The sequence below is a fragment of the Microcaecilia unicolor genome, unplaced genomic scaffold, assembly GCF_901765095.1.
Source record: "Microcaecilia unicolor unplaced genomic scaffold, aMicUni1.1, whole genome shotgun sequence".
Taxonomy (NCBI): Eukaryota; Metazoa; Chordata; class Amphibia; order Gymnophiona; family Siphonopidae; genus Microcaecilia; species Microcaecilia unicolor.
In genome coordinates this window covers 13,830-85,918 of record NW_021963493.1, presented here as the reverse complement: position 1 = coordinate 85,918, position 72,089 = coordinate 13,830, and the positions used below count along the sequence as shown (strand labels likewise).

Sequence of the window (72,089 nt, the reverse complement as noted above, 5' to 3'; positions counted from 1 at the left end):
TTAGTCTTTCTTCATAGGGAAGTTGTCCCATCCCCGCTATCATTTTAGTCGCCCTTTGCTGCACCTTTTCCAATTCTACTATATCTTTCTTGAGATGCAGCGACCAGAATTGAACACAATACTCAAGGTGCGGTCGCACCATGGAGTGATACAATGGCATTATAACATCCTCACACCTGTTTTCCATACCTTTCCTGATATTCTATTCGTTTCTTAGCCACAGCAGCACACTGAGCAGAAGGTTTCAGTGTATTATCGACGACGACACCTCTATGTGACCTTAACTAAGCAATATATACTAGACAGTAGTAGGATCCAGATCTTGAGTCACTCCACTTAGTTACAAGCTATCTGGATTTGACTAAACAGTATACAAAACCATCTAAATTTGATTAATCAATATACAAATCTAGTCAATAGAAAATGCAGATCTTGAGTCTCTTCACAGCAGTTACAAGCCACCTAACACCATCTATACTTGGCCTTTGTTACAAAAAACAGCTGTTCATAATTTGTTAGGATTGTTGCAATGGTCAAGAGTGATGATCATCAAAGTACTAGTAGTGGTCTTACTGGTGGTGAAAGCAATGCTCGTTATGAGACCCTGATTTGATTTTTTTTAATTCGCACGCTGTTTCAATCTCACCGTTAAGGCAGCAGCACGCTCAAGTGGACACTAACATGTGGTCCTGATGCTTAGGGTGTCCATCGTTGCCATTCGAATCAAAGAAGCGGTGGTGGATCGTGATCACTTCAATGATGGACAGTAGCTCTAGCGACTTATCAGATGAAAGTGGCGGTTGAAGAATATCGGGCAGACGCGCCAATCCTCAGCGAATGCACTGCCTCCAACCCGGTGCACACTTCTAGGCCAGGCCTGACCTCGTGGCGTGGGGCAGAGGATCGATGAACGTGGAACCGCATGAGAATATCCACCTGGCAGGAACATGGAGTGAGGGAACCCCAGCCGTGATTCCTCTGACTGAGGACTAGAAACAGCGCTTCCTCAGCCGTAGATGACACCTAGCATCAGGTAACTATGATCTGGATTGTTCTTCCCAATGTGCATCACTTTGCATTTGTCCACATTTACCCCCCTGTTTTGAAAGATGCACAGCTTTAGCATCTCCTCACAGGGAAGTCATCCCATCCCCTTTATCATTTTCATCGCCTTCCTCTGTACCCTTAACGTTTAGCTAGATCTTTTTTGATATCTAGTGACCAGAATTGCACAGCTCGCAGGTAGAGTTAACAGCAGGTGGAGAGAGTGCTAGGCCCATTGCATGGGACAAATGTTTGCTGTATATATGTGTGATGAATTTCAAGTCTGTATATATTTTTTTTAACTATTTATTAATACACTTTGAATTATATAAGAAATCACATCATTTATTTATTTGTTACATTTGTATCCCACATTTTCCCACATTTGTAGGCTCAATGTGGCTTACATAGTACTGGAGAGGCCTTTGCAGGCTCCGGTGTGAACAAATACAGGGTGATGTTGTGGTAAGATCAAGTTCATGTGGCACAGCCACATTAGGGAATCAGAGAACGGAAGAGTTGTGTTACATCCATTACGTGCTTTAGTTTGGTTGTGTTGCAGAGATTAGGCATTTCAGTTGGATCGGTAGGGTATGCCTTTTTAAACAGGTTGGCTTTTAGTGATTTTCGGAAGTTTAAGTGGTCGTACGTCGTTTTCAAGGCTTTTGGTAATGGGTTCCACACTTGTGTGCTTATGTAGGAAAAACTAGATGCGTAAGTTGTTTTATATTGAAGTCCTTTGCAGCTTGGGTAGTGCAGATTTAGATAATATTGTGTTGATTCGGATGTATTTCTAATTGGTAAGTCGATCAAGTCTGTCATGTAACTCGGGGCTTCTCCGTAGATGATTTAAAAAAAGAGACAGAAAAGTTAATTGTGATCCAGAAATAAAAAAACAAAGAATACAATGTTTTTAGTCCACATTTATGGAGAAGAGATTAAGGACAAATTAGAACAAATCAAAAAGGGAACTTTTGCAATTAAACTAAAGATATGGATGAGGCTGGGCCTGGGATAAAGGCAGTCAGGGAGTATTCATGTTCAGTCACTGAGGAGCCCTAGGGTTTGTTTGCGGATTAATACCTTTCAAATATTTGAACGTCTGTATCATATCACCCCTGTTTCTCCTTTCCTCCAGGGTATACATGTTCAGGTCAGCAAGTCTCTCCTCATACGTCTTGTAACGCAAATCCCATACCATTCTCGTAGCTTTTCTTTGCACCGCTTCAATCTTTTTACATCCTTAGCAAGATACGGCCTCCAAAACTGAACACAATACTCCAGGTGGGGCCTCACCGACTTATACAGGGGCATTAAAACCTCTTTTCTTCTGCTGGTTACACCTCTCTATACAGCCTAGCAACCTTCTAGCTACGGCCACCGCCTTGTTACACTGTTTCGTCGCCTTCAGATCCTCAGATACTATCACCCCAAGATCTCTCTCTCCATCTGTACATATCAGACTCTCACCGCCTAACACATGCGTCTCCTGTGGATTTCTACTCCCTAAGTGCATCACTTTGCATTTCTTCGCATTGAATTTTAATTGCCACACCTTAGACCATTCTTCTAGCTTCCGCAGATGTACAGTTCAGGCAGGTGGAAAGAGGTGTCCTAACTGCCGGCTGTAAGGATCGTCTAAAACAACATACAAACCTGACATCCAAAATGAGAGAGAATGCTTGTCTAGAATATTTTGCAATAATTGCGACTCTTACATAGAAAAAAAGCAAAAATGCAAAGTCATAAAATGTTTGCAGTGTGGTGATCCTGTACTGAAAGGCGAATAACATTTATGCTATATGACAAGGCTGGCTAGACGTAAAACATATGAAAGGTGTATCATTTAAGACTGTGAATATATGCAGGAGACAGGGTTGCACATCCCCAACTACATCTTTGCAACGGATCTTTACCGTGAGCATGACAGGGAACTCAAGGGGGTAAACTGTCTGAGTTCGGAAGTTGTTTCATTGACAAGTGGTTCAAGAACTACACTTTCGGAGCTCAGAATTCAAAAGGCTACGATGGTTATTTCATAATCAGTCAGCTGTTGCAGGAAACGATGGATATGAGTTTGTTAGCGCAATGTGGTAAGCTTTCACAAACCAGAGTTGATGTGCTGGTCATTTATTTCATAGATTCTCTAAAATTTCTGCCCATGAAGCTTACCAAGCTCCTGCAAGCCATGGGCTTTGAAGGTAGCAAAGGGTATAGTCCTCTTTTTTAACACCATGGAAAATCAAAACTATGGGGGAAATGCCTGAGGAAAAGTAGGACGGTGTTGAGAGCATGATGCGCGATGAAAGAGAACCTTTCACATGACAGTACAGCTAGAACATGATTATGACTTCTAGCCTTCTAATGTAAGCAAGATGTCTATATTTTATAAAAGCCTGTGTCCTGTATAGAGAGGAAATTATGGAAATGACTGACAAAACTGAGGAGATAGAAGTAGAAGAAATACCGTGGGGTGGGGCAACGACCCTAAGGAATTGTATAGACCCGTTCCAAATCATCACATTCAGTTCCGTGTGTATGACCATGTTCAGGTTGGTGTGCTTACAACTGAGAATCATAGCTCTGCCGTTGACCAACGATTATCATCAGCAGAACAAAAGATATTCAACTGCCACTATCCGCTGCCTAATATACCGAGGACAAAAACACAGAAAGATCAGGCACTATCTAAATGGTGGTGAAATGCAGATGGGCGTACTTTCTTGACGGTTATGCCGTCATTAAACTGCCTTTACTCTTTTGTCAATAAAACTAAAGAATATCCTATTGGTCACCCCTAAATCATCTATGAAAATTTTGGACCCTTCGATTATTTCGGGCTTGTATAAGCCAAGTTGTTCCCTCCTGTTAGGCTGCATGGTAAACTCATGTTTCTGTTGTGTTGCATGTGTCTACACACCTCTTTGAGAATACATAAGCATGCATCTGCGTCAAAAGCAGGAAGCATCGGGGTTTCCTCAGTGGTGTACTGATGCTGAACAAAAAGAAAGTGTGCTTTTACGTGCTGACCAGATAACCGTGAACAAAACTGTTCTTAAACTCTTTGTGGGGGAAGTTTGGCCAAAGAAGAAATCTACCTGCCACAAGCATCACAAGAGACCCCAATGAGCTCTATATGCACCTGTTTCTCCATGAATACACAGTGTCGTCTTGCGATCTTATAGACGATGATGCGGCATGCGGTAATACTAACATCTTCATAGCCTCTTTTACAACTGCACATGTAGGTTAGAACTGTACAGGGCTCTTCACGCTTTACAAGAGCGCTGTCTTTATCACGACACAGACTCTGAATTTTGTGAGCAAGGAGGGTATGTGGAATCCTCCTTTGGGTGATTATTTAAGTGAATTAAAGAGTGAGATCTCTAGGGGCAGTGGCGTACCTAGGGTAGTTGACACCCGGGGCCGGTCATTTTTTAACACCTCCCCCCCAAATCCAGTACTAGGCATACCGAGAATACAAAACACTCAGGACCTATAGCGCAATTCTACCATACCATAAGCAGTCATTTCTACAAGTCACACAAGCATCTTAAACGCTACAGTGAGCACTAGAACATCAATTCACCTATTGTAAAATGAAAACAGACAGATTAGTACAGATCGTCGATCCTGCACAGTCAATGCCAACCGGAAGCCATGTCTTTTTCACAAACACAGATACCCTAATCCACTATAGAATAAGTAATCATAAACTTTCTATTTAGACAAAAATTAAACTGAACCCAAGATGCCAGACTCTGCATACAATGCAACACCACAGAAACAGAAAATGACCCTAGTACTGTGCAAAATATAAAGACAGTGGATGTAAATTTGAAAAAACTAACAAATCCGATCACCACTTTACAAATTAACAAATAGAAATAAAACAAATATAGAAAATAAAATACCATTTTACTGGACTAATACATTTAGCTATCAAAGGCCAAAACCTCCTTCCTCAGGTCAATACAGTATAGTACTGTTATAGTATCTTATCCTGAGGAAGGGGGTTTTGTTCTCTGAAAGTTAAGTCAAAATGTATTAAAAATTAGTCCAATAAAATGATTACCTTATTTATATGTTCTATTTATAAACATTTATTAACACATAAACACAGATACAATACTATACCCTGGTTTCTGCATTCCTCATCTTCTTTTCACTGTCTTCCTTCCATCCAGCATCTGTCTTCGCTCTTTCTCTGAAATCTGGTGTCTGCCCTCTCTCTCTCTGCCCTTCCATCCACCATCTGCCCTCTTTCTCTCTCCCCCTTCCACCCACCATCTGCCCTTTCTCTCTGCCCCTTCGATCCGTCTGCCCTCCCTCTCCCATCCATCCAGGGTCTGCCCTCCCTCTCCCATCCATCCAGGGTCTGTCCTCCTTCAGGCTCCCCCTTCCATCCAGGGTCTGTCCCCTCTCTCTGCCCCCTCTTTCCACCTGCACCTAGTTCCAGTTCCAGCCCACATCTCCCACCTGCCACCCTTTTCAGCCCCACTATCCCACCAGTCCCCAGCCCTTTTCTCCCATCAGTCCTGGGCTTCAGCCCCAGCCACTTCTCCCTGTCCCCTTTTCAGCCCCTAGTTTCAACCCCAGCCCTTTTCTCTCACCAGTCCCAAGCTTCAGCCCCAGCCAGTTCTCCCTGTCCCCTTTAAAGCCCCCAGTCCCCACAGTTTCAGCCCCCGCCCCCTTTCCGCCCCCAGTTCCAGACCCCTTCTCCCATGAGCACTTCCCTCCCCAGTCCCCTTATCCCCTCTGAGCACCCCCACCCCTCCCCAATCCCCATTCTCCCCTCTGAGCACCCCCACCCTCCCCAATCCCCTTCTCACCTCTGAGCATCCCTCCTCTGAACTCCCCCACCCTGCCCAATCCCCTTCTCACCTCTGAGTACCCTTCTGAGCTCCCCCACCCTTCCCAATCCCCTCTGAGCACCCCCACCCCTCCCCAATCCCCATTCTCCCCTCTGAGCACCCCCACCCTCTCCAATCCCCTTCTCCTCTCTGAGCACCCCTCCTCTGAACTCCCCCACCCCTCTCCAATCCCCATTCTCCCCTCTGAGCATCCCCACCCTCTCCAATCCCCTTCTCCCCTCTGAGCACCCCTCCTCTGAACTCCCCCATCCCCTCTCCAATCCCCTTCTCCCCTCTGAGCTCCCCCCTGTCCTAGTCCTGCCCCCCCTCCATTGAGAGCCACAGAGCCCTCTTCTCCTGCCACCACCTGCCTTTTTCTTTCTTTTTTTTTTTTAAATCCGTGCAGCCACGCAGGCAGCGCTTTGCGTCTGCCCTGTCTGTGCTGTGAAAGAAGTAAATCGCCAGCGCTGGCTTCGGGGCTTCCCTCGATGTCCCGCCCTCTTATGAGGTGGTGGCAGGAGAGAGACGCGACGGAGCACCCCCCACACGCGGACACCGGGGGCGGACCGCCCCACCACCCCGCCCTTGCTACGCCACTGTCTAGGGGTGAGCATATCACAGAGTTTGTCTCAACCGATCACGGGTACAGGTTATCCAGAAGGGAGACCCACCTGAAGGTAAAAGGAATCACACTCATTTTTGTAGTCCAAAGAGCTAATTATGGATTTATTTATTTATGACATTTATATCCCACATTATCCCAAACAAGTTTGAGTTTGATGTGGCTTACAATAAACTGTATAAGATACATAACAAAGAATAAGCATAAATTCAATTTTACAATACAATATCATAAACAAACTGGGATAGCGATGGATGTTTAACATTTAGAAAATCTTTATGAATGAGAAATTGTACATGAAGCAAAGAGAAAGTTAATGGTAAATAGAGTAATAACCAATTCAGGTAATAATTAGTTGTTTGAGATATGGTCGTTCTTTGTGAAGGTTTGTTTGAATAGGAATGATTTGAGGATTTTGCGGAATCTAGTATATTCCTGTATATTTCTTATTTTGGGTGCTAAAGAGTTCCACCATTTGGTTCTTAGGTAAGTGAAGTCTGCAGAGTGGACAGTTTTGTAGATCAAATATCAAATCTGATCACATATAAATCTGAGTATACTATGAGCGTACTGTCAACATCCTCATCTAGGGAAAACTTGTACAAAATAATGTGCTTTCAGTAGTTTTCTGGAAGCCAAATATGATGATGTATTGCAAACTGAATCCGGTAGAGCATTCCATAGAGTTGGTCCAGCAATTCTAAAGAGAGACTCTCGATAGATGGTAAGCTTAATAAACCTGAATGAGGGTACTTCCAGCAATCCTTTAGTAGCAGATTGTAATGGGATCAATGGGTTGTAATTTTGGATTACGATCCAAGGGTGCCAGTGGGTGAACAAACCAAAATATCCATTCAGCAAAAAGGGATAGTCAGAAACAAGGCCCGGTGGTTTGACCCAGGAGAATCCACCACAGCGGCTGCTGAAGACGTCACATCTTTCTTCGGAGTCTTCACAGCCTCCTCTATAGTCTGCTCTTGTCGAAGTGGTGGAGCAACCTGGTCTGAGGGGAACAAAAATGTCTCTCCCGAAAGCTGGGACTCTCCCTGCGTCCAGTGCTGAGCTGGGATCTCACCCTCATTTCCTGCCCGCTGCGGGAGCACAAATGAATCCAACTTCAGTTGACCAAGAGGGGTAGAGGTGGCTTCAGGGGAATAAAACCTCACCTTACCCTTATGCTTAGAAGGCACGATAGAGCAGATTCTCCTGTGTCCTCTCAGCCATATTGCTCTGTCCCCCGCCATCGTAATTTTTTGACCTTTGCAGCTGCTCATCTAAGTTTTTTTTTCACCCTTCTCATTCTATCATAGTCTCCTTTTTGAAAGTTAAATGCTAATATATTGGATTTCCTGCGTGTACTTACTATAGAGCTAATATCAAATCTGATCGTGTTATGAACACTGTTATCCAGCGCCACCCATTGACTTAGTGGTAGGGTCTCAAGTATTAACCGTGTGGTAATGGTCTACGTGCGTAGAATGACGATTACTGCCTGGTTTCCGCCATGCACCAAAAATAGAAATAATTTTCTGATGCTCGTAGTGGACACACGTAAAAATCGAAATTATTGCCTAGGCAACGCGGTAGCCGGGTGATGACTCCAAATTGACACACATTGGGTTCTTGTAGGCGTCTAGGCCCCCTAGTTTTAGCAGGTGTTTAAGAGGCCAGTCTGAAATACCAAAACAATATGAGAGTGCAGGAAGTCTCCTAGAATAGTCATTACTGAATTTTTCTCTCGGCCATTTCAGCTTTCTAGTTGTTTTCCTCCACTCCTAGATATTTATATGAACCTTCCTGTGTGGATCATTCGGTGGTTTCTACTACTACTACTTATCATTTCTATAGGTTCTTGATGTTTACCTTCTAACAGAAGCTTTTATTACACTCAGTGCATGTAAATGGCTTCACTCCTGTGTGAACTCTGTGGTGCCTTGACAGATGTCCCTTCTCAGTGAAGGTTTTACCACACTCAGAACATCTAAATGGTTTCACTCCTGCATGGATTCTCTACTGTATTGTGAGCTTTCCCTTCTGCTTGAAGCTTTTATTACACTCAGTGCAGATGAATGGTTTCATACCTGTGTGGATTCTCTGATGTTTTGTGAGGTTTCCCTTCTGCCTGAAGCTTTTATTACACTCCGTGCAGATGAATGGTTTCATACCTGTGTGGATTCTCTGATGTTTTGTGAGGTTTCCCTTCTGCCTGAAGCTTTTATTACACTCCGTGCAGATGAATGGTTTCATACCTGTGTGGATTCTCTGATGTTTTGTGAGGTTTCCCTTCTGCCTGAAGCTTTTATTACACTCAGTGCAGATAAACAGTTTCACTCCTGAGTGGATTCTCTGGTGTTTTGTGAGCTTTCCCTTCTGCTTGAAGCTCTTATTACACTCAGTGCAGATAAACGGTTTCACTCCTGTGTGGATTCTCTGATGTTCTCTGAGGGTTGTTTTATGACTGAAGCTTTTATTACACTCACTGCAGATGAATGGTTTCATTCCTGTGTGGATTCTCTGGTGTTTTGTGAGCTTTCCCTTCTGCTTGAAGCTTTTATTACACTCAGTGCAGATAAACGGTTTCACTCCTGTGTGAATTCTCTGGTGTTTTGTGAGGTATTGCTTCCGACTGAAGCCTTTATTACACTCAGTGCAAATGAATGATTTCATTCCTGTGTGGATTCTCTGGTGTATTGTGAGGTATTGCTTCCGACTGAAGCCTTTATTACACTCAGTGCAAATGAATGATTTCATTCCTGTGTGGATTCTCTGGTGTATTGTGAGGCTTGTTTTATGAGTGAAGCTTTTATTACACTAAGTGCAGATGAATGGTTTCATTCCTGTGTGGATTCTCTGGTGTTTTGTGAGGTATTGCTTCCGACTGAAGCCTTTATTACATTCACTGCAAATGAATGATTTCATTCCTGTGTGAATTCTCTGGTGTTTTGTGAGGTATTGCTTCCGACTGAAGCCTTTATTACACTCAGTGCAAATGAATGATTTCATTCCTGTATGGATTCTCTGGTGTATTGTGAGGCTTGTTTTATGAGTGAAGCTTTTATTACACTAAGTGCAAATGAATGATTTCATTCCTGTGTGAATTCTCTGGTGTTTTGTGAGGTATTGCTTCCGACTGAAGCCTTTATTACACTCAGTGCAAATGAATGATTTCATTCCTGTGTGGATTCTCTGGTGTATTGTGAGGCTTGTTTTATGAGTGAAGCTTTTATTACACTAAGTGCAGATGAATGGTTTCATTCCTGTGTGGATTCTCTGGTGTTGTGTGAGTATTGCTTCCGACTGAAGCTTTTATTACATTCACTGCAAATGAATGATTTCATTCCTGTGTGAATTCTCTGGTGTTTTGTGAGGTATTGCTTCCGACTGAAGCCTTTATTACACTCAGTGCAATGAATGATTTCATTCCTGTGTGGATTCTCTGGTGTATTGTGAGGCTTGTTTTATGAGTGAAGCTTTTATTACACTAAGTGCAAATGAATGATTTCATTCCTGTGTGAATTCTCTGGTGTTTTGTGAGGTATTGCTTCCGACTGAAGCCTTTATTACACTCAGTGCAGACAAACGGTTTCACTCCTGTGTGGATTCTCTGGTGTTGTGTGAGGTGTCCCTTCCGACTGAAGCCTTTATTACACTCAGTGCAAATGAATGATTTCATTCCTGTATGGATTCTCTGGTGTATTGTGAGGCTTGTTTTATGAGTGAAGCTTTTATTACACTAAGTGCAAATGAATGTTTCATTCCTGTGTGAATTCTCTGGTGTTTTGTGAGGTATTGCTTCCGACTGAAGCCTTTATTACACTCAGTGCAGACAACGGTTTCACTCCTGTGTGGATTCTCTGGTGTATTCTGAGGCATCCCTTCTGCCCGAAGCTTTTATTACACTCAGTGCAGATAAATGGTTTCATTCCTGTGTGGATTCTCTGGTGTTGTGTGAGGTATTGCTTCCGACTGAAGCTTTTATTACATTCATGCAGATGAATGTTGATGCCTGTGTGGATTCGCTGGTGTTTCTGAGGCATCCCTTCTGCCAGAAGCTTTTATTACACTCAGTGCAGATAAATGGTTTCATTCCTGTGTGGATTCTCTGGTGTATTGTGAGCTTTCCCTTCTGCTTGAAGCTTTTATTACACTCAGTGCAGATAAACGGTTTCACTCCTGTGTGGATTCTCTGGTGTATTGTGAGCTTTCCCTTCTGCTTGAAGCTTTTATTACACTCAGTGCAGATAAATGGTTTCATTCCTGTGTGGATTCTCTGGTGTATTGTGAGCTTTCCCTTCTGCTTGAAGCTTTTATTACACTCAGTGCAGATAAACGGTTTCACTCCTGTGTGGATTCTCTGGTGTATTGTGAGGCTTGTTTTATGAGTGAAGCTTTTATTACACTAAGTGCAGATGAATGGTTTCATTCGTGTGTGATTTCTCTGGTGTTGTGTGAGGTATTGCTTCCGACTGAAGCTTTTATTACATTCACTGCAGATGAATGGTTTGATGCCTGTGTGGATTCTCTGGTGTATTCTGAGGCATCCCTTCTGCCCGAAGCTTTTATTACACTCAGTGCAGATAAATGGTTTCATTCTTGTGTGGATTCTCTGGTGTTGTGTGAGGTATTGCTTCCGACTGAAGCTTTTATTACACTCAGTGCAGATAAACGGTTTCACTCCTGTGTGGATTGTCTGGTGTTTTGTGAGGCTTCTTTTATGAGTGAAGCTTTTATTACACTCAGTGCAGATGAATGGTTTCATTCCTGTGTGGATTCTCTGGTGTTCTATGAGGCTTTTTTTCTGACTGAAGCTTTTATTACACTCAGTGCAGATGAATGGTTTCATTCCTGTGTGGATTGTCTGGTGTATTGTGAGGCTTATTTTATGAGTGAAGCTTTTATTACACTCAGTGCAGATGAATGGTTTCATTCCTGTGTGAATTCTCTGGTGTTCTGTGAAGTGTCCCTTTTGACTGAAGCTTTTATTACACTCACTGCAGATGAATGGTTTCATTCCTGTGTGAATTCTCTGGTGTTTTGTGAGGTTTCCCTTCTGCCTGAAGCTTTTATTACACTCACTACAGATGAATGGTTTCACTCCTGTGTGAATTCTCTGGTGTTGTGTGAGGTGTCCCTTCCGACTGAAGTTTTTATTACACTCACTACAGATGAATGGTTTAATTCCTGTGTGGATTCTCTGGTGTTCTGTGAGGCTTGTTTTCTGACTGAAGCTTTTATTACACTCACTGCAGATAAACGGTTTCACTCCTGTGTGGATTCTCTGGTGTTTTGTGAGGTTTCCCTTCTCACTGAAGCTTTTATTACACTCAGTGCAGTTAAGTGGTTTCATTCCTTTGTGGTTTCTCTTCTGCATAGGGAGGTTTCTTTTCCAGCAAGCACTTGTACCACTGTCAGCAGAAGTACACAAGCTCTCATTTTTCTGAATTTTCTGGTACTTTGAGAGGTCTGTCTTTCTGCAAAAGACTTTTTCAGATTTAGTCATTGATTCTTCACCAGTCTGAGGTGTTTTATGATCTGTTAATTCTTCTCTATGGCTGAATTTTTTCTTACATTCAGCACTTGAAACTAGTATCTCTTCTGGCTGGAATTTTGCATTTCTTATGACATTTTCTTCCTGTCTGAAGCTTTTGTCACGACTAGAACATGCAGATAATCTGTCATCGGTGTCATTTTTCTGGAATTTTGTAACGCTTCCTTTATTGATAAAGGTTTTCTCATCTACTGTCGTTGTACACACTCTAGTTTCTGTATTATTGTTCTCATGTTTCTCTTTCTTCCTACTGAAATCTTTCCCACACTCAGAACCTATACAGTGTGTCTCTCTTATGCATGTTTTCTGCTGTTGCTGTAGTTCTCTCTTTTGACTGAAGGTTTTCCCACAGTCCGTACCTGTATATGGTCTCTCTTCAGTATCGGATCTCTGATGTGATTTCAGAGTTAAATGATCATTAAGGAATATCTCACATCCATCACACAAACATTTCTGAACTCTCATCTGGTTTGTCTGTTCTTCCACTGTTTGTGTGATATTACTGGTACAATGTTCACACGGAGCTGAGCTTCCTGTTGAAGGTTTTTGTTTATTTTGATTTTTTCCCTTTTCTCCCCAGTCAGAACAGGACGAAGTCTCTTCTTTCTCTCTTTCTGAGAACATCTTTTCCTCTTCAGGCTTCTCACTGAGCTTCCATTTATGTGTCTCTGCATTACTGTTCTTAGGGTCATCTTTTTCTAAATAAATTTAAAAACAGAGCATTGTATAGTACTGTAGGAGAACAGCAGTTTAACGAGTTCAATAAAAAAATCTGTATAAATAAATTGTAAATCTTCCACCCCCTCCCTGTTGGGAATACATTTCCAAGCTAATCACTACCAGGGATGAATACAGAATATATGATTATATTCAAGTTGATATTTAGAAGCATCTTTTGGTCTTTGTACTTAGATATCGTTTAGCCCTATAACTGCTCTTTATCAGACAGGCTGCAAGATGCAAGGCTAAACCTTCAAGGTGCTTGTTCCCCAGATAAACTAATTTGGGCGTTACCTGATCCTGAAGTTCACAGGAAGAGATTCACCCTTAGCCAATCATACGTTTGTTACAGAAGCTTAGTTACTGCTTATCACTATGTCAGATGCCGAACCAACTTCTTCATTAAACTAAAAACCTATAGAAGAAGTTGGTTCGGCAGCTGACATAGCGATAAGCAAAAGCTTTAGGCATACTGAACATCAGGAGCCTTTCCTCCTAGCGAGAGAAAAAGTACATAATAAAAAATAAACATAAAAATATACTTACTAAATTAGCCTGAACATAGAAGGTAAAGAATAGAACTTGCTTTAAGTAAAATAGAACTGTTTCATGGTCAACTTCTCAGCCTAGTCTATAAACAAGCAAAAAGAGTCTCTTTCTTCCTGTGAGAGGAACTAGACCAGCCTGGAAGCAAATCACTTCTCAGTGCCAGCATAGTTCCTGTTTCTGAGGTAACAAAACATTCCTTTTATTCTTTATCTAACTGTGCGTACGTGACAATTCTCACGTCTCTGCGGTGCCCCCTTATCTATAAACAACATCTGGCTATATTTGTTTCTGCAAAACCAATCTCACGTCCCACAGCCACAAATCTGCACAACAGCAATAGGGCCTGTTTCACCTCCTCCTTCACCTCTCCCTGTTGCTGTGCTTGCAAGTGGAATGTTAGATAAGAACTTCTGCTGGAATTCTGCCTATGAAATCCTGATGACCTTACCTTGATGTATTACAGAGTTGGGGAGACTCTGCTTCACAGAGAGAAGGGCAGGAATTTTAGAAGTTACACAGAGTGCTCGCATGTAGACCCCCCTCTTTTAAACTCTGCTAAGCTAACCGCCTTCACCACGATCTCCGGCAACGAATTCCAGAGTTTAATTACGCATTGGGTGAAGAAACATTTTCTCCGATTTGTTTTAAATTTATACACTGTAGTTTCATCGCATGCCCCCTAGTCCTAGTATTTTTGGAAAGCGTGATCAGACGCTTCACATCCACCTGTTCCACTCCACTCATTATTTATATACCTCTATCATGTCTCCCCTCAGCTGTCTCTTCTCCAAGTTGAAAAGCTCTAGCCTCCTTAGGCTTTCTTCATAGGGGAGTCGTCTCATTCCCGCTATCATTTTAGTCGCCCTTCGCTGCACCTTTTCCAATTCTATCTTTCTTGACATGCGGCGACCAGAATTGAACACAATACTCAAGGTGCGGTCGCACCGTGAAGCCATACAATGGCATTATAACATCCTCACACCTGTTTTCCATACCTTTGCTAATAATACCCAACATTCTATTCGCTTTCCTAGCCGCAGCAGCACACTGAGCAGAAGGTTTCAGTGTATTATCGACAACACCCAGATCCCTTTCTTGGTCCGTAACTCCTAACGCGGAACCTTGCATGACGTAGCTATAATTTGGGTTCTTTTTTCCCACATGCATCACCTTGCACTTGCTCACATTAAACGTCATCTTCCATTTAGCCGCCCAGTCTCCCAGTCTCGTAAGGTCCTTCTGTAATTTTTCACAATCCTGTCGCGAGTTAACGACTTTGAATAACTTTGTGTCTTATTTTATTTATTTATGTATTATTGCATTTGTATCCCACATTATCCCACCTCTTTGCAGGCTCAATGTGGCTTACAATACATCATGGGTACTGGAAATAGAAGTGAATATACATTAGGTTTACTGAGGGTTTGTGTTACATGGTGGTGAAATTACATAATGGTGTTAAAGCAAAAGACATTATAAGACAGAGAAGTTCAAAGGATTATACAGTTACACATGTTGATCTTTGTGATATATCTTGTCAAAGAGATAGGTTTTTAATAGTTTGCGGAAATTGGTCAGTTCATAGACCGTTTCAGGTTACGTGGCAGCGCATTCCAGAGCTGCATGCTCGTATAGGAAAAGGTAGATGCATTCATTGATTTGTATTTCAAACCTTTACACTTGGGAGGATGAAGAATGAGGGGTGTGCGGGAAGATTTTTTTGCGTTCCTGGGTGGTAGTTCTATTAGGTCTGACATGTAGACTGGGGCGTTACCATGGATGATTTTATGGACTAAGGTGCAAAGTTTGAACAAGATGCGTTCTTTTAGTGGGAGCCAGTGTAGTTTTTCTCGTAGGGGTTTCGCGCTTTCGTATTTTGGCATGCCAAATATTAGTCTGGCTGCCGTATTCTGAGCTGTCTGGAGTTTTTGAGTATTTGCTCTTTACAGCCAGCGTAGAGTGAGTTACAATAGTCCAGATGACTGAGTACCAGTGATTATACCAGATTGCGGAAGACAATCCTTGGAAAAAATGGTCTAACTCTTTTTAGTTTCCACATTGAATGAAACATTTTTGGTTATGTTATTTGCATGGTTCTCAAGTGTTAGATGTCGATCAATGGTGACTCCGAGGATTTTCAGGGTGTCCGAAACTGGTAGATTTAGTTTAGGTGTGTTGATGGTGGTAAATTTATTCTTATTGTATTGCGAGATGAGTACCAGGCACTGGGTTTTCTCAGCATTGAGTTTCAGCTGAAATGCATCTGCTGAGGAATTCATAATATGTAGGCTTTGCTTGATTTCATTGGAGATTTCCCTTAAATCTTCATGGAATGGGATGAAGATCGTTACATCGTCAGCGATATATATGGGTTTAGATTCTGATTCGATAGTAATTTGGCCAAGGGTGTCATCATTAGGTTGAATATGGTCGGTGAGAGGGGGATCCCTGTGGAACTCCGCATTCAGGTTTCAATGTCGCTGATGTAATCGAGTTTGAAGTCACTTGATATGAGCGTGTAGTGAGGAACCCTTTAAACCAATTGAGAATGTTGCCTCCAATTCCAAAGTATTCGAGGATGTGTAGTAAAATTCCATGGTCAACCATGTCGAATGCACTTGACATGTCGAATTGTAGCAGTAGAATGTTGTTGCCGTTTGTATCAATTGTTTGAATTTGTTCATGAGCGTGACTAGTACGGTTTCAGTACTGTGATTAGAGCGAAATCCTGATTGAGAATCGTGTAATATCGAGAACTTGTTTAGATAGTCTGTGAGTGTTTGGTCACTATGCCTTGTTATTTTGGTAATTAAGGGCATGGATGACTAGTCTATAGTTTGTTAGTTCATTTGCATTTTTCTTTGCATCCTTGGGTATAGGGGTGAGTAAAATGTTACCTTTTTCCCTTGGGAAAAGTCCATTTTGTAGCATATAGTTTATGTGGTTTGTTAGGTCTTTTATAAATTGTTGGGGGCCGGTTTTATGAGGTTGTTTGGGCATATATCTAGTTTGCAGTGAGATTTGGCGAATCTTTTAAGAGTTTGTGAGATAAGATCTTCCGGTAGCATTGTGAATTCCGTCCAGATTCTGTCTGCTGGATATATTCCAGGGTCTGGGTCTAGGCAGTCCAGGAGTGTGCTGTATTCGGTGTGCCTGACAGGTATTTTAAGTCGCAGTTGTATGATTTTCTCCTTGAAGTACTTTGCCAAGTCGTCAGCTTCCGGTATGTCTTTGCTGTTGTTGGTGACTGGAGTGGTGTCTAATAATTTATTTACAATTTGGAAGAGTTTGTGTGTGTCTTTGTAGTTTGGTCCAATTTCGGTTTTGTAGTATTGTCTTTTGGTTTGTCTTATGGTATATTTGTATTTCCTTCGGAGTTGCTTCCAGTCATTAAGTGTGGGATCGTCTTTCTTTTTGTTCCAAGCTCGTTCTAGTTTCCTAACTTGTGTTTTGAGTTTTTTCAGTTCTTCGTTGAACCATGGTATTGAGTTCTTTCTGTGCAATGTTCTGGTTTGGATTGGGGCAATGATGTCTAGTGTTAATTTACATCTGTTGTCCCAATTTGAGAGGAATTGAGTTGTGTCTGTTTTTGTTGTCCAATCTTTGTTGTAGATCTGTTGCCAGAATTTAACCGGATCTTTTTCCTCTTGTGGTGTAGGTTTTTCGTATTTGTTTGTTAGGTAAGTCTTTCGTTCTCCATTGGAGGGTTATATGTGCTTTATAATGGTCTGACCACAGTGTAGATGACCATTTTGTGTGTGTTAGTATACCGTTTGCGTCGTGGTCAAATTTGTATGTTATGAGGTCTAATGTGTGTCCTTTTTCGTGTGTTGGTTGTGTATTTTGTCCTTGTAGATCCCATAGTTGTAAGAACTCTCTACAGTCTTGGGTATTTGTTGTGGTGAGATCTTCCAGGTGTAGGTTAATATCTCCTTGGATAAAGAGATGCAGGTATTCGAGATAAAGTCTGTGAAGTGCATTTGGCAGTCTCGCCAGTTGCCTGGTGGTCTGTAAAATATAACTGCATTAAGGTGTTCCTGCAGTTTTGGGTGATTGATTCTTATGGAAGCGATTTCAAGTTGTGGCAGTATGGATTCAGCTATGTTTGTGATATTGAACTCAGATCTGTATATTATGGCTATTCCTCCTCCCCTTTTTCCATTTCTTGTCCAGTGTGTAATTTTATATCCTGGTGGGCATAGTTCTAGGATTATAGGATCTTGGAGGTTGTGGATCCAGGTTTCAGTGATGAAGAGGAAGTCCAGGTTGTCTGCAGTGATCCAGTCTGTTATATCCTCTGTCTTGGTCACTACTGATCTGGCGTTCACGTATCCAATTTGAATTGAATGGTAAGATTCGGTTAGGGGTGTTGAGGTCTTGATTTTTATTAATTGCCTGTTTTCCTGATGTCTAGTTTTGTTGTGTCCTTTCTTCCCTTTCTGTTGGTTTTCCATATATTTGTTTTTCCTTTTAGTTGATTGCTGTTCTTTTGTTCTAGTGGGTTGTATATGAATTGTCTGTAGGGTGTATGTGTTGAAGGTAGATTGGTGTTTGTGTTAGGGATAGTCCATGCGTAGTATGTTAGGGAGAGGAAGTAGATTATCATAATCAGTGTCATCAGCAAATTTAATTACCTTGAGTTACTCCCATCTCTAAATCATTTATAAATATATTAAAAAGCAGCGGTCTGATTTCGATGCCTGGCTCTCCGTTTTTCTTGAGCCCTCATCCCCATCCCTCATTCTTGGTGACTTCAACATACACATTGATAACCCATCCGACTCATACGCTTCTCAATTCCTCACCCTAACTTCCTCCTTCAACCTCCAACTGAGCTCCACCACCCCTACTCACAAATCTGGTCACTGTCTTGATCTCGTCCTCTCCTCTACCTGCTCGCCCTCTAATCTCTGTGACTCTGCTCTTCCCATTTCTGACCATCACCTGATCACATTCACACTTCATCACTCTCCCCCTCAATCCCGCCAACACTAACCACTACCTCCAGGAATCTCCAGGGTGTGGACCCCCCCCCCCACCGGTTATCCGCTAGTATCTCCAATCTCCTCCTGTCCATCAAGTCCTCCGAGTCTGTCGACAGGCGTTTCCAAGTACAATGCCACTCTCTCCTCCGCCCCTAGACAACCCTTGCACTGTCTGTTTCCCATCCCACAAGACGCAATATCCCCAGCCCTGGCTTAACCCTTGCACCCATTACCTTTGCTCCTGCTCCCGATCGCTGAAAGCCTATGGAGGAAATCTCGCACCCATACTGACTTCATTAACTACAAATTCATACTATCCTCCTTCCAAGTCCTCCCTATTCCTCGCCAAACAGGACTACTACACTCACTTGACTAACTCCCTCAGCGTCTAACCCTCGTTGTCTCTTCGCCACCCTCAAACTCCCTCCTCAAAGTGCCCTCCGCTCCCACCCCCCCCTCACTCCTCCTCCTCAAATCATGGCTGACTACTTCCGTGACAAGGTCCAGAAGATCAACCTCGAATTCACCACTAACCTTCTCCTCCTCTTCATCCTATCATCCACTCCCTCAATCAATCAACCCAGGCCTCCTTCTCCACTTTTCCTGATATCACCGAAGAGGAAAACCGCCCATCTTCTCTCCTCCTCGAAATGCACCACCTGTTCCTCAGACCCCATCCCCACCAACTTACTTATCACCATCTCTCTACTATCACCCCTCCCATCTGTCCATATCCTCAACCTCTCCTCTCCACCGCAACTGTCCCTGACACCTTCAAGCCTGCTGTTGTGACACCTCTCCTCAAAAAACCTCACTTGACCCTACCTGTCCCTCCACTACCCTACCGCCCCATCTCCCTCCTACCCTTCCTCTCCCAAAATACTTGCACGCGCCGTTCACAGCCGTTGCATTATCTCGCCTCTCATACCATCCTCGATCCGCTTCAATCTGGCTTTCGCCCACTTCACTCGACAGAACGGCATTATCCAAAGTCTGTAATGACCTGTTCCGCGCCAAATCCAAAGGTCATTATTCCATCCCATTCTCCTCGACCTATCCCGCCGCTTTTGACACTGTCAATCACAACTACTTCTTGACACACTTGTCCTCTTTTGGGTTCCAGGCTCTGTCCTCTCCTGGTTCTCCTCTTATCTCTCCCATCGTACCTTCAGAGTACACTCTCATGGCTCTTCCTCCACCCCTATCCCACTCTCTACTACTACTACTACTACTACTTAGCATTTCTATAGAGCTGCCAGGGTTACGCAGCGCTGTACAAGTTTAACATGGGGAAGGACCGTCCCTGCTCAAAAGAGCTTACAATCTACAGGTTACAACTATGTAGTCAGTGTAGGTATCATGGAGTGGGGAAGGGGTTATGCGCCAAAAGCCAGGGAGACAGAGATGGGCTTTGAGTAAGGAACTTGAAGATGGGCAGGGAGGGCGCATGACGTATGGGCTCGGGAAGGCTGGTTCAGGCATATGGTGAGCGAGGCAGAAGGGGCGGAGTCTGGAGTTAGCGGTGGTGGAGAAGGGTACAGATAGGAAGTGATTTGTCCTGAGAGCGGAGGTTACGGGTGGGAACATACTGGGAGAGGAGTGTAGAGAGGTACTGCGGGGCTGCAGATTGAGTGCATTTGAAGGTTAAAAGGAGAAGCTTGACTGTATACGGTAGCGGATCGGGAGCCAGTGAAGTGACTGAGGAGAGGGGTGATATGAGAGTATCAGTTCACGCGGGTAGATAAGACGTGCGGCAGAATTTTGGACAGATTGAAGGGGGGATAGATGGTTAAGCGGGAGGCCAGTGAGAAGAAGGTTGCAATAGTCAGACGAGAGGTGAACGAGTGAGTGACGAGGGTTCGGGTGGTCTGTTCAGAGAGGAATGGGCGAATTTTGCTAATATTATAGAGGAAGAAGCGACAGGTCTTAGCTGTCTGCTGGATATGGGCAGAGAAGGAGAGGGAGGAGTCGAAGATGACTCCGAGATTGTGGGCTGAAGCGACGGGGAAGATGAGGGTGTTGTCAACAGAGACGGAAAGTGGGGGAAGAGGAGAAGAGGGTTTGGGTGGAAAGACAAGGAGCTCAGTCTTTGCCATGTTCAGTTTCAGATGCCGGTTGGACATCCAGGCAGCGATGTCTGAAAGGCAAGCCGAAACTTTGGCCTGGGTTTCGACCGTGATGTCGGGAGTGGAGAGATAAAGCTGGGTGTCATCAGCATAGAGATGGTACTGGAAACCATGTGATGAGATCAGCGAGCCCAGGGAAGAGGTGTAGATCGAGAAAAGAAGTGGTCCAAGGACAGAACCTTGAGGAACCCCAACAGAGAGCGGGATGGGGGTGGAAGAAGAGCCATTAGAATATACTCTGAAGGTGCGATGGGAAAGATACGAAGAGAACCAGAGAGGGACGGAGCCCCTGGAACCTGAATGAGGGACAGTGGTGTCCCAAGAAGTAAATTATGATTGGACAGTGTCAAAAGGCTGCAGATAGGTCGAGGAGGATGAGGATGGAATAGTGACCTTTGGATTTGGCAAGGAACAAGTCATCTACGAGACTTTTAGAGAGTGCTGTTTCTGTCGGTGTAGGGGGCGAAAGCCGGATTGGAGCGGATTGAGGACGGCCTGAGAGGAGAGGAAATCAAGGCAGCGGCCTGTGGACAGCGTGTTCAAGTAATTTGGAGAGGAAGGGTAGAAGAGAGATGGGGATGGTAGTTGGAGGGACAGGTGGGGTCTAGTGATGGTTTTTGAGAAGTGGTGTGACTACAGCGGCTTGAAGGTGTCAGGGACAGTAGCAGTGGAGAGAGAGAGGTTGAGGATGTGACAGATTGAGGGGGTTGACTGTAGGAGAGATGTGGTTAAGCAGATTGGTGGGAATGGGATTCAGAGGAACAGGTGGTGCACTTAGAAGAAGAGAGAAGGCGAGCAGTTTCCTCTTCGGTGATCTCAGGGAAGGAGGAGAAGGAGGAGGAGGCCAGGCTAGGTTGGTTGGGGGAGTGGGTTAAGAAGTCACAGAGAGAAGAAGGCTTGGAAGTGAATTCAAGGCTTGGAAGTGAATTCAGGGTTCTGTCCTTGGACCCCTTCTTTTCTCTATCTACACCTCTTCCCTGGGCTCCCTGATCTCGTCTCATGGCTTCCAGTATCATCTTTATGCTGACGACACCCAGCTTTATCTCTCCACACCTGACATCACTGCAGAAAACCCAGGCCAAAGTATCGGCCTGCTTATCCGACATTGCTGCCTGGATGTCCAAACCGCCACCTGAAACTGAACATGGCCAAGACCGAACTTCTTCTCTTCCCACCCAAACCCACTTCTCCTCTACCTCCACTCTCTATCTCAGTTTGATAACACCCTCATCGTCCCAGTATCATCTGCCCGCAACCTGGTGTCATCTTCGACTCCTCCCTCTCCTTCGCTGCGCACATCCAGCAGATAGCCAAGACCTGTCGCTTCTTCCTCTATAACATTAGCAAAATCCGCTCCTTTCCTCTCTGAGCACACCACCCGAACTCTCATCCACTCTCTCGTACCTCTCGCCTTGACTACTGCAACCTACTCCTCACTGGCCTCCCACTTAGCACCTATCCCCCCCTTCAGTCCGTTCAGAACTCTGCTGCACGTCTTATCTTCCGCCTGAACCGATACACTCACATCACCCCTCTCCTCAAGTCACTTCATTGGCTTCCGATCAGGTACCGCATTCAATTCAGCTTCTGCTACCTAACCTACAAATGTACTCGATCTGCCAGCCCCTCCTTACCTCTCAACCCCTCATCTCCCCTTACGTTCCTACCGTAACCTCCGCTCTCAAGACAATCCCCCCTTTCAGTACCCTTCTCAACCACCGCCAACTCCAGGCTCCGCCCTTTCTGCCTCGCCTCACCCCACGCGTGGAACAAACTCCCCGAGCCCATACATCAGGCCCCCTCCCTCCCCATCTTCAAATCTCTGCTTAAAGCCCACCTCTTCAATGTCGCCTTCGGCACCTAACCTCTATACCTCTACCCAGGAAATCTAGACTGCCCAACTTGACATTTCGTTCTTTAGATTGTAAGCTCATTTGAGCAGGGACCGTCCTTCTTTGTTTATTTTGTACAGCGCTGCGTAACCCTAGTAGCGCTCTAGAAATGTTAAGTAGTAGTAGTAAAAAGCAGCGGTCCTAGCACAGACCCCTAAGGAACCCCACTAACTACCCTTCTCCATTGTGAATACTGCCCATTTAACCCCACTCTCTGTTTCCTATCCTTCAACCAGTTTTTAATCCACAATAGGACATTTCCTCCTATCCCATGACCCTCCAATTTCCTCTGTAGCCTTTCATGAGGTACCTTGTCAACGCCTTTTGGAAAATCCAGATACACAATATCAACCAGCTCCCCTTTGTCCACATGTTTGTTTACTCCTTCAAAGAATTGAAGTAAATTGGTCAGGCAAGATTTCCCCACACAAAACAACCACTGACCCAGCAAAGCCTCTACCTCCCCTTCCCCTCCCCAAACATAGAATCATGATGGCAGACAAGGGCCATATGGCCCATCCAGTCTGCCTTTCCTGAGAAACCACTAACTCCTCCTTTTCCTAACAGATCCCACGTGCCTGTCCCATGCTTTCTTAAATTGACAGTCTTCGTTGCTACGACCTCCACCAGGAGGCCATTCCACGCCTCCACCACCCTTTCCATGAACAAATACTTTCGTAGATTCCTCCTAAGCCTATTTCTTTTAACTTCATTGTATGCCCCCTCATTCCAGAGTTTTCCTTCATTTGAAAAAAGCTCACCGCCTCCTGTATATTGACGACACTGAGGTATTTAAACATCTCTATCATATCCCCTCTCTCCCGCCTCCCTTCCAGCGTATACATAGTAACATAGTAACATAGTAGATGATGGCAGAAAAAGACCTGCATGGTCCATCTAGTCTGCCCAGATAAACTCATATCTTGAATTTGTACCTGTCTTTTTCAGGGCATAGACCGTACAAGTCTGCCCAGCAGTATTTCCCGCCTCCCATCACTGGCTCTGGCACAGACTGTATAAGTCTGCCCTCCCCTATCCTAGCCTCCCAACCACCAACCCCTCTTCCCCCCACCTGCTCCGCCACCCCAATTTCAGCTAAGCTTCTGAGGATCCATTCCTTTTGCACAGGATTCCTTTATGTTTATCCCACGCATGCTTGAATTCCGCTACCGTTTTCATCTCCACCCCCTCCCGCGGGAGGGCATTCCAAGCATCCACCACCCTCTCTGTGAAAAAATACTTCCTGACATCTTTTTTGAGTCTGCCCCCCTTCAATCTCATTTCATGTCCTCTCGTTCTACCGCCTTCCCATCTCCGGAAAAGATTTTTTTTGCGGATTAATACCTTTCAAGTATTTGAACGTCTGTATCATATCACCCCTGTTCCTCCTTTCCTCCAGGGTATACATGTTCAGGTCAGCAAGTCTTTGGTCATATGTCTTGGAACGCAAATCCCATACCATTCTCGTAGCTTTTCTTTGCACCGCTTCCATTTTTTTAACATCCTTCACAAGGTACGGCCTCCAAAACTGAACACAATACTCCAGGTGGGGCCTCACCAACGACTTGTACAGGGGCATCAACACTTCCTTTCTTCTGCTGATCACACCTCTCTCTATACAGCCTAGCAACCTTCTCGCTACGGCCACCGCCTTGTCACACTGTTTCGTCGTCTTCAGATCCTCGGATACTATCACCCCAAGATCCCTCTCCCCCTCAGTACCTACCAGACTCTCCCCGCCTAACACATTCGTCTCTCGTGGGTTTCTACTCCCTAAATGCATCACTTTGCATTTTCTGTCGCATTGAATTTTAATTGCCAAACATCAGACCATTCTTCTAGCATCCTCAGAACCCTTTTCATGCTTTCCACTCCCTCCCGGGCGTCCCACTCTGTTGCAAATCTTAGTATCATCCGCAATAGGCAAATTTACCTTCTAACCCTTCGGCCAATGTCACTCACAAATATATTGAACAGAATCGGCCCCAGCACCGATCCTGAGGCCACACCACTACTCACCTTTCCCTCCTCCGAGCGAATTCCATTCACCACCACCCTCTGTCGTCTGTCCGTCAACCAGTTCCTAATCCAGTTCACCACTTCGGGACCTATCTTCAGCCCATCTATTTTATTTAAGAGCCTCCTGTGAGGAACCGTGTCAAAAGCTTTGCTAAAATCTAAGTAGATTACCTCTATAGCACGTCGATGATTCAATTCTCCAGTTACCCAATCAAAGAATTCAATGAGATTCGTTTGGCACGATTTCCCTCTGGTAAAATCATGTTGTCTCGGATCTATACATGTTGAGGTTCATAAGCCTGCCTTTCTATGTTTTATGACGGAGATCACATACCAATTTTGTAGCCGCCCTCTGGACAGACTTCATCCTGTTTCTATCCTTCTGTAGGTGTGGTCTCCAGAATTGCATCCCTCTCCTTACGCACCCAAGCATCCTTCTGGCTTTGACCGTCGCATTTTCTACTTGTTTGGCTACCTTAAGGTCATCAGACACAATCACCCCCAAGTCCCACCGAGTGAGCAATTGTGAAAAACAATAGAAACCCTAAGAATGCCAGAGTCATAGTTATTGAAGGTTTTACAGACAGGAATCGAAACAATACTCCAATGAAAACAGAAGAATCTTAGAAACAGGCCCACCCCAGGTACTAATGTCATCTCGCCATCACTCATTATCAGTCACACCGGCATCCTGTAGTGAGACTCACCCACTGCCCGTCACTCCTTAATGTGCCTGAGATTTTAAGAATAACGGGAAACCCTTACCTAGAGACATCAGGATCTCATAGTTGTCCTTCATCACCTCCCTCCAAAGCTCCTTCTGCTCCTCATCTAAATACTCCCACTCCTCCTGGGAGAAAGAGACAGAGACGTCCTCAAATGTCACCCGCATCTGAAACACAAACCAGAAACACAGTCAGGGACACGGGGAGGTGCTCAGAATGCATTAGATTTCAGCTCCTGCCTTTGTTCTGGGGGTTGTAACTGCAGATGTTTAAAAATTCAGCTTATCTATCTTTTTGTGTAGAATTCTACCGACATTAACACCCAGCTCTTCTGTTCTCCAGGACTGACTCTGCCTAAGCTGTCTCCTAGCTCAGGCTTGATTACCCCATCCCCTCAGTAATCTCAGTCTCCAACTAGTATGAACCCCTCCCTAAGAAGGCTGACCCCCCCCCCCCACACACACACACACAAAAAGTGCTTTATCTAAAACTTGGCTCACATTCTCAGTTTCCAACTAGTATGAACCCACTCCCCTAAGGAAGGATAAGCCCCCCAGCTTTATTTCTCTTTTCCCTCATTCCATCATCCCCACCTCCCCTGCCAGGTCTTGTCGCCACTCCGCCCAGTGCGCACACATCCCATGACTGTCTGTCAATCAGTGTCCCCCCCCCCCCCACACACACAGTAATGTTACTCAGAGCTCTCTCTCATATCATAGTAACATAGTAACATAGTAGATGACGGCAGAAAAAGACCTGCATGGTCCATCCAGTCTGCCCAACAAGATAAACTCATATGTGTATACCTTACATTGATTTGTACCTGCCTTTTTCAGGGCACAGACCGTACAAGTCTGCCAGCAGTATGTCCCCCGCCTCCCATCACTGGCTCTGGCACAGACTGTATAAGTCTGCCCTCCACTATCCCGCCTCCCAACCACCAACCTCTCTTCCCCACCTGCTCCGCCACCCAAATTTTGGCTAAGCTTCTGAGGATCCATTCCTACTGCACAGGATCCTTATGCATATCCCACGCATGTTTGAATTCCGTTATCGTTTTCATCTCCACACACCTCCACGCGGAGGGCATTCCAAGCATCTCCACCCTCTCCGTGAAAAAATACTTCCTGACATCTTTTTTGAGTCTGCCCCCTTCAATCTCATTTCACGTCCTCATCGTTCTGAACCGCCTTCCCATCTCCGGAAAAGATTTGTTTTTGCGGATTAATACCTTTCAAGTATTTGAACGCTGTATCAATATCACCCTGTTCCTCCTTTCCTCCAGGGTATACATGTTCAGGTCAGCAAGTCTTTGCTCATACGTCTTGGAAACGCAAATCCCATACCATCCTCGTAGCTTTTCTTGCACCGCTTCCATTTTCTTAACTTCCTTCGCAAGGTACGGCCTCCAAAACTGAACACAATACTCCAGGTGGGGCCTCACCAACGACTTATACAGGGGCATCAACACTCTTGTCTTCTGCTGGTCACACCTCTCTCTATACAGCCTTGTAACCTTCTAGGTACAGCCACCGCCTTGTCACACTGTTTCATCATCGCCTTCAGATCTCAGATACTATCACCCCAAGAGTCCCTCTCCCCCTCAGTACCTATCAGACTCTCACCGCCTAACACATACGTCTCCCTTGGATTCTACTCCCTAAGTGCATCACTTTGCATTTCTTCGCATGAATTTTAATTGCCAAACGTTAGACCATTCTTCTAGCTCCTCAGATCCTTTTTCATGCTTTCCACTCCCTCCCGGGTGTCCACTCTGTTGCAAATCTTAGTATTATCCACAAATAGGCAATATCTATTCCATTGCATACTACACTAGTTGTCCTTCTGAAATCCCTCTTGCCCCCAGCAAACATAGTTCCACAGTTATCTCAGAATACCCCCACACACTACACAACCCTCAGCTCACACCCCACCAACGCAGTCTCTACCTGCATCTCTTTCTGAACGCCGATAATATATCTCTGCTCTCTGTCTCCCTCCCTCGGTGCATACATTCGCCTACCCCCCCCCCCCCACCTATGCAATCCCCAAAATTCAGCCATGCTACTGCATTCACAGGTTTCACTCATAGCACCCCCAGCTTACCTCCTTCTCCCTATCCAAACTGTCCTTTTCATCCCCCTCTCACTCCCCAAGCTCTCCTCCCTTCGCCTTGACTTGACCCATTTCCCTCCTTCCCCAATGCCCTCCACAAGTGGAGGAGGAAGAGGACAGCTGCTGAATTTGAACCCTGAGCCTCTACGGTGGCCTCCATGGTTCAAATCCAGCCTTCAGAGGCAGGGCGACAGAGTTCTCCTCCTTCTCCTCTGTTTGTGGTGAGTGTCGGGGAGGTAGAGGGCAAGATATTAAAGCATTAGATGTCAGCTCCTGCCTTTGTTTTAGGGGATGTAACTATGCAGATTTTTTAAAAATTTAGCTTTATCTATCTCAGAGAGAGCGAGCGAGAATGTAAAGAGATGCCAGGAAGCAGAAAGTGACAGTCAGAGGGAGAGAGAGAGAGAGCGAGAGAGGTAACATAGTAGATGACGGCAGAAAAAGACCTGCACGGTCCCATCCAGTCTGCCCAAGATAAACTCATGTGTATACCTTACCTTGATTTGTACCTGTCTTTCTCAGGGCACAGACCGTATAAGTCTGCTCAGCAGTTTTTCCTGCCTCCCAACCACCTGTCCCGCCTTCCATCACCGGCTCTGGCACAGACCGTATAAAAGTCTGCCTCCCCCTATCCTCGCCTCCCAACCACCAACCCCTCTTCCCCCCACCTGCTCTGCCACCCAATTGTAGCTAAGCTTCTGAGGATCCATTCCTTCTGCACAGGATTCCTTTATGCACATCCCACGCATGTTTGAATTCCGTTACCGTTTTCATCGCCACCCACCTCCCGCGGGAGGGCATTCCAAGCATCCACCACCCTCTCCGTGAAAAAAAATACTTCCTGACATCTTTTCTGAGTCTGCCCCCCTTCAATCTCATTTCATGTCCTCTCGTTCTACCGCCTTCCCATCTCCGGAAAAGATTCGTTTGCGGATTAATACCTTTCAAATATTTGAACGTCTGTATCATATCACCCCTGTTCCTCCTTTCCTCCAGGTATACATGTTCAGGTCAGCAAGTCTCTCTTCATACGTTTGGAACGCAAATCCCATACCATCCTGGTAGCTTTTCTTTGCACCGCCTACACCCCCCATGAGAGAATGTAAAGAGATGTCAGGAAGCAGAAAGTGACAGTCAGAGTGAGAGAGAGAGAATGTAAAGAGATGTCAGGAAGCAGAAAGTGACAGTCAGAGGGAGAGAGAGAGCGAGAGAGAATGTAAAGAGATGTCAGGAAGCAGAAAGTGACAGTCAGAGGGACAGAGAGAGAGAGCGAGAGAGAATGTAAAGAGATGTCAGGAAGCAGAAAGTGACAGTCAGAGGGAGAGGGAGAGCGAGAGAGAATGTAAAGAGATGTCAGGAAGCAGAAAGTGACAGTCAGAGACAGAGGGAGAATGTAAAGCAGAAAGTGAGAGACTGGTAAAGCAGGAGGAGAAAGAGGAAGAAGAGCCTGAGGGGCTACAGCAGGGAATGGATTGAGCAGTGCCAGGCTCATTTCTCCTGTGTGTGTGGCATTGCCTGGCACTGCATCCCCTGCTGCCCACCTCCTGCCAGTGAGGGGAGGAGAATGAGGAAGAAGAGCCTGAGGGGCTACAGCAGGGAAATGGATTGAGCAGTGCCAGGCTCATTTCTCCTGTGTGTGTGGCATTGCCTGGCACTGCATCCCCTGCTGCCCACCTCCTGCCAGTGAGGGGGAGAGAATGAGGAAGAAGAGCCTGAGGGGCTACAGCAGGGAATGGATTGAGCAGTGCCAGGCTCATTTCTCCTGTGTGTGTGGCATTGCCTGGCACTGCATCTCCTGCTGCCCACCTCCTGCCAGTCTCCTACCTGCTCAGCACAAACCCAAGAGCCAACCTCCTGCCCTTCTCCAGAGCTCGATCTCCAGTACTGGCCCCCTTGGTCCTCTCTACACTTCTGGGGCAGCTTTAAGTTGGAGCCAAGACTTGGCTTCTCTTTAAATGGTGGCAGACGGAGAAGTGAATTAGGGAAGGAGCAGAGAACTGATCATCACTGAAAGCTATGGGTGGTTTAGTAATAACGTCTTTGTGTCACTTCCTGGAATATTTTAGCAAATGTTAAGCACAGAGAGAGGAAACTAAAGCCACATCCTGACCCTGAAACAGGAACTACTCCCTCCAGCCAGATGTTTATATTTTGTGTCATATCTACTACTACTACTAGTACTACTATTTAGCATTTCTATAGCGCTACAAGGCGTACGCGCGCTGCACAAACATAGAAGAAAGACAGTCCTGCTCAAAGAGCTTACAATCTAATAGACAAAAAATAAAGTAAGCAAATCAAATCAATTAATGTGAACGGGAAGGAAGAGAGGAGGGTAGGTGGAGGCGAGTGGTTACAAGTGGTTACGAGTCAAAAGCAATGTTAAAGAGGTGGGCTTTCAGTCTAGATTTAAAGGTGGCCAAGGATGGGGCAAGACATAGGGGCTCAGGAAGTTACTACTACTACTACTATTTAGCATTTCTATAGCGCTACAAGGCATACGCAGCGCTGCACAAACATAGAAGAAAGACAGTCCCTGCTCAAAGAGCTTACAATCTAGTAGACAAAAAATAAATAAAGTAAGCAAATCAAATCAATTAATGTGTAGAGGAAAGAGGAGAGGAGGGTAGGTGGAGGCGGGTGGATACAAGTGGTTATGAGTCAAAGCAATGTTAAAGAGGTGGGCTTTCAGTCTAGTTTTAAAAGGTGGCCAAGGATGGGGCAAGACGTAGGGGCTCAGGAAGTTTTATGCCAGGCGTAGGGTGCAGCGAGACAGAAGGCGCGAAGTCTGGAGTTGGCAGTAGTGGAGAAGGGAACAGATAAGAAGGATTATCCATGGAGCGGAGTGCACGGGAAGGGTGTAGGGAAGGACGAGTGTGGAGAGATACTGGGGAGCAGCAGCAGTGAATACATTTATAGGTTAGTAGAAGAAGTTTGAACAGGATGCGAAAACGGATAGGGAGCCAGTGACGCGACCCTGAGGAGAGGGGTAGTGTGAGTAAAGCGACCCTGGCGTGAAGACGAGATGGGCAAGCAGAGTTTTGAACCGACTCTGATAATTATTATTTATTTATTTGCATTGTATCCCACATTCTTCCACCTATTTGCAGCTCAATGTGGCTTACATTGTGCAAGAGAAACAGCTTCTTCCTCAACTGGGCATGACATGAGAAGGATGTAACATAGTAACATAGTAGATGACGGCAGAAAAAAGACCTGCATGGTCCATCCAGTCTGCCCAACAAGATAAACTCATATGTGTATACCTTACCTTGATTTGTACCTGCCTTTTTCAGGGCACAGACCGTACAAGTCTGCCAGCAGTATTTCCCGCCTCCCAACCACCAGTCCCGCCTCCCATCACCGGCTCAGGCACAGACCGTATAAGTCTGCCCAGCAGTATTTCCCGCCTCCCATCACCGGCTCAGGCACAGACCGTATAAGTCTGCCCAGTAGTATTTCCCGCCTCCCATCACCGGCTCTGGTACAGACCGTATAAGTCTGCCGAGCAGTATTTCCCGCCTCCCAACCACCAGTCCCGCCTCCCATCACCGGCTCTGGCACAGACCGTATAAGTCTGCCCTCCACTATCCTCGCCTCCCAACCACCAACCTCTCTTCCCCCCACCTGCTCTGCCACCCAATTGTAGCTAAGCTTCTGAGGATCCATTCCTTCTGCACAGGATTCCTTTATGCACATCCCACGCATGTTTGAATTCCGTTACCGTTTTCATCTCCACCACCTCCCGCGGGAGGGCATTCCAAGCATCCACCACCCTCTCCATGAAGAAATACTTCCTGACATCTTTTTTGAGTCTGCCCCCCTTCAATCTCATTTCATGTCCTCTCGTTCTACCGCCTTCCCATCTCCGGAAAAGATTTGTTTTTGCGGATTAATACCTTTCAAGTATTTGAACGTCTGTATCATATCACCCCTGTTCCTCCTTTCCTCCAGGGTATACATGTTCAGGTCAGCAAGTCTTTGCTCATACGTCTTGGAACGCAAATCCCATACCATTCTCGTAGCTTTTCTTTGCACCGCTTCCATTTTTTTTAACAGCATTCGCAAGGTACGGCCTCCAAACCTGAACACAATACTCCAGGTGGGGCCTCACCCAACGACTTGTACAGGGCATCAACACTTCCTTTCTTCTGCTGATCACACCTCTCTCTATACAGCCTAGCAACCTTCTCGCTACGGCCACCGCCTTGTCACACTGTTTCGTCGCCTTCAGATCCTCGGATACTATCACCCCAATATCCACCCCCCCCTCAGTACCTACCAGACTCTCCCCGCCTAACACATAAGTCTCTCGTGGGTTTCTACTCCCTAAATGCATCACTTTGCATTTCTCCGCATTGAATTTTAATTGCCAAACCTTAGACCATTCTTCTATCTTCCTCAGATCCCTTTTCATGCTTTCCACTCCCTCCCGGGTGTCCACTCTGTTCCAATCTTAGTATTATCCACAAATAGGCAAACTTTACCTTCTAACCCTTCGGCAATGTCACTCACAAATATATTGAACAGAAGTCGGCCCCAGCACCGATCCCTGAGGCACTCCACTACTCACCTTTCCCTCCTCCGAGCGAACTCCATTTACCACCACCCTCTGTCGCCTGTCCGTCAACCAGTTCCTAATCTAGTTCACCACTTCGGGACCTATCTTCAGCCCATCTAGTTTCTTTAAGAGCCTCCTGTGGGGAACCGTGTCAAAAGCTTTGCTAAAATCTAAGTAGATTACCTCTATAGCACGTGTTTAAGTCTAACACTCCCTACCTAATCATGGGTTTATTCTTTTGTAAAAAAAAAAAAAAAACAAGAAACAAAAACATATTTAAGAAACATCTCACACTTTCTTCACCTAACTCTATTAACAATTCCCAAACTAACTTTAAATCCTTTCCAGTCAGCACCAGCCACCAATACCCTGGAACAGCCTCCCCACAGAGCCCCAGGAAAAAAACATTTCATGTATTTTGTTATTATTTATTGCACTTGTAGCCCACATTTTCCCACCTATTTGCAGGCTCAATGTGGCTTACAAAGACCTGTTATGGCATCGCCAATTCAGGGTAAAAGATACAATTGGTGTTACAAAGAAGTCAAGGATGACTGAGAAGAGCTAAGCAAACATTTAGAGAAAGACGTCCTTTAGAGTCAGGGTGGGGTGATGAAGTGTTATAGTTAAGCTACGGATTCTCGTGGTAGGCCTTGTTGAAGAGATTTGCGAAAGTTAGTTATTTCGTTAATTGTTTTCAATTTTGTTGGTAGTGCATTCCACAGTTGTGTGCTCATGTATGAAAAGCTGGTCGCATGTGTTAGTTTGTATTTTAATATTTTGCAGCTGGGGAAGTGTAGGTTAAGAAATGTGTGGGCAGATCTTTTAGCATTTCTAGGAGGTAGGTCAGTGAGGTCTAGCACGTAGGTCGGGGCGTCTCCGTGAATGTTTTTATGAACAATCGTGCATATCTTGAACGTGGTTCGTTCTTTGAGCCAGTGCAGTTTCTTTCTTAGGGGTTTTGCACTTTTATATTTTGTTTTTCCGAATATGAGTCTGGCTGCGGTGTTTCTGGGCTGTTTGAACGTTTCTTGATAGTTTCTTGCAGCCAGCGTAAAGTGCGTTGCAATAGTCCAGGTGGCTTAGTACCATTGATTGTACCAGGGTTGCGAAAGATGGATCTAGGGAAGAAAGGTTTTACTCTTTTGAGTTTCCACATGGCGTGAAACATCTTCTTAGTTGTATTCTTCACGTGGTTTTCAAGTGTGAGGTTTCGATCAATGGTGATTCCGAGAATTTTCAGTGTGTTTGAGACGGGAAGGGAAATATTTGGTGTGGTTATTGTAGTGAATTTACTTGTGTTATGTTGTCAGGTGAGTATGAGACATTGCGTTTTTTCTGCGTTGAGTTTTAACTGGAATGCATCTACCCAGGAGTGCATTATTTGGAAAGCTTTGGTTAATCTCATTGGAGATATCCTTTAGACCATGTTTGAATGGGATGTAGATCGTGACATCATCTGCATATATGTATGGGTTGAGGTTTTGATTGGCTAGTAGCTTGGCTAGAGGTATCATCATTAGGTTGAAAAGGGTTGGTGAGAGGGGGGATCCTTGGGGAACTCCACATTCGGGTGGCCAATGGGTTTGGATATTTTCTCGTTAGATGTTACTTGGTGTGATCTTGAGGTCAGGAATCCTCTAAACCAGTAAGAACGTTGCTCTCACTCCAAAGTATTCTAGGATATGTAGTAATATTCCATGGTTGACAGTAAACAAAAATCAAACTAACTGGCAGGTATATCCACTTTCACTCTGGAGTTGTATTCACTTGTTCAACATGCTCTTTGCCCTTAAGTGACTTTATGTTTTTCAACAGCTACCTTTGTATTTAAGGGTAAAGGAAGAGAATGTGCTCCATAAACTTCTACAACACTATTTGTGGAAAGGACAAAGACTCAGATTGACACTGGCCCTGATATAAACCCCCAAGCCTCATAGAGGAATGGGACTTCTGAATATTGGATATCTCACAGTTGGTCAGCGGAATGCGTCATATTATGACTGGTTTAGGGGCACAGAACAATTTTCTCTCACTCACATTGAGACCACTTTGATCCCGGGGTACATTTTAGTCACATACGCCATAGATCCTCCAACTATGGGAACTATGGCCAGAATGCAACCCACCCACAAAAAAGGACACACCTTAGATATTATCACCTACAAATTCCCATCAGAATCCACCTCACACTTCCAGATACAAAATGGACAGCCACGCCATGGACCGATCACTACAAAGCAAACCTCTCCTTACGTTGGAAAACAAAAAAGACACAACAAAAACAAGTGATTAAAACATATAGTAGGAGAGGTAAAATTGACCCGCAAACATTCTGGCAACAATTCTTTACAGACGAATGGACAACTCCCACAGACTCCTCCCAATTTCTCCAAGAATGGGACAACAGATGCAAAACAACACTAAATAGCATAGCACCAATACAAACCAGAACCTCACATAGAATAAATTCCATACCATGGTTCAGTGAAGAATTGAAAGAACTAAAAACACAAGTCAGAAGATTAGAACGAGCATGGATCAAGAAAAAAAGACGAACATACACTCAATGACTGGAAAAAACTACAAAGGAAATACAAATACACTAACTAAAAGAACATACTACAAAACCACTATAGGACCAAATTACAAGGACACACACAAACTCTTCACACTTGTAAACAAACTCCTAAACACCACACCGGTCACCTCTAACAACACAGACACCCCATCTGCAACCAATCTTGCAAAGTACTTCAACGAAAAAATCACAAAGCTACAACTCATGATACCTACTAATAAAACTGAGTACACAAGCATCCTTGAATGCCTAGACTCAAAACTAGGGGAATGCCCAGCAGATCGATCATGGACCAAGTTTGACACGATATCTTCTGATGAATTCTCAAAATGGCTCGGAAAATACGCTAAGTCACAATGCAAATTGAACGTTTGCCCCAATAGCCTAATAAAATCAGCTCCCAAACAATTCAAAAAAGACCTTACGAGGCACATAAACTACAGGCTTCAAAATGGCCTCTTTCCCACAGAGAAAGGAAACATCCTACTTACCCCACTGCCAAAAGATGCAAAGAAAAGCACAATGGACCTAACTAACTATCGCCCAGTAGCATCCATCCCGCTCATAACTAAACTCATGGAGGGCATAGTGACGAAACAACTCTCTGATTACCTAACCGAACATTCAATTCTGCACGAATCACAGTCAGGATTCCGGACAAATCACAGTACTGAAACGGTACTAGTATCGGCAATGAACGCTTTCAAACAAGCAATTGCAACTGGCAACAACATACTCCTCCTACAATTTGACATGTCCAGCGCCTTCGACATGGTCAACCATGAAATACTATTACATATACTAAAATACTTCGGAGTAGGAGGCACACTTCTCAAATGGTTCAAAGGATTCCTGACCACAAGATCATACCAAGTACAATCAACGCGCATACATCATCCCCATGGACACCTGAATGCGGAGTTCCCCAAGGATCCCCCCTATCACCAACTCTCTTCAACCTAATGATGATACCACTAGCCAAACTTCTAGCCAATCAAAACTTCAATCCCTATATATATGCAGACGATGTCATGATCTACATCCCATTCAAGCAGGATCTAAACGAAATCACCAACGAGATCAATCAAAGCCTCCAAACTATGCACTCCTGGGCTAATGCGTTCAAACTGAAACTCAACGCAGAGAAAACACAATGTCTTGTACTAACCTCACAACACAGCAAAAACACCTACTCCAAAATAACCACACCATACTGTTCTCTTCCCGTCGTGCAAAACCTAAACATTCTTGAAGTGACTATCGACCGAACCTCACACTGATACTCATGTGAAGAATACAATGAAGAGAATGTTCCACTCAATGTGGAAACTCAAAAGAGTAAAACCTTTCTTCCCAAGACATATCTTCCGCACCCTGGTACAGTCAATGGTAATAAGTCACCTGGACTACTGTAATGCACTATACGCCGGCTGCAAAGAACAAGCTATCAAAAAACTCCAAACAGCCCAGAATACAGCCGCCAGACTCATATTTGGAAAAAATAAATATGAAAGTGCTAAACCCCTAAGAGAGAAACTCCACTGGCTCCCACTCAAAGAAAGTGTTGAGTTCAAGATCTGCACGATAGTACACAAAATTATACACGCAGACGCCCCAATCTACATGCTAAACCTTGTGGACTTGCCTCCCAGAAACACTGTAAGATCATCCCGCAAATATCTCAATCTGCACTTTCCCAGCTGCAAAGGACTGAAATACAAACTGACACATGCCACCACCTTCTCCTACTTGAGCACGCAGCTGTGGAATGCTCTACCTACAGACCTGAAAGCTATTGACGAGTTAACTAACTTCCGCAAATCTCTGAAAACTCATCTCTTCCAAAAGACCTACAAGGAAAATACATAGCCTACAAACTACTCCATCAAATCACACAATCACCACAGCTCACCTCTAACTTACCTTCCCGTCTATCCTCCCTTACCCAATCTTTAAACAGTAATAATTGTACTTGTTATCATGAAACGACTATGCTTATTTTCTCTTACCAACATTCAAACTATAAGAATTGTACCTGTTATCACGAAATGATTATGTCATAACCACACTCTGTAAGCCACTTTGAGCCTACAATAGGTGGGAAAAGGTGGGGTACAAATGCAATAATAAATAAATAAATAAAATCCAGTGGGTTGCCTGCCTAATGTATTGAAAGTCTTTCCTATGTTGAGGACCTTAAGAGCAGTGTGGCGCTGGGTAACTAGGACATCACAATACGCCATACTTATCATTGCAAATAACCCAGCTCCTCCCAGGCAGGGGCGTAGCCACGGGTGGGCCTGGACGGGCCCAGGCCCACCCACTTTCCCTCCAGGCCCGCCCATCCAAATCCTTCATTGCTGTCGCTGCCTTTTCTCCCGCGGCTTCGGGGAACGGCCGTCCGGGAGGCAGCGATCAGCGTTACCTGTCAGTGCCTGCCCTGAAATTGTGCTTCTCTTCTCCCCAGGCTTCGCCCCGCTCTTTTCTTCGCAATACCCAGGCCAAGGTATAGGCCTGCTTATCCGACATTGCTGCCTGGATGTCCAACCGCCACCTGAAACTGAACATGGCCAAGACCGAACTTATTGTCCTTCCCACCCAAACCCACTTCTCCTCTCCCTCCACTCTCTATCTCAGTTGATAACACCCTCATCCTCCCCGTCTCATCTGCCCGCAACCTTGGAGTCATCTTCGACTCCTCCCTCTCCTTCTCTGCGCATATCCAGCAGATAGCCAAGACCTGTCGCTTCTTCCTCTATAACATTAGCAAAATTCGCCCTTTCCTCTCTGAGCACACCACCCGAACTCTCATCCACTCTCTCATTACCTCTCGCCTTGACTACTGCAACCTACTCCTCACTGGCCTCCCACTTAGCCATCTATCCCCCCTTCAGTCCGTTCAGAACTCTGCTGCACGTCTTATCTTCCGTCTGGACCGATATACTCATATCACCCCTCTCCTCAAGTCACTGCACTGGCTTCCGATTAGGTACCGCATACAGTTCAAGCTTCTCCTACTAACCTACAAATGCACTCGATCTGCAGCCCCTCCCTACCTCTCTACCCTCATCTCCCCCTACGTTCCTACCTGTAACCTCCGCTCTCAAGACAAATCCCTCCTTTCAGTACCCTTCTCCACCACCGCCAACTCCAGGCTCCGTCCCTTCTGCCTCGCCTCACCCCATGCTTGGAATAAACTCCTTGAGCCCATTCGCCAAGCCCCCTCCCTGTCCATCTTCAAATCCTTGCTCAAAGCCCACCTCTTTAGTGTTACCATATGGCTCCAGAAAAAGGAGGACGGATTGAGCCAGCCGGGTTTTACTTCCATTCAGGGCCGGTCTTAGCAAGTGCGGGGCCCTATGCAGACCAATTTGACGGGGCCCCACCCTAGCCCCGCCCCCACCCTAACTCCGCCCCACCCTAGCTCCACCCCCACCCTAGCTCCAGAGCCGGCCACCCCTCCCTCCGAGCTCCAAGGCCCCCAGCTCCAGGGCTTGTCGATCCTGCACAGTCAATGCCAACTGAAAACCATGTCTTTTTCACAAACACTGATACACCCTAATCCACTATAGAATAAGTAGTAATATTTAAACTTTCTATTTAGACAAAAATTAAACTGAACCCCCAAGATGCCAGACTCTGCATACAACACCACAGAAACAGAAAATGTCCCCTAGTACTGTGCAAAATATAAAGACAACGGATGTAAATTTGAAAAAAAACTAACAAATACCAATCACCACTTTACAAATTAACAAATAGAAATAAAACAAATATAGAAAATAAAATAATACCATTTTATTGGACTAATACATTTAGCTTTCAGAGGACAAAACCTCCGTCCTCAGGTCAATACAGTATAGAGCTGTTACAGTATCCTATCCTGACCTGAGGAAGGGGGCTTTGTTCTCCGAAAGTTTGACAAAATGTATTAAAATTAGTCCAATACAAAGATTACCTTATTATAAACATTTATTAACCCAGCTACAATACTATATCCTAAAGCAAAAAAATAAAAATATATATTTTATTTACAGTTTGTCGTCTCTGGTTTCTGCTTTCCTCATCTTCTTTTCACTGTCTTCCTTCCATCAAGCATCTGTCTTCGCTCTCTCTCTGCCATCCAGTGTCTGCCCTCTCTGCTGTCCCCTCCATCCAATGTCTGCCCTCTCTCCCTGCCCCTTCCGTGCACATCTGCCCTCTATCTCTGCCCCTTCCATTCACTGTCTGCCCTTTCTATACCTTCCATCCACTGTCTGCCCTTTCTCTCTGCCCCTTCAATCCACCATTTGCCCTCCCTCTCCCATCCATCCGGGTCTGCCCTCCCTCTCGCTCCCCCTTCCATCCAGGATCTGCCCCTCTCTCTGCCCCTTTTTTTCAGCCCCACTATCCCACCAGTCCCCCATTTCAGCCCCAGCCCTTTTCTCCCACCAGTCCCAAGCTTCAGCCCCAGCCACTTCTCCCTATCTCCTTTTCAGCCCCCAGTACCCACAGTTTCAGCCCCTGCCCCTTTTCAGCCTCCAGTCCCAGTACTAGTCCCCTTATCCCACCTACCCTCCTTTTCAGCCCCCTTCATCCATATGCCTTGTATTAGAGCCCCGCTTTTCAGCCCCAGAACCATTCTCCCACCTGATCCAAGCATGCCCCATTTTCCCACCAGCCCCATGCATAGCCCCCATTTCCCATATGGCCCCTTCTCAAACCCCAGTTCCAGCCCCCTTCTCCCATCTGAGAACCCCCATCCCACACCCTTCTCCCATCTGAGTCCCCCTTACCCCCTCCCCCCAACTGAGAACCCCCATCCCACACCCTTCTCCGAGTCCCCCTTACCCCCTTCCCCCAACTGAGAACCCCCATCCCACACCCTTCTCCCATCTGAGTCCCCCTTACCCCTTCCCCCAACTGAGAACCCCCATCCCACACCCTTCTCCCATCTGAGTCCCCCTTACCCCCTCCCCCCCAACTGAGAACCCCCATCCCACACCCTTCTCCCATCTGAGTCCCCCTTACCCCTCCCCCCAACTGAGAACCCCCATCCCACACCCTTCTCCCATCTGAGTCCCCCCCAACCCGACCCGACCCACCTACCAACTCTGTTCTCCTCCTGCTGCACCCACTAACTTTAAAAAAAAATTGAGAAGCGCTGAGTAGCAGGCAGCGCCTCACGTCTGCCCTGCTAGTAAAAATCTCCTGCACGTCGTCGGGCCGGCCTTCCCGCATTGTCCCGCCCTCCTCTGAGGTAATAGGCTCTTCCCGCATTAAGTCCCGCCCTCCTGAGGTAATAGGCTATTACCTCAGAGGAGGGCGGGACAATGCGGGAAGAGCTTATTACCTCGGAGAAGGGCGGGACTTAATGCGGGAAGGCCGGCCCGACGACGTGCAGGAGATTTTTACTAGCAGGGCAGACGCGAGGCGCTGCCTGCTACTCGGACGCTTCTCAATTTTTTTACAGGACAGCGATCAATCGTTGGGGAGGGGGGGGAGCGGCGGGCGGGGCGACCCCAGGCGCGGGGCCCTATGCGGCCGCCTCGGTCGCCTCGCCCTAAGACCGGCCCTGCTTCCATTGCTTGAAAGCAATGGAAGTAAAACCCGGCTGGCTCAATCCGTCCTCCTTTTTCTGGAGCCAAATGGTAACCCTACGACCTCTTCAATGTCGCCTTCAGCACCTAACCACCATACCTCTATTCAGTAAATCTAGACTGCCCCAACTTGACATTTCGTCCTTTAGATTGTAAGCTCCTTTGAGCAGGGACTGTCCTTCTTTGTTAAACTGTACAGCGCTGCGTAACCCTAGTAGCGCTTTAGAAATGTTAAGTAGTAGTAGTGGGTGAAGAGAGCCTGTAGTCCATAAGCAAGGAAGCCAATTTGGTTAATCTCTGTTTCTACTACCCCGTGCAGCCGACATTGCCATACACTCAAATCACATCAAGCAAACCTATTATCTGCTGCAAGGAGGTTTAATAGACAGGAGTGGAAGTGAGCCTGTCTAGTCCACTGTAAGCAAGGAAGCCAATTTGGTTAATCTCTGTTTCCACTCCCCCATGCAGCCGTCATTGCCATACACTCAAATCACATCAAGCAAACTTATTATCTGCTGCAAGGAGGTTTAATAGACAGGAGTGGAAGTGAGCCTGTCTAGTCCACTGTAAGCAAGGAAGCCAATTTGGTTAATCTCTGTTTCCACTCCCCCATGCAGCCGACATTGCCATACACTCAAATCACATCAAGCAAACCTATTATCTGCTGCAAGGTTTAATAGACAGGAGTGGAAGTGAGCCTGTCTAGTCCACTGTAAGCAAGGAAGCCAATTTGGTTAATCTCTGTTTCCACTCCCCCATGCAGCCGTCATTGCCATACACTCAAATCACATCAAGCAAACCTCTTATCTGCTGCAAGGAGGTTTAATAGACAGGAGTGGAAGTGAGCCTGTCTAGTCCACTGTAAGCAAGGAAGCCAATTTGGTTAATCTCTGTTTCCACTCCCCCATGCAGCCGTCATTGCCATACACTCAAATCACATCAAGCAAACCTATTACCTGCTGCAAGGAGGTTTAATAGACAGGAGTGGAAGTGAGCCTGTCTAGTCCACTGTAAGCAAGGAAGCCAATTTGGTTAATCTCTGTTTCCACTCCCCCATGCAGCCGTCATTGCCATACACTCAAATCACATCAAGCAAACCTATTATCTGCTGCAAGGAGGTTTAATAGACAGGAGTGGAAGTGAGCCTGTCTAGTCCACTGTAAGCAAGGAAGCCAATTTGGTTAATCTCTGTTTCCACTCCCCCATGCAGCCGTCATTGCCATACACTCAAATCACATCAAGCAAACCTATTATCTGCTGCAAGGAGGTTTAATAGACAGGAGTGGAAGTGAGCCTGTCTAGTCCACTGTAAGCAAGGAAGCCAATTTGGTTAATCTCTGTTTCCACTCCCCCATGCAGCCGTCATTGCCATACACTCAAATCACATCAAGCAAACCTATTATCTGCTGCAAGGAGGTTTAATAGACAGGAGTGGAAGTGAGCCTGTCTAGTCCACTGTAAGCAAGGAAGCCAATTTGGTTAATCTCTGTTTCCACTCCCCCATGCAGCCGTCATTGCCATACACTCAAATCACATCAAGCAAACCTATTATCTGCTGCAAGGAGGTTTAATAGACAGGAGTGGAAGTGAGCCTGTCTAGTCCACTGTAAGCAAGGAAGCCAATTTGGTTAATCTCTGTTTCCACTCCCCCATGCAGCCGTCATTGCCATACACTCAAATCACATCAAGCAAACCTATTATCTGCTGCAAGGAGGTTTAATAGACAGGAGTGGAAGTGAGCCTGTCTAGTCCACTGTAAGCAAGGAAGCCAATTTGGTTAATCTCTGTTTCCACTCCCCCATGCAGCCGTCATTGCCATACACTCAAATCACATCAAGCAAACCTATTATCTGCTGCAAGGAGGTTTAATAGACAGGAGTGGAAGTGAGCCTGTCTAGTCCACTGTAAGCAAGGAAGCCAATTTGGTTAATCTCTGTTTCCACTCCCCCATGCAGCCGTCATTGCCATACACTCAAATCACATCAAGCAAACTTATTATCTGCTGCAAGGAGGTTTAATAGACAGGAGTGGAAGTGAGCCTGTCTAGTCCACTGTAAGCAAGGAAGCCAATTTGGTTAATCTCTGTTTCCACTCCCCCATGCAGCCGTCATTGCCATACACTCAAATCACATCAAGCAAACCTATTATCTGCTGCAAGGAGGTTTAATAGACAGGAGTGGAAGTGAGCCTGTCTAGTCCACTGTAAGCAAGGAAGCCAATTTGGTTAATCTCTGTTTCCACCCCCCCCATGCAGCCGTCATTGCCATACACTCAAATCACATCAAGCAAACTTATTATCTGCTGCAAGGAGGTTTAAAAGACAGGAGTGGAAGTGAGCCTGTCTAGTCCACTGTAAGCAAGGAAGCCAATTTGGTTAATCTCTGTTTCCACTCCCCCATGCAGCCGTCATTGCCATACACTCAAATCACATCAAGCAAACCTATTATCTGCTGCAAGGAGGTTTAATAGACAGGAGTGGAAGTGAGCCTGTCTAGTCCACTGTAAGCAAGGAAGCCAATTTGGTTAATCTCTGTTTCTACTACCCCGTGCAGCCGACATTGCCATACACTCAAATCACATCAAGCAAACCTATTATCTGCTGCAAGGAGGTTTAATAGACAGGAGTGGAAGTGAGCCTGTCTAGTCCACTGTAAGCAAGGAAGCCAATTTGGTTAATCTCTGTTTCCACTCCCCCATGCAGCCGTCATTGCCATACACTCAAATCACATCAAGCAAACCTATTATCTGCTGCAAGGAGGTTTAATAGACAGGAGTGGAAGTGAGCCTGTCTAGTCCACTGTAAGCAAGGAAGCCAATTTGGTTAATCTCTGTTTCCACTCCCCCATGCAGCCGTCATTGCCATACACTCAAATCACATCAAGCAAACCTATTATCTGCTGCAAGGAGGTTTAATAGACAGGAGTGGAAGTGAGCCTGTCTAGTCCACTGTAAGCAAGGAAGCCAATTTGGTTAATCTCTGTTTCCACTCCCCCATGCAGCCGTCATTGCCATACACTCAAATCACATCAAGCAAACCTATTATCTGCTGCAAGGAGGTTTAATAGACAGGAGTGGAAGTGAGCCTGTCTAGTCCACTGTAAGCAAGGAAGCCAATTTGGTTAATCTCTGTTTCCACTCCCCCATGCAGCCGTCATTGCCATACACTCAAATCACATCAAGCAAACCTATTATCTGCTGCAAGGAGGTTAATAGACAGGAGTGGAAGTGAGCCTGTCTAGTCCACTGTAAGCAAGGAAGCCAATTTGGTTAATCTCTGTTTCCACTCCCCCATGCAGCCGTCATTGCCATACACTCAAATCACATCAAGCAAACTTATTATCTGCTGCAAGGAGGTTTAATAGACAGGAGTGGAAGTGAGCCTGTCTAGTCCACTGTAAGCAAGGAAGCCAATTTGGTTAATCTCTGTTTCCACTCCCCCATGCAGCCGTCATTGCCATACACTCAAATCACATCAAGCAAACCTATTATCTGCTGCAAGGAGGTTTAATAGACAGGAGTGGAAGTGAGCCTGTCTAGTCCACTGTAAGCAAGGAAGCCAATTTGGTTAATCTCTGTTTCCACCCCCCCCATGCAGCCGTCATTGCCATACACTCAAATCACATCAAGCAAACTTATTATCTGCTGCAAGGAGGTTTAAAAGACAGGAGTGGAAGTGAGCCTGTCTAGTCCACTGTAAGCAAGGAAGCCAATTTGGTTAATCTCTGTTTCCACTCCCCCATGCAGCCGTCATTGCCATACACTCAAAGCACATCAAGCAAACCTATTATCTGCTGCAAGGAGGTTTAATAGACAGGAGTGGAAGTGAGCCTGTCTAGTCCACTGTAAGCAAGGAAGCCAATTTGGTTAATCTCTGTTTCTACTACCCCGTGCAGCCGACATTGCCATACACTCAAATCACATCAAGCAAACCTATTATCTGCTGCAAGGAGGTTTAATAGACAGGAGTGGAAGTGAGCCTGTCTAGTCCACTGTAAGCAAGGAAGCCAATTTGGTTAATCTCTGTTTCCACTCCCCCATGCAGCCGTCATTGCCATACACTCAAATCACATCAAGCAAACCTATTATCTGCTGCAAGGAGGTTTAATAGACAGGAGTGGAAGTGAGCCTGTCTAGTCCACTGTAAGCAAGGAAGCCAATTTGGTTAATCTCTGTTTCCACCCCCCCATGCAGCCGTCATTGCCATACACTCAAATCACATCAAGCAAACTTATTATCTGCTGCAAGGAGGTTTAAAAGACAGGAGTGGAAGTGAGCCTGTCTAGTCCACTGTAAGCAAGGAAGCCAATTTGGTTAATCTCTGTTTCCACTCCCCCATGCAGCCGTCATTGCCATACACTCAAATCACATCAAGCAAACTTATTATCTGCTGCAAGGAGGTTTAATAGACAGGAGTGGAAGTGAGCCTGTCTAGTCCACTGTAAGCAAGGAAGCCAATTTGGTTAATCTCTGTTTCTACTACCCCGTGCAGCCGACATTGCCATACACTCAAATCACATCAAGCAAACCTATTATCTGCTGCAAGGAGGTTTAATAGACAGGAGTGGAAGTGAGCCTGTCTAGTCCACTGTAAGCAAGGAAGCCAATTTGGTTAATCTCTGTTTCCACTCCCCCATGCAGCCGTCATTGCCATACACTCAAATCACATCAAGCAAACCTATTATCTGCTGCAAGGAGGTTTAATAGACAGGAGTGGAAGTGAGCCTGTCTAGTCCACTGTAAGCAAGGAAGCCAATTTGGTTAATCTCTGTTTCCACTCCCCCATGCAGCCGTCATTGCCATACACTCAAATCACATCAAGCAAACCTATTATCTGCTGCAAGGAGGTTTAATAGACAGGAGTGGAAGTGAGCCTGTCTAGTCCACTGTAAGCAAGGAAGCCAATTTGGTTAATCTCTGTTTCCACTCCCCCATGCAGCCGTCATTGCCATACACTCAAATCACATCAAGCAAACCTATTATCTGCTGCAAGGTTTAATAGACAGGAGTGGAAGTGAGCCTGTCTAGTCCACTGTAAGCAAGGAAGCCAATTTGGTTAATCTCTGTTTCCACTCCCCCATGCAGCCGTCATTGCCATACACTCAAATCACATCAAGCAAACCTATTATCTGCTGCAAGGAGGTTTAATAGACAGGAGTGGAAGTGAGCCTGTCTAGTCCACTGTAAGCAAGGAAGCCAATTAGGACAATCTAAGTTTCCCCTTACCAGCACAGCCGTCATCCCCATTCACTCAAAACAAAGCAATCCACATTCTCGTTTTTTTTAAATTCTTGGTCCATCTGTAACAAGTCTAAAGCTGTTTCAGTTGGATACAGTGGCGTAGCCAGACCTGACATTTTGGGTGGGCCCAGAGCTAATATGGGTGGGCACTATGTATATAAGTATGAGTAGTGTTTCTTGGGATACTACAAAATAATGCCTTAGAATGCACTTGATGATGGATTTCTAAGTAGCTTGCCCAACAGTTGCCCTGTATCATCATAAACCACATATATACTTTAATGGAAATGAAAAAAAAAACAATATTTTTAAATATAATTACATTATGCCATATCAAACTTGACCAGATATAAGTCTTCTATAATTGCCATTGCTGTAATTATATTGCAGGATTCTGTTATGTGTGTTGATACGTTTGCCTATATCCTTCAAACTTTGTTTTATAACAAATGTAAATGCCTGATTAAGCAAAACAGGTAAAATATCTTTGAAGTCTTTTTCCCTTCCTTTGGCTCTACTGTTTTCTCTCTATTCTGATGCTGACAAAATAAAATTGCCACAGTTTGGCACATATCCTTCACCTGCTCAGTCACATGCAGACCCACAGACCAACCCTCGTCAATTACAGAATAAAAGACCAAAAATTAGAAATATTTATTTTCTAAATTTCTATACCACACTATCTCTGCAATTCTAAGCGGATCACAATTCAACACACATAGCTTTAAAACATATCACAAAAACATAAAACAAAGATCTTTCCTTTCCCTTACGCCCCCCCATTCATCCAAGTAATCCAACATCAGCTTTTCCCTTCCCTACCCCCCCATCCAATCCCATAGCCCAGAATCAGCCCATCTCTTCTCTACTTTACCCCCATCCATCCCTGTAGCCCAGAATCAGCCCGTCTCTTCTCTACTTTACCCCCCATCCAATCCCATAGCCCAGAATCAGCCCGTCTCTTCTCTACTTTACCCCCATCCATCCCTGTAGCCCAGAATCAGCCCATCTCTTCTCTACTTTACCCCCCATCCAATCCCATAGCCCAGAATCAGCCCGTCTCTTCTCTACTTTACCCCCCATCCAATCCCATAGCCCAGAATCAGCCCGTCTCTTCTCTACTTTACCCCCCATCCATCCCTGTAGCCCAGTATCTATCCTTCCCTTCCCCACCATCCATCCCATAGTTAAGTATTAGCCCTATCTTACCACCCCACCCCTCCTTGTAGCTTAGTACTCCCAACCCACCCCCCATGACATTAAATATAAGACTTTTTTTTTAATGTTCTGGGAACTGCAGATCCCACCTCCACCCAAAGAAGACCACCCACACTTTTAAACAAATTTTAACCTAGGCACTGCAGAGACCATCCACTTCCAAAAACCCACCACCAACATGAAAAATAGACAACCTTTTTAAAATGAACCTGGTCACTATTAAAATGTATTGCTGGTGAGTTTCTGAGTGGGGGTGGGCTCTTCACTGCTAGGGCAAAACAGGTATATTTAGTGATTAAATATACCTTTTTTTTTTTGCCCTAGGCAGTGAAGTCCACCCCCCCCCCCCCCCCCACCCAGAAGCCCATCACCAGAGCCATCATTATTAATGATTAAATATATCTTTTTTGCTCTAGGCAGTGAAGTACTGACCCCACCCAGAAGCCCATCACCAGCCAGCATTTTGATTACACTCTGAGTCACTCTGTACACATTAAAATTTTAAAAATAGATGTATTTTTATTTTACCTGGGCTGCTGCTTGCTGGTGCAGAGCACTATGCTGGCTCCTGTACCTGTTGTGTGGGGCCGCGGGGAGTGCTGCTCAGCTGCTGTTTGTGTTTCGTGAGGTGAAGACTAATATTAGTTCTGGCACAAGAATTATCTTGCTCTGCATTCTTCCTCACTGAGGAAGAAGCATCTGGGATAATTTAGTTTTTACCTTTAATCTTCTTCATAAGGTACCAGTTAAACTGGTCTAGAAGACCCACCTCTCTCATCAGCCACAGTCAGTGGTGTGCTGGAGCGGGCTCTCACAGGCTCGCGAGAGCCGTTTGTTAAGTTTTTAAGAATTTTGGGAGCCGGTTGTTAAAGTAGGGTCCTCCATGGCTACTTTAACAACTGACTCCCTTTGTGCTTGGACCCCCTCCTGAATTCTCTTTTACTTTGCTGACAGTGATGCTGGCCCCACTAGCCAAGTAAATAGACTGCTGCTGCTCCCTGCTCCTTGTTTCTGGCTCTGAGCATCAGGCTGGGACTTTTCATGCAAGCGCAAGAAGGTTCCATCCTGCTGCTCAGAGCCAGAAACAAGCAGCAGAGAATGTTGGCAGTCCATTTATTGGCTGGTGGGGCTCGGCAAACGTATGCCTAGCATGCCCGCACACGGGAGGGGAGAGAGAGGCATGTATTCCCCCCCCCCCCCCCCCCCCCCCAAAAAAAAAAAAAAAAAAAAATTTCAGAGCCGGCTATGCCCGGAGAGAGAGAGAGAGCCCGTTGTTAAAAATTTACCAGAACACCCCTGGCCACAGTTCTCATTTGTGGAAGGTACCATAGCAGAATTTGGATAATAACAATAGAAAAATAAAACCATGTCCATCTGTCTAAAGCTATGGTAAAGTGGAATCTGGTGCAAGAAAATACAGAGATGACAAGCTTTTCTGCATTACTTAGGCTGAGACCTGTCTACATACCCACAAGGGAGTATAAGTTTACTCCTTTCTCTTCATATTTATGCTATGAGGGACTAGTTTACTTCCAGCTGAGTTAGAGGAGGAGAGAGGTAAATGAGGGTCATGACAGAATAACCTGGTTCTATTGGTTTTGTCCCGTCCGTGGCCGTGACAACCCTCAGACTTACCCTGTTTCTGGGAGTCAGTGGCTGTGCTGGCTTCTGCTTGTCTCTGTGTCTGTCTCTGTCTTAGTTTCTCTCTGGCTCAGGGTGCTGATTGCCCTACTGAACCTCACCTGTGTGGGCTTTGCCTCTTCCAAGATGGCTGCCGCCTACTCCTCTTTGCCAGTATCCAAGATGGCTCCCGCTGTTCCTTCCTATGGGCTGACTGCTCTGTGTGTCAAGCCTCTGTTTGGTTGCAAGGTGATTGCTGCAGCTGTGGCTCTGGTGTTGAGGGCTTTATTAATCACATGGAGACTACAGTCCTGGCCTTTGCATCTCATCTAAAGGTCCTGGTGTATGGAGTGCTCTGTACACAGTTTCAGTGTTTGCTCTGTGTGAGTTTCTATGTTTGTTTAATCTAGCTAGCTTAGGCACCGTGTGGCTTGTAGCCTATGCATAGCTCTGCTAGTTCTCTGCGTTTGTTCCTAGTGTTAGACTAGCCGCCCTTGCTAGCCACTATCCCAAGACTGTGTTTCTTCCTAATGTTAGACTAGCCGCCCTTGCTAGCCACTATCCCAAGACTGTGTTTGTTCCTAATGTTAGACTAGCTGCCCTTGCTAGCCACTATCCCAAGACTGTGTTTGTTCCTAACGTTAGACTAGCCGCCCTTGCTAGCCATTATCCCAAGACTGTGTTTGTTCCTAATGTTAGACTAGCCGCCCTTGCTAGCCACTTTCCCAAGACTGTGTTTGTTCCTAATGTTAGACTAGCCGTCCTTGCTAGCCACTATCCCAAGACTGTGATTGTTCCTAGTGTAGACTAGCCAGCTTAGGCACCGTCTGGCTTGTAGCCTGTGTATAGCTTTGCTAGTGTTCTATGTTTGTTTGGACTAGCTAGCTTAGGCACCGTCTGGCTTGTAGCCTGTGTATAGCTTTGCTAGTGCTGTGTGTTTGTTTAGACTAGTTAGCTTAGGCACCGTCTGGCTTGTAGCCTGTGTATAGCTTTGCTAGTGCTGTGTGTTTGTTTAGACTAGTTAGCTTAGGCACCGTCTGGCTTGTAGCCTGTGTATAGCTTTGCTAGTGCTGTGTGTTTGTTTAGACTAGTTAGCTTAGGCACCGTGTGGCTTGTAGCCTGTGCATAGCTCTGCTAGGTCTCTGTGTTTGTTTCCAGAGCATGACTAGTTAGCTTAGGCACCGTCTGGCTTGTAGCCTGTGCATAGCTCTGCTAGTTCTCTGCGTTTGTTCCTAGTGTTAGACTAGCCGCCCTTGCTAGCCACTATCCCAAGACTGTGTTTGTTCCTAGTGTTAGACTAGCCGCCCTTGCTAGCCACTATCCCAAGACTGTGTTTGTTCCTAGTGTTAGACTAGCCGCCCTTGCTAGCCACTATCCCAAGACTGTGTTTGTTCCTAGTGTTAGACTAGCCGCCCTTGCTAGCCACTATCCCAAGACTGTGTTTGTTCCTAGTGTTAGACTAGCCGCCCTTTCTAGCCACTATCCCAAGACTGTGTTTGTTCCTAATGTTAGACTAGCCGTCCTTGCTAGCCACTATCCCAAGACTGTGATTGTTCCTAGTGTAGACTAGCCAGCTTAGGCACCGTCTGGCTTGTAGCCTGTGTATAGCTTTGCTAGTGTTCTATGTTTGTTTGGACTAGCTAGCTTAGGCACCGTCTGGCTTGTAGCCTGTGTATAGCTTTGCTAGTGTTCTATGTTTGTTTAGACTAGTTAGCTTAGGCACCGTGTGGCTTGTAACCTGTGCATAGCTCTGCTAGGTCTGTGTTTGTTTCCAGAGCATGACTAGTTAGCTTAGGCACCGTCTGGCTTGTAGCCTGTGCATAGCTCTGCTAGTTCTCTGCGTTTGTTCCTAGTGTTAGACTAGCCGCCCTTGCTAGCCACTATCCCAAGACTGTGTTTGTTCCTAGTGTTAGACTAGCCGCCCTTGCTAGCCACTATCCCAAGACTGTGATTGTTCCTAGTCTTAGACTAGCCGCCCTTGCTAGCCACTATCCCAAGACTGTGTTTGTTCCTAGTGTTAGACTAGCCGCCCTTGCTAGCCACTATCCCAAGACTGTGATTGTTCCTAGTGTTAGACTAGCCGCCCTTGCTAGCCACTATCCCAAGACTGTGATTGTTCCTAGTGTTAGACTAGCCGCCCTTGCTAGCCACTATCCCAAGACTGTGTTTGTTCCTAGTGTTAGACTAGCCGCCCTTGCTAGCCACTATCCCAAGACTGTGTTTGTTCCTAGTGTTAGACTAGCCGCCCTTGCTAGCCACTTTCCCAAGACTGTGTTTGTTCCTAATGTTAGACTAGCCGCCCTTGCTAGCCACTTTCCCAAGACTGTGATTGTTCCTAGTGTAGACTAGCCAGCTTAGGCACCGTCTGGCTTGTAGCCTGTGTATAGCTTTGCTAGTGTTCTATGTTTGTTTGGACTAGCTAGCTTAGGCACCGTCTGGCTTGTAGCCTGTGTATAGCTTTGCTAGTGTTCTATGTTTGTTTATTCCATGCGTAAGGTGATGCGAGGCAGAATGGGCGGAGCCTGGAATTGGCGGTGGTGGAGAAGGGTGTTGAGAGGAGGGATTTGTCCTGTGAGCGGAGGTTACGGGCGGGAACATAAGGGGAGATGAGGCTAGAGAGGTAATGAGGTGCTGCAGACTGAGTGCATTTGTAGGTAAGAAGGAGAAGCTTGAACTGTATCCGGTATCTGATCGGAAGCCAGTGAAGTGACTTGAGGAGAGGGATGATATGAGTATATCGGTTCAAGCGATAAGCTCGGTCTTGGCCATGTTCAGTTTCAGGTGGTGGATGGACATCCAAGCAGCAATGTCGGATAAGCAGGCCGACACCTTGGCCTGGGTCTCCATGGTGATGTCTAGTATGGAGAGATACAGCTGGGTGTCATCAGCATAAAGATGATACTGGAACCCATGGGATGAGATCAGTGAGCCCAGGGAAGAGGTGTAGATTGAGAAAAGAAGGGGTCCAAGGACAGATCCCTGGGGAACTCCGACAGAGAGTGGGATGGGGGTGGAGGAGGATCCATGAGAGTGTACTTTGAAGGTACGGTGGGAGAGATAGGATGAGAACCAGGAGAGGACAGAGCCCTGGAATCCAAATGAGGTCAGTGTGGCAAGAAGTAAGTCATGATTGACAGTGTCGAAAGCGGCGGATAGATCGAGGAGATTAAGGATGGAGTAATGGCCTCTAGATTTGGCAAGGAACAGGTCATTACAGACTTTAGAGAGTGCTGTTTATGTCGAGTGTAGAGGGCAAAAACCAGATTGAAGTGGATCGAGGATGGCCTGAGAGAGGAAATCGAGGCAGCGGCTGTGAACGGCACGCTCAAGTATTTTGGAGAGGAAGGGTAGGAGGGAGATGGGGCGGTAGTTGGAGGGACAGGCCGGGTCAAGTGAAGGTTTTTTGAGGAGAGGTGTGACTACGGCGTGCTTGAAGGTGTCAGGGACAGTTGCGTGGAGAGAGAGAGGTTGAGGATATGACAGATGGAGGGGGTGACAGTATGAGAGATGGTGTTCAGTAAGTTGGTGGGGATGGGATCCGAGGAACAGGTTGTGCATTTCAAGGAGGAAAGGAGGCGGGCGGTTTCCTCCTCGGTGATAACAGGAAAGGAGGAGAAAGAGTTAGTTGGTTGGTTGAGGGAGGGGGCTGAAGAGAGAAGAGGAGGTGGCTTGGTAGTGAATTCAAGGTTGATCTTTTGCACTTTGTCGTGGAAGTAGTCAGCCAGAGATTGAGGAGAGAGAGAGGGGGGTGGGTGGGAGAGGAGGGCACTTTGAGGAGGGAGTTAAGGGTGGCGAAGAGACGACGAAGGTTGGAGCCGAGAGAATTGGTTAATTGGGTGTAGTAGTCCTGTTTGGCAAGGAATAGGGAGGACTGGAAGGAGGATAGCATGAATTTGTAATGAAGGGAATCTGAATGGGTGCGGGATTTCCTCCAGAGGCGTTCAGCAGATTGGGCGCAGGAACGAAGGTAGCGAATGCAAGGGGTTAACCAGGGCTGAGGATTAGTACGCCTTGTGGGACGGGAGATGGATGGTGCGAGGGTGTCCAGAGGAGAGAGTGGCATTATAAGTGGAGACAGCCTTGTCGACAGACTCGGAGGACATGATAGAGGGGAGGAGATCAGAAATACTAGAGGATAAGGTGGGAGGGTCAATAGCCTGGAGATTCCTAGAAGTAGTGGTTAATGTTGGGCGGGGCTGAGAGGGGGTGAAGGAGGGTGAAGGTGATCAGGTGATGGTCAGAGATAGGAAGAGCCGAGGTGTGGAAATTGGAGGGTGAGCCGGAAAAGGAGAGGACGAGGTCAATACAATGGCCATCGCGGTGAATAGGGGTGGTGGAGCACAGCTGGAGACCGAAGGAGGATGTTAGAGTGAGGAACTGAGGAGCGTGAGAGTCGGAGGGGTCGTCAACGTGTATGTTAAAGTCTCCGAGAATGAGGGACGGAGATGAGGGGTCAAGAAAAACAGAAAGCCAGGCATCGAAGTCAGTGAGGAAGGAAGAGAGAGATTTATCAGGGGGGCGGTAGATGACTGCAATTCTGAGTGGCAACGGGTAGAATAGACGGATGGAGTGAACTTCAAAGGATGAGAAGCAGTGAGATTGTGGTAGGGGGAGGGGTTGAAAACTACAGGCAGGTGAGAGTAGTAACCCGACACCTCCTCCGCGGCCGACTGGGTGGGGGGTGTGGGAGAAGAGAGAGCCTCCATGGCATAGAGCCGCGACTGAGGCCGAGTCATCGGGGGTGAGCCAGGTTTCAGTTAGGGTGAGCAGATGAAGGGAGCGGGAGATAAAGAGATCGTGGATGAGGAGAAGTTTGTTGCACACGGAGCGGGCGTTCCACAGGGCGCATGAGAAGGGGAGGGAAGAAGGGGGAAGGAGGGGAACAGGAATGAGATTGGAGATGTCTCGGAAGCGTTTGCATGGATAAGACGAGGGCATGTGTAGAGGGCCTGGATTGGGATTAATGTCTCCGGCCGATAGTAGGAGAAGGAGCAGGAGAGAGCGGAGGAGGGTGGGGGAGGTAGGGCGACGAAGGCGACGAAGACGGGATGAGCTTACTAGGAATGGGAATGGGCTAATGGCAGGAAGGAAGTGTTGAAGGTTGAGAGCTAGGAAGGAGTGGGGGGATAGAAGAGATGGTGAGGTGGTGTGGGACGGGTGTGGGTATGGCAATGCAGTAGTGAGTAGGATGGGAGGGGACATGGGTGGGCAATGAGTACCTGCGGTGGACAGCGGTGGGGGGAGGGAGAAAAGATTAGGAAGGGACAGGGCGATTTAGAGAATGTGTAAAGGGGCCATGGTCAGGGAGGCTGGTAGGTGATAGATGAGCTGGTAGGCAGGCGGGGAGGCAGTTAGGTAGTTGTGCAGGCTTGAAGGCAGGCAAGTACATCTGTCAGACACTTCTATTGTCCTTACCCCAGCCTTTTTCTTGCTTCTGTTTCTTCACCACCCTTTCTCTCCTTTCTTCTCTGCACCTTTATTCCTTCCAATTATCTCTCCTCTCTACTCACCTCTTCTCTCATCTCTCTGCAATCTCCCACTTCAGCCCCCTTATCCAATCCTCAGGTCTGCAGTTATCTCCCCTTTCTCCCAGACCCCACATCAGATCCGACTAACTTCCACTCCTGCACGAATCATTTTTAAAGTGCTTTGTTTGGTCTATCAAGTGCTGTATGGGAATTATGAATTGTTAAGTCAGTTCTTTTCACATTTACTTTAAATAATTCTGTCAGAATGCAGGAAAATTTAGTACTGAGGTACCCGGTTTTTGGAAATATAAGATTTAAACATCAGATTGATGCTATTACTGAATGGAATTCTTTACCAAAGTTAGGTAACTATGCATGGTTGTATAAGAAACTGAAGACCTTTTGTTAATCTTACTATTCTGTTCTATCCTGCTTCTGTGCAACTTCTTGTATTGTAAACTGCCTAGAATATCATGATGGGATTTGTGTGGTATATAAACTTGGCAATCTTCTCAATCTACACCTCTTCCCTGGGCTCCATGATCTCATCTCATGGTTTCCAGTATCATCTCTATGCTGATGACACCCAACTGTATCTCTCCACACCAGACATCACCGCGGAGACCCAGGCAAAGGTATCGGCCTGCTTATCCGACATTGCTGCCTGGATGTCCAACCGCCACCTGAAACTGAACATGTCCAAGACCGAGCTTATCGTCTTTCCACCAAAACCCACTTCTCCTCTTTCTCCACTTTCTATCTCAGTTGATAACACCCTCATCCTCCCCGTCTCATCTGCCCGCAACCTCGGAGTCATCTTTGACTCCTCTCTCTCCTTCTCTGCGCATATCCAGCAGATAGCCAAGACCTGTCGCTTCTTCCTCTTTAACATCAGCAAAATTCGCCCTTTCCTCTCTGAACACACCACCCGAACTCTCGTCCACGCTCTCATTACCTGGACTACTGCAACTTACTCCTCACCGGCTTCACACTTAGCCATCTATCCCCCCTTCATCTGTTCAGAACTCTGCTGCACGTCTCATATTCTGCCAGACCGATATACTCATATCACCCCTCTCCTCAGGGTCACTTCACTGGCTTCCGATCAGATACCGCATTCAATTCAAGCTTCTCCTTCTTACCTACAAATGCACTCAGTCTGCTGCCCCTCACTATCTTTCTACCCTCATCTCCCCTTACGTTCCCGCCCGTAACCTCCGTTCACAGGATAAATCCCTCCTCTCAGTACCCTTCCCCACCACCGCCAACTCCAGGCTCCGCTCATTCTGCCTCGCCTCACCCTATGCTTGGAACAACCTTCCTGAACCCTTACGCCAAGCCCCTCCCTGCCCGTCTTCAAGTCTTTGCTTAAAGCCCACCTCTTCAATGCTGCGTTCGGCACCTAACCCTTACCGTTCAGTGAATCCAGACTGCCCCAATTTGACTGCCCCTATCGGACCGACCGTTCACTTGTCTATTAAGTTGTAAGCTCTTTGAGCAAGGACTGTCTCTCTTTGTTAAATTGTACAGCGCTGCGTAACCCTAGTAGCGCTCTAGAAATGTTAAGTAGTAGTAGATTAGATCTGCCACCATCGGCCCTTTTCTCCTATCCTCAACCCTAGCATCAGACCCTCTACCACCCTATCAAATGCAATCATCAGGTTCCTTTTCTCTCTCCTTCCCTCTATCAGCATTTCTCCTCTGTTGGCTCAGCATCTCCCCTCTCTGTCCCCCTCAGTCCAGCATCTCCTTTTCTTAACACTCCCTCAGCAGTGAAAGAACAGTGTTGTGCTGCCAGGTCTCACATCTTAAGTGTATGGCAAGTTTCCTCTCAGGTCCTGCTCACAAGGCAACAGGAAGTACGCATTCATGACCGGTCTTAGCAATTGGGGTGCCGAATGCAGACCACTTCAGAGGGGCCCCTACCCCTGCTAGCACCCACCACCATAAGCTATTATCACCACCTCTACCCATATTTTGATGTGCATCCACCACATTTCAGTAGAGAGTGGCATACAGCAGCAGTGATTTTCATATCCCATCAGCTGCTGAGCCCAGAGTCTCTTCATTGCTGCATCCTACCCTTACAGAAACAGGAAGTGGCATCAAAAGGAAATGTAGATGCACATTAAGGTACGGAGAAGGAAGGTGTTCCGAGACAGGAGGACAGACGTAGCAGAGATGCAAGGCCCCAAGGAGCATGGGGCCTTGTGTGACCACCCCTGTCGCATCTGCAAGTGTGATTAGATGCCTGGGGAAATTGAGACAAGTTGTAGAAGAGTGGGACATGACGTGGAGATGGTATGAATCTGGTTTGGAAGGTTTACAGACTCGGAATAACCTTCCTTGCAGGGTTGTGGTTTGCTTGACAAGTAGTTGGCAGTGGAGGGACTGTGTGTTGCTGCCACTGAGGTGATACCAGGATCTGAATCATTTTTTTAGTAAGTTGTAAGAGGAAACATTCTCCCCTGTATAGACTCCAGAACAGGCAAAATTTTCTTGATGATAACTCACTTGTCTCATCTTCGGTCCCAAATTTATCACAGAAATCCAAAATATCAAAACTTATCTTGTCATAATTATTTTAAAATTCATACTTCATGTATCTTAAAGCTTCTTGATTATATATTTTGGACTTGAGCCAACATGACATGTTTGCAAAGCTGCGTCAGGTCCCATCGTTGTTATTGCACAAAGCATTCCTAATTTTGGCCCCATGTTCTGTCATCGGTGAGGGTTGGTGTGTGTTCTGTGTACAAACCTCAATCTCTGTGTCTTATATTTACAGAACTAAATATGAGAGGAAATTATCACTTATAGAAGCTCTGGATTGTTGTTGTGCAATGCGTACGGGAGAATCTTCTAGTCTACCATGAGAGAAATGTGAGTATTGAGCTCCGTAGAAAGAAAATAATTCAGGGTATCACTGGACCCCTGGCAATACCCCTCCCTTCTCTATCACAGGAGCTGCATCTGTGCCTCTCAGGCAGAGTTTAGGAGCTGAAATGGTGGGTGGGATGGAAATGGGGTTACCAGTGAGGGGGATTAAACCTCAGGGAGCAACACCTGAATGAAGGTTCCTGACACCACAGCCCAAAGGAGGCTAAATCTGACTGAGATGGAAACCCAGGGAAACAGGAAAAGGACACCAGACCAAAAGAATGTGAATTAGTATAACTCCATTACCATATATACAACTAGGTAGTATGTACATGAAAATCTCACAGTCCTGCTTAGTTCTCTCAGATAAATGAAATTAATAAATTCCATAGTGTATCAATATCACACTGACACAAGTGTAGTGACACCAAATCCCCCTAACACAAGACGGTCACTGAAAAACGTAGAGTGTGCATTTCCGTATTACAGTGAGATTTAGTTAGTTCGTTAGTTAAAATATTTAAAAATCACAGTAACCAAATTGCCCAAAGTGGTGTACATGCTTGACATGTTTAGATGACGGAATATTCAATAAGCACTTATCAATAGAAGGCAAACTACGAGAGGGTTGATAGAAGCTAAAACAGGTTAGTGAGGGAGAATCATCAGCTCTCAAAGATTTAAAAATCAGTCACTGATGGCAAGAGGCCTAAGTACAGAAATTGCAGTAATCCAATACTGTAAGTACCAGAGCTTGCAGAACAGTCCGAAAATTATCTTCAGAGAACCGTTTCTTCAGATTTGAAGGATAACAGAGTCCAAGGTTCTCTGAGGTACTTTCACTCTCTATATTAGCAATTTCAGCTCCTGCAAAGTTTACTGCACCAGGCCAAGTCCCAGATTCAAAATGAATAGACAAACATATTCAGAGTTTCCCCTAGATTCAGCCTTAATCTATGGCATTTCACCAGGCGCTTAAGTTTTGCAAGTAGATTGTCAGAAAAGACAAAGTATCAGAAAGGAATTGCAGCACAAGAAAACAAAACTGAGTATCATCAGTAAGAGATGATAATGGACTTCCGATCATGGCAATACACAACAGATTGGCATTAAATATTAAATATTGCAGAAATGGTGGAACCATGAGAGACACCTGTTGTGATAACAGACCATCCTTAAAAGGCTCTATAGAATAGAGCAGAACCAACACACTACCCTGAATACCTAAGGAATACAACATGTTAAGCAATATTTATAAATAGTAACATACGTAGTAGATGACGGCAGAAAAAGATCTGCACGGTCCATCCAGTCTGCCCAACAAGACAAACTCATATGTGCTACTTTTTATGTATATCTTACCTTGATTTGTAACTGTCATTTTCAGGGCACAGACCGTACAAGTCTGCCCAGCACTATCCCCGCCTCCCAACCACCAGCCCCGCCTCCCACCACCGGCTCTGGCACAGACCGTACAAGTCTGCCCAGCACTATCCCCGCCTCCCAACCACCAGCCCCGCCTCCCACCACCGGCTCTGGCACAGACCGTAATAATTCTGGCCAGTACTATCCCCACCTCCTAACCACCAGCCCCGCCTCCCACCACCGGCTCTGGCACAGACCGTATAAGTCTGCCCAACACTATCCCCCGCCTCCCAACCACCAGCCCCGCCTCCCACCACCGGCTCTGGCACAGACAGTATAAGTCTGCCCAGCACTATCGCCCGCCTCCCAACCACCAGCCCCGCCTCCCACCCACCGGCTCCGCCACCAATATTTATGATGTCAAAGATGAAATAGGACGATAGCTCTCAACCTGAGTAAGATCCAGAACACTCCCCTTCAATAAAGGATAAATGGAAGCCCTTTTTAGAGTCACAGGACTTATTCATGAGGCAGTCGTGGGATCTCAATAGGTCATATTTCAAAATTAATAAGGTTGGCACTCTTCAAAATGTTCTCTACTGTGACTTGAGACTCCTCTGAGGGCTTTTTACTGGGACTGTAGCCAAGTTGTTTTAATAACTCATGCTCTGAGCTCTGTGACTCTACATAGCTGAGGACATATCAGGAACTCCTTCCACTGCTCGAGTTTCAGGATCTAGGTAGGAGTGTTAGTGCTCTATATGATGTTGTGAGGTGGGGGCGAGATATTCCCCCTGGTTCTGCTCATGCTTTTCCACTTCTCTCTCCTCCTCTAGTGAACCAGACCTGTACTTGATTTTGGACCAGCCTCACTGTTGAAATTCAGAAGAGTCTTTCTCCAGCCTGAGGACACCACCCCTGTACCCTCTACTCCCACAGCCCTCCAGGGACTCCCGGTGACATTACCGGAGCTCTGGTTACTTTCTATTAGAGTAAATAAAACCTTTGCAGCATCATTCAGTGATTGTCTTATTGTTGTCTAAATACAATGAGGTTAATATTTGTAGCAAGTATCTCAGATTGACAGGGCTGAGAGAGACCCCAGAGGCTGTACACAAATATTCTCCACCTCATTCTCAATCATCTTCCACCCTTCTTCACAGAGGGGATAGCTGTAAAAATCCTCACCCTCCCTTTTATGGTGAAACCCTTTGGGCAGTGGTTAAGCCCAATATTTCTCCTCTGTCTGACTTTGGGTATGAAACTGGGTTCTACTTTTAAATTACTTGCTAATATATTACAGGGTCTGCAGCCTGGATTTTAATGGGTAGAATCATGGACTATATATCCCACAATGCTTTAGGGTTTAAATTCGAAACCAGGATTGGCCAAACGTCTCTCTCACTGGAACTGGGTAACTTGACAGCTCTGCATTAGAGGTTCCCTATAAAGTGTTTCCAGTGGTTTCTGAGGATTCATTTCTCTGCTCCTCAAGGAAACAACTTTATCCTGGGTTGCCCCCTTGTTCGAAGAGAGCAGCCTACTTCTGTGCAATCTGGAAGACGTTGTAACTGGTTAGGCCACAGGGTCTTTACTTGCCTTCATTTTTTCTCTGTTTCAATGCTTCTTACTGCCATGATCCTGAGGTTGTGGGGTGCTCTTCTCCCTACTCCAAAAGAGTCCTGTCCAGTGATCATAACTACCTTTGCTTCAACGCAATGGGGCTGTAAACAGAGTGAGGTTGCTCTTGCCTCAAAGGTATACCACACCAAATATCCCCAGTAAATTACAGGGGAGGACAGAATGACTCAGGTTTTTGGAAAGGAGGAACATTGCCAATTTTTGTTACCAGATTGTTAGGGGCTGAGTTAGGTGATGCTGTATGGGGGTTGCACTTTGCCATCAGGGATTTAGGTTGTGATCAGTTGAGTTCGGGGTGATTTGCAGGAGTGGCCTAGTGGTTAGGGTGGTGGACTCTGGTCCTGAGGAACTGAGTTCGATTCCCACTTCAGGAGCTCCTGTGTGACTCTGGGCAAGTCACTTAACCCTCCATTGCCCCATGTAAGCTGCATTGAGCCCTGCCATGAGTGGGAAAGCGCGGGGTACAAATGTAACAAAAAAAAAGCTGGAAAAATCTATAAACAACCCACAGGAAATTAAACAAATGAAATATTTTGCCTGCACACCCCTATCTCTCAATCCTCTGTGGTTCTAGATTACCCAGTGCTAAATTTTCCCTTTTAGAACTGGTTTGTGGATACGTCCCTGGATGGATTCTGTTCTCTTGTTGCATTAAAGTATTACACTCAACAGATTCAGCTTTGGCCAAAGCTCTTCATGACAGACTCCTGTGAAAATAAAGTCATGGGATAGGAGGCCAACGCTCACTTATGGATTAAGATCTGGTTAATTAATGGAAAATGAATATAGAGTTAGGTGGCCATTTTTCTTAATTGAGGAGGGTGAATAGTGGAATGCCACAGGGATCAGTACTGGGACCGGTAATATTAAACATATTTATAAATGATCTGCAAACTGGAAGAAGTGAGGTGATTAATAAACTTGCAGATGACCAAAACTATTCAAAGTTGTTGAAACACTTGTGTGACTATGAAAAAATTGCAGGAAGACCTTCAGAAATTGGAAACGACTAGACAACCCAATGGGAGATGAGATGTATTGTGGAGAAATGCAAAGTGATGCACATTGGGAAGAATAGTCCAAATCATAATTACTTGATGCTGGGGGTCACCTAAGGAGTCAGCACTCAAGAAAAGATCTTGGTGTCATTCTAGACAATACCCTGAAATCTTCTGTCCATGGCGGTGGACAGTAAAGACCAAAAATATTATAATGTCTCTGTATCACTCTATGGTGTGACCTCACCTTGAGTATTGCAGTCAATTCTGGTTGCCATATCAAAAGCTTATAGCAAAATTAGAAAAAGTACAACGAGCAACCAAATTATGAAAGTGATGGAACTCCTCTTAAATGAGGAAAGTCTAAAGAAGTTAGGGATCTTCAACTTGGAAAAGAGACAGCTGAGGTCCATCAAGGCCAAACATATTCAGAACATATACTGAAAGCCAGTTCAAAAGACATACATAAGTACATAAGTAGTGCCATACTGGAAGACCAAGGTCCATCTAGCCCAGCATCCTGTCACCGACAGTGGCCAATCCAGGTCAAGGGCACCTGGCACGCTCCCCAAACGTAAAAACATTCCAGACAAGTTATACCTAAAAATGCGGAATTTTTCCAAGTCCATTTAATAGCGGTCTATGGACTTGTCCTTTAGGAATCTATCTAACCCCTTTTTAAACTCCGTCAAGCTAACCGCCCGTACCATGTTCTCCGGCAACGAATTCCAGAGTCTAATTACACGTTGGGTGAAGAAAAATTTTCTCCGATTCGTTTTAAATTTACCACACTGTAGCTTCAACTCATGCCCTCTAGTCCTAGTATTTTTGGATAGCGTGAACAGTCGCTTCACATCCACCCGATCCATTCCACTCATTATTTTATACACTTCTATCATATCTCCCCTCAGCCGTCTCTTCTCCAAGCTGAAAAGCCCTAGCCTTCTCAGCCTCTCTTCGTAGGAAAGTCGTCCCATCCCCACTATCATTTTCGTCGCCCTTCGCTGTACCTTTTCCAATTCTACTATATCTTTTTTGAGATACGGAGACCAGTACTGAACACAATACTCCAGGTGCGGTCGCACCATGGAGCGATACAACGGCATTATAACATCCGCACACCTGGACTCCATACCCTTCCTAATAACACCCAACATTCTATTCGCTTTCCTAGCCGCAGCAGCACACTGAGCAGAAGGTTTCAGCGTATCATCGACGACGACACCCAGATCCCTTTCTTGATCCGTAACTCCTAACGCGGAACCTTGCAAGACGTAGCTATAATTCGGGTTCCTCTTACCCACATGCATCACTTTGCACTTGTCAACATTGAACTTCATCTGCCACTTGCACGCCCATTCTCCCAGTCTCGCAAGGTCCTCCTGTAATCGTTCACATTCCTCCTGCGACTTGACGACCCTGAATAATTTTGTGTCATCGGCGAATTTAATTACCTCACTAGTTATTCCCATCTCTAGGTCATTTATAAATACATTAAAAAGCAACGGACCCAGCACAGACCCCTGCGGGACCCCACTAACTACCCTCCTCCACTGAGAATACTGGCCACGCAATCCTACTCTTGCTTCCTATCTTTCAACCAGTTCTTAATCCATAATAATACCCTACCTCCGATTCCATGACTCTGCAATTTCTTCAGGAGTCTTTCGTGCGGCACTTTGTCAAACGCCTTCTGAAAATCCAGATATACAATATCAACCGGCTCCCCATTGTCCACATGTTTGCTTACCCCCTCAAAAAAATGCATTAGATTGGTGAGGCAAGACTTCCCTTCACTAAATCCGTGCTGACTTTGTCTCATCAGTCCATGTTTTTGTATATGCTCTGCAATTTTATTCTTAATAATAGCCTCCACCATCTTGCCCGGCACCGACGTCAGACTCACCGGTCTATAATTTCCCGGATCTCCTCTGGAACCCTTCTTAAAAATAGGAGTAACATTGGCTACCCTCCAGTCTTCCGGTACTACACTCGATTTTAGGGACAGATTGCATATTTCTAACAGTAGCTCCGCAAGTTCATTTTTTAGTTCTATTAATACTCTGGGATGAATACCATCAGGTCCCGGTGATTTACTACTCTTCAGCTTGCTGAACTGACCCATTACATCCTCCAAGGTTACAGAGAATTTGTTTAGTTTCTCCGACCCCCGCTTCAAATATTCTTTCCGGCACCGGTGTCCCCCCCAAATCCTCCTCGGTGAAGACCGAAGCAAAGAATTCATTTAATTTCTCCGCTACGGCTTTGTCCTCCTTGATCGCCCCTTTAACACCATTTTCGTCCAGCGGCCCAACCGACTCTTTGGCCGGTTTCCTGCTTTTAATGTATCTAAAAAAATTTTTACTATGTATTTTTGCTTCCAACGCTAATTTCTTCTCAAAGTCCTTTTTTGCCCTCCTTATCTCCGCTTTGCATTTGGCTTGGCATTCCTTATGATCTATCCTGTTACTTTCAGTTGGTTCTCTTCTCCACTTTCTGAAGGATTGTTTTTTGGCTCTAATGATTCCTTTATCTTACTGTTTAGCCACGCCGGCTGACGTTTAGTCTTTTTTCCCTTTTTTCTAATACGTGGAATATATTTGTCCTGAACCTCCAGGATGGTGTTTTTAAACAGCATCCACGCCTGATGCAAGTTTTTTACTCTGCGAGCTGCTCCTTTCAGTCTTTTTTTCACCATTTTTCTCATTTTGTCGTAATCACCTTTTCTATAGTTAAACGCTAGCGTACTTGATTTCCTAGTTTCACTTCCTTCAATGCCAATATCAAAACCGATCATATTATGATCACTGTTATCAAGCGGCCCTCGTATCGTTACCCCCTGCACTAGATCATGAGCACCACTAAGGACTAAGTCTAGTATTTTTCCTTCTCTTGTCGGCTCCTGAACTAGCTGTTCCATGAAGCTGTCCTTGATTTCATCAAGAAATCTTATGTCCCTTGCGTGTACAGATGTTACATTAACCCAGTCTATATGCGGGTAATTGAAATCCCCCATTATTATTGTGTGCCCAGTTTGTTTGCGTCCCTGATTTCCTTTAACATTTCCGCTCCGTCTGTTCGTCCTGGCCAGGCGGACGGTAGTACACTCCTATCACTATCCTTTTCCCCTTTGCACATGGAATTTCAATCCACAGTGATTCCAAGGAGTGTTTTGTTTCCTGCAGAATTTTCAATCTATTTGATTCAAGGCTCTCGTTAATATACAATGCTACCCCTCCACCAATCCGATTCACCCTATCACTACGATATAATTTGTACCCCGGTATGACAGTGTCCCACTGGTTATCCTCCTTCCACCAGGTCTCAGAGATGCCTATTATATCTAATTTTTCATTTAGTGCAATATATTCCAACTCCCCCATCTTATTTCTTAGGCTCCTGGCATTCGCATATAGACATTTCAAACTATGTTCGTTGTTCCTAAGTACATCATGCTTAGTACTTGACAGTATTAATTGGCAATCTTTTGTCTGATTTTTATTGTTATTTAAAGATACCCGATCTACTACAATCTCTTTTGCAACCTCACTATCAGGATACTCTATCTTCCCTGTTATGGTGATATCTTTGAAAGATACCTTATCCCGAACCATGCTCTTTTGAGTGACTGTCGGCCTTCCCCCCATTTCTAGTTTAAAAGCTGCTCTATCTCCTTCTTAAACGCCGATGCCAGCAGCCTGGTCCCACTCTGGTTAAGATGGAGCCCATCCTTTCGGAATAGGCTCCCCCTTCCCCAGAATGTTGCCCAGTTCCTAACAAATCTAAAGCCCTCCTCCCTGCACCATCGTCTCATCCACGCATTGAGACTCTGGAGCTCTGCCTGTCTCTTGGGCCCTGCGCGTGGCACAGGTAGCATTTCAGAAAATGCTACCCTGGAGGATCTGGATTTCAGCTTTCTACCTAAGAGCCTAAATTTTGCTTCCAGACCTCTCTCCCACATTTTCCTATGTCATTAGTACCCACATGTACCAAGACAGCCGTCTCCTCCCCAGCACTATATAAAATCCTATCTAGGTGACGCGTGAGGTCCGCCACCTTCGCACCAGGCAGGCAAGTCACCAGGCGATCCTCACGTCCACCAGCCACCCAGCTATCATATGCCTAATGATCGAATCACCAAGTACAACAGCTGTCCTAACCTTTCCCTCCCGGGCAACATTTGGAGATATATCCTCGGTTCGAAAGGATAATACCCCTGGTGAGCAGGTCCTGGCTACAGGAGTACTTCCTACTTCACCAGGGTGATGCTCTCCTTCTAGGAGACCTCCCTCCTCCAAGGTAGCACAGGGGCTACCTGACTGGAGGTGGGACTTCTCTACAACATCCCTGTAGGTCTCCTCTATGTACCTCTCTGTCTCCCTCAGCTCCATCAAGTCTGCTACTCTAGCCTCAAGGCTAGATATCGACATAGGGGTCGATATTTAGCAGTAAAATCATGCAGACTGGGTCCAGCGCTGATATTCAGTGGCACTGGACTGGAGAGTGTTACTGGAATATCAGAACAGATCACGCAGCACTTTCCAGTTACAGACGGAGCCAGGAACTATCTGAGGAGTGTTGATATTCAGTGCTGTTGACTAGATAACTCTGCAGGAAGTTGGGTTTCCTTTGACTAAAGCATCGGGATCAGCTGACTGAGGTCAGATCAGTGCAGGATTTACATTGGAAAGACTTTATTTGTATTATACTTACTTTTTGTTGATTTTTTTTCAAGTTCAAATGATTTCAGGGAGTGAATAATGAAAGAACGCTTTTAACAATTTTGATATCATAAGGATTTTGAACAGAGGCTGACTGAATTTCAGTTTTGGCTTTGGCACCGAAACCGATCTGAAATCCAAGTTGAAGTTTAGGTCAACAATGTAAGTGGGTTGCCTCCGCTAAAACCAGGTCCTGATGCCCTATCCCCCAAGAGGACAGTAGGACCTGTAGAGTCAGCCCCCCCCCCCCACAAACTCCCAAAGGCCCTCCCTGGGCCTACCTTTATCTGCCCTGGTAGTCTAGTGGCCTTTTCTAGGTCACTTCAGAAAAATGGCACTCGAGCGGCAACTTCTGGCAGCCATTTATTTGGAGAAACTGGCAAGGGCAGGAGTGATTGGGATAGCCCCAAAGAGGCCACTAGTTAAATGTAGGCCTGGGGAGGGCTCAGCAGCACTCTCTCCCTTCCAGCGTGGCAGGGAGGGCCTGGACTGTTGGAACCCAGTTTCTGTGGGGAGGAGTAGATGGTGGAGGTGCCATTTTTGTTTCTGGCCAAAACCAATCATCAAAATTTGGCTGCTGATTTGGTTTTGGCCAAAACTGAGAATCCAGGTTTTGGTTGGCCTCTAGTTTTGAAATGAGACCCCTTTGACATTCAGTTCATTTGCTTTAAAGTTTATGGTAACATTTTTGTTTGCACACGAAAGTTGATATTGTGGTTAATTATAAGGGGTTTAAGTGTTTTGGGATCACCTCTGGGTTTTTTTTTTTGTTGGTTTTAATTTAGTGGTTATGATAGTCACTACTTTTTTTTTTTTTACATTACGTTTGATAAATACATTCATATGTGCATTTTCTTACTTGCAAATACATGTACACAGTTATGTGCTCTGGAGCAGGTATGTGTGTCCTTACTTTCTTTCTTTATTAAATTTTAAATATTTTAACAGAATATATCTGTCAAATGAAATACAGCCTCCAATTTCAATTAGATTTAGAAAGAAAAGCATTCTGCTATATAATAATACAAACAATTCTTATATATGGCTTCCTTAGACCACAACCTGTGGGGGGCGTTGTGAATTAAAGAAGATTTTAAGGAATAAAGAAAATATGTTAACAAAGGCGTCGTATTCCCCATTTTTCATTTAGTTGTTATTTAGGTTGTTTTGAATCTAGAAAAGACTTTAGCTGGTCAGGTAAGTAGTAGTAGTAGATAAAACACATATTTCATCTGTTCGAACCTTACTACACATTTACAGGGGTAAGCTAAAAAAAAAAGTTCCCTCCATGTCCATTGTCCTCTTTTTGCAACATCAGGGTAAATCCATATTTTCTCCCTCCAAATCGGGAATTCATATTTTTGAAGTAAAGTCTCTCCCACCGTACCTTCAGAGTATATTCTCATGGCTCTTCCTCCACCCCCATCCCGCTCTCTGTTGGAGTTCCTCAAGGATCTGTCCTTGGACCCCTTCTTTTCTCGATATACACCTCTTCCCTGGGCTCGCTGATCTCATCACATGGTTTCCAGTACCATCTCTATGCCGATGATACCCAGCTCTACCTCTTCACTCCCGACATCACAGTCGAAACCCAGGCCAAAGTTTCGGCCTGCCTTTCAGACATCGCTGCCTGGATGTCCAACCGGCATCTGAAACTGAACATGGCAAAGACTGAGCTCCTTGTCTTTCCACCCAAACCCTCCTCTCTCTTCCCCACTCTCCGTCTCTGTTGAAAACGCCCTCACCTCCCCGTCTCTTCAGCCCGCAATCTCGGAGTCATTTTCGACTCCTCCCTCTCCTTCTCTGCCCATATCCAGCAGACAGCTAAGACCTGTCGCTTCTTCCTCTAAATATTAGCAAAATTCGCCCATTCCTCTCTGAACAGACCACCCGAACCCTCGTCCACTCGCTTGTTACCTCTCGTCTTGACTATTGCAACCTTCTCCTCGCTGGTCTCCCGCTCAGCCACCTATCCCCCCTTCAATCTGTCCAAAATTCCGCCGCACGTCTCATCTACCGCGTGAACCAATACTCTCATATCACCCTCTCCTCAAGTCGCTTCACTGGCTCCCGATCCGCTACCGTATACAGTTCAAGCTTCTCCTATTGACCTTCAAGTGCACTCAATCCGCAGCCCCCATTACCTCTCTACCCTCCTCTCCCCCTATGTTCCCACCCGTAACCTCTGCTCTCAGGACAAATCACTCCTATCTGTACCCTTTTCCACCACCGCTAACTCCAGACTCCGCCCCTTGTCGCATCACCTTATGCCTGGAACAGACTTCCCGAACCCATACGCCATGCGCCCTCCCTGCCCATTTTCAAGTCCTTATTCAAAGCCCATCTCTTTTCCCTTGCTTTTGGCGCCTAACCACCCTCCCCATTCATGATACCTACACTGACTACATAGTTTGTTACCTTTAGATTGTAAGCTCTCTCGAGCAGGGACTGTCCTTCCCCATGTTTAAACTTGTACAGCGCTGCGTAACCCTAGCAGCGCTATAGAAATGCTAAGTAGAAGGAGCTGATGGGCTGGGAGGACGTACGAGAAGTTGAAGGACATTGGTCCAGGCTGAAAGAAGCTATAAACAGGGCCACAAACCTTTATGTAAGGAAAGTAAATAAAAGCAAGAGAAAAAGGAAACCGATATGGTTCTCCAAGCAAGTGGCTGAGAAAATAAAGGCTAAAGAGTTCACATTCCAGAAATACAAAAAACTCAAGACGAGGAACACAGGGAGGAATACCGGAGGAAATTGAAAGAAGCCAAGAGAGAGGTACGTCTGGCGAAAGCGCAAGCGGAAGAACAAATGGCTAGAAAGGTAAGGAGGGGTGACAAAAATTTCTTCAGGTATATTAGTGAAAGGAGAATGACTAAAAAGGGAATTGTGAGACTAAAAGATACTGCAAACCGCTATGTACATAATGATGAAGAAAAGGCAAATTTGCTAAATAGATACTTTTGTTCTGTTTTTACTGAAGAAAATCCGGGAGAAAGGACCACGATGGACTGGCAAAAGTTCATTTGAGAATGGAGTGGATATAGCACCGTTCACGGAAGAGAGTGTGTATCAACAACTAGAAAAACTAAAGGTGGACAAAGCCATGGGACCGGATGGGATCCACCCCAGGATATTGAGGGAGCTCAGAGAGGTTCTGGCGGGTCCTCTTAAAGATTTATTTAATAAATCCTTAGAAATGGGAGAGGTTCCGAGGGATTGGAGAACGGTGGAAGTGGTCCCTCTTCACAAAAGTGGTGATAGGGAAAAAGCTGGAAACTACAGGCCGGTAAGCCTCACTTCGATTATTGGTAAAGTAATGGAAGCGATGCTGAAGGAAAGGATAGTGAATTTCCTGGAAGAAAATGAGTTGCAAGATCCGAGACAACATGGTTTTACCAAAGGGAAATCATGCCAAACGAATCTCATTGAATTCTTTGATTGGGTGACTGGAGAATTGAACCGTGGATGTGCTATAGACGTAATCTACTTAGATTTCAGCAAGGCTTTTGACACTGTTCCCCACAGGAGGCTCTTAAATAAACTGGGCTGAAGATAGGACCCGAAGTGGTGAACTGGATTAGGAACTGGTTGACGGACAGGCGCCAGAGGGTGGTGGTGAATGGAGTTTGCTCAGAGGAGGGAAAGGTGAGTAGTGGAGTGCCTCAGGGATCGGTGCTGGGGCCGATTCTGTTCAATATATTTGTGAGTGACATTGCCGAAGGGTTAGAAGGTAAAGTTTGCCTATTTGTGGATAATACTAAGATTTGGAACAGAGTGGACACCCGGGAGGGAGTGGAAAGCATGAAAAGGGATCTGAGGAAGATAGAAGAATGGTCTAAGGTTTGGCAATTAAAATTCAATGCGGAGAAATGCAAAGTGATGCATTTAGGGAGTAGAAATCCAAGAGAGGCGTATGTGTTAGGCGGTGAGAGTCTGCTAGGTATGGATGGGGAGAGGGATCTTGGGGTGATAGTGTCTGAGGATCTGAAGGCGATGAAACAGTGTGACAAGGCGGAGGCTGTACCTAGAAGGTTACTAGGCTGTATAGAGAGAGGTGTTACCAGCAGAAGAAAGGGGGTGTTGATGCCCCTGTACAAGTCGTTGGTGAGGCCCCACCTGGAGTATTGTGTTCAGTTTTGGAGGCCGTATCTTGCTAAGGATGTAAAAAGAATTGAAGCGGTGCAAAGAAAAGCTACGAGGATGGTATGGGATTTGCGTTACAAGACGTATGAGAAGAGACTTGCGGACCTGAACATGTATACCCTGGAGGAAAGAAGAAACAGGGGTGATATGATACAGACGTTCAATATTTGAAAGGTAGTAATCCGCAAATGAACCTTTTCCGGAGATGGGAGGGCGGTAGAACAAGAAGGCATGAAATGAGATTGAAGGGGGTCAGACTCAAGAAGAATGTCAGGAATTTTTTCACGGAGAGGGTGGTGGATGCTTGGAATGTCCTCCCGTGGGAGGTGGTGGAGATGAAAACGGTAACGGAATTCAAACATGCGTGGGATAAACATAAAGGAATCCTGTGCAGAAGGAAGGGATCCTCAGGAGCTTAGCCTAGAATGGGTGGCAGAGCTGGTGGTGGAAGGCGGGACTGGTAGTTGGGAGGCGGGGATAGTGCTGGGCAGACTTATAGGGTCTGTGCACTAAAGAGGACAGTACAAAAAAAAGTAGCACATATGAATTTATCTTCTTGGGCAGACTGGATGGACCGTGCAGGTCTTTTTCTGCCGTCATCTACTATGTATGTTTAATATAGCGCTACAAGGCGTACGCAGCGCTGCACAAACATAGAAAAAGACAGTCCCTGCTCAAAGAGCTTACAATCTAATAGACAAAAAATAAATAAAGTAAGCAAATCAAATCAATTAATGTGAACGGGAAGGAAGAGAGGAGGGTAGGTGGAGGCGAGTGGTTACAAGTGGTTACGAGTCAAAACAATGTTAAAAGCAATGTTCTGTAATTAGGCCTCTGCAGTCACACATACCCAGTGCTGGGAAAGCTGCCAGTTGCATAAGTACTGTTATTGTGATTCCATAAGGTCGTATATAAGTGCAAGGGGGTGTATATTTATTTATTTTAAACATTTAAACTCACACTGTCTAACAATTATAGGTGGGTTGCAAAAAAAACTACATTAATAATACTAAATCAATTGCACTGCTGCATAAAACCATCAAATGTGCTGCAATAACCCACCAGGTCAGTAAGGGCGGCATAGCTATGGGAGTGCCTAGGCCCTTAGTTTATTTATTTTATGATTCGGATTTATTTACCGCCTTTCTGTAAGAATTGATCAAACATAGGCTAGTAGTCTATATTGGAATCTTGACACTAAGCTCTCGTGATAGAATTAGTGCTCAGCATGTGACATTGGGTCATACGTGGAGCCTGTTGGAATGTATTGTATTTTACATGCATTGCCTGTCACCTATTATTTCTCTGTGATTACTCTGTGACCTCTGATGTGAATTACTTAGAGAGGTCACACTGCTATGCAACTTCCTGTGGGGGTCAGATACAGCACATGCAGCACATGGAGCACATGGAGCTCATGATCTCTCCTAACCTGAGAGGATCTATGGTGGTGTGAGCATCCATTACCATCTAAGCACATGGAAGGAGCTGATAAGACAAATGTATAGATATGTAAATATAAGCCTGTCTGATTATAATCTAACTACAAACTGTGAGTAAACAGATGTTTTGTTACTTCAACTTTAAAGTGACTCAGCAGTGAATTATTCAGGGGTGAATGAGAGAGAGATGAAGAAAGAAATTAACATTTCTAAAGCTGAAGCTGTGTGTACTAAAATCTGCTAATTATTTACTACAAATAATCCAACAAAAGGGTTATGGGCCCAGGGGCCAGGAATTGAAAAAGAAGAGAAATATTACCAGGCAGAGAAAAAAAGGCCACATTTTTCTCTTAAGTTTTAAAGGAAAGATTCAGTCTGTCTCTCTCTCCCCCCACACAGCAGACAGAAGGCTAAGAAAATGGCTGAGGGAAGAAATTCACCATTTTTCTATTCTCTCAAGGTGCCTAAATTAACTGAGTTTAATTATCGGCAGTGGGAACTAAGATTCATGTCTCCTTCGAGCAAAAAGATTAAATATGCTTAGACCAAGACAGAACAGCTGAAAATATGGCTGAATGGGACAATGCAAACTATTATGTGAAGTGCATGCTTTTGGAAGCTCTCTCAGAGAAACAAGCCATATTAGTGGAGGGAAAAGATACACCAAAGGACATTTATATAAACTGAGAACTATGTATGCAACTACATATGCAAAGCAGCAACCAATTTGGTTGGCAGAGTTGAATGAAACCAAATTAAGGGATAAAAGTAAATGTAATGATCACATTATGCATCTTATGTCTTCATTTCAAAAGCTAGAACTTTCTGGAATTCCCATGTGTGATGCATTGAAAAGAGCATTTCTTTTTACCTCACTATCAAAGAAGTTTGATGTTTTTAGGTCTGTAAATGAGGCCATTGAAGGGCAATCTTTTGAACAGGCAACATCAAAACTAAGGCAGGAATGCATAATAAATGATTCTGAGGAGATGTGTTCTCAAAGCAAGTCAGAGAGAAATGAAAAATTTCTTGGCAAAGAACAGAGGAAGGTGGAGCTATGGGAAAACTCCACCCAAGGGCAAGCTGATTTGCTACTTATGTGGAAAGGAGGGACATGTATCTAAATGGTGTAAGGAAACACAAAACACTCCCTCTAGCTCACCTAAGCCAATGGAACTAAAGAATTTTCAAACCAGGAAATGTATGAAGGACAAAGATAAACACAAGGGCTTTCTAATGGCAGAAAATCTTTGACTATGGTAAATAATAATTCAAATGAAAGTACTTGGATTTTGGATTCAGGGAGCACATGCCATTTAACCAATTGTAAGAATTTCTTTCAGGAAATGTGTCCAGAGGAAGGTATTCTTAAAACTGCAAACGCAGGGACTGCTAAGATCCAAGCAAAAGGTATTGGATTCTTAAAATGCAAAGTG

At 45.4% G+C, this 72,089-nt stretch overlaps 1 long non-coding RNA gene across 1 annotated transcript; it reads left to right on the top strand.

Moving 5' to 3' along the window:
• Positions 1–48,338: 48,338 nt before the first annotated feature.
• Positions 48,339–58,724, top strand: LOC115459365. Its single transcript, XR_003940257.1, has 3 exons — positions 48,339–48,378; positions 56,252–56,346; positions 58,545–58,724. It is a non-coding gene; the product is annotated as an uncharacterized LOC115459365 (long non-coding RNA).
• The last annotated feature ends 13,365 nt before the right edge of the window (positions 58,725–72,089 follow it).